Here is a 72,089-nt window from a genome sequence, read left to right as displayed (position 1 = left end):
CTTATGGCCACAGGCATACTGGGCTTCAAGCTCAAGGCTCTGCCTGGCCAGCTGCTTCGTCCCGTGGCTCATTTCTTCCTGGAAAGACAAAGCTATGGCTTCACCCCACACCTGCACTTTGTGAGTGCAGCCAGGCCAGGTGTAGGAAAGGCTCTTGAAGTCAGAAGTTCCGAGACAGGTGTATGGCACTGCAGGGCTAGGGAGCCAGCGCCCTACTGGGCACTCCCTTCCCGCAACAGGTCCCAGCCTCCTCTCTGGAGTTGGGAAGGTCTGGCCTTCCTAGTCCCTGGCCATGGCTCTGGGGAGAAATCCACCCCAGAGTGTGGCATGAGGCCCTCTGCCTCAGGGCGCATGTGCAACACCCAGGGCGACATGAAGGCTGGCGCAGATGGAGTGCTCTTTCCAAAGAAGGCTTGCCTATTGGCTTATCCACCTGCACTGGGCCCCTTTCCTTGGGGGATCATGTCCGGTGGAAAGAGCCTTGGTGCCTGCTGCCAATTTTTGTGGGTGTGTTCTTGCCCCCTTCTGCGAAGGGAGCCACTTGGCAACTGCTGTGCCACACCTCGGGTCTTTTAGCCTCCCTCAGCTGTGTCCCTGCCATGCCCATGCCTACCTCCATGGAGGGACTACTAATGTCTTGGCAGTTGCCAGTGGAAATAGTCATTAGAGACTTAACTTGAAGTTGTAGTAAAAGAGCATAGCATCACAGCATTGAGCTTGGGCTCTGCCATTCATGAGCTGTGTAACCTGGATGAGTTTTCTAGCCACTGCACCCAGTCTCTTCATCTATATAATTGTGAAAAGACCAACATCTACTACGTAGGGATATTTTGAGGATTATGTGTGTTAATGTATCTTCAAGCACAGAATTAACATTCAAAGTGTAGTGCTTGGCTCAGTAGAAGTGTTTGCTGCTGTTATTATAATTATCATTATTTCATGTCCTTCACTTCCTTGTGAGTTCCCTGTCAAACCAACTATGGTCCATGGTGTCAACATTTTTATTCCAGGCTCCTGCTTAATGACCTGCAGAGGGATCCTCCCCCTCATAACCTCTTATTTTTATCCCAGTCTCTGGAACTCTTTCTTCTTGGCACTGAGGAACTGAATGGGGTCCCACACCCAACCCTGCATGTCCTCCATTTAATATCCCATTTAAAAACACTAAACACTGTTTAGTGTTTACTTGGTGGAATATACTCCCTGACATGAACAACGCATGGGAGATAGGATTTAGGAAACATTGTTCCATGTAGGGCTCTGATTTTATCATAACGCAGAGTACAGTTGATCAAGGGCCAAGGTAGAGTTCCTTATTGCAAAAATCTTCAGAGATGAGGGTGTTCTAATGTGATATCACCTGAAAATAAATCCAGCACATAAAGGCAGATGTAGTTTTAAAAGGAAAAGCACACAACTGAAAGAATTGATCCCATTAAATACACTATTCTATTTGTTTATGTATCAAATTACTGATAGGTAATAAGCAGGTGTACAGATAGTAGAATTATCAATTTCACAGAGAATTCTTTTAACCGTTGTTCATATCTTGTGTTTTACATCATTTATTAAGGTAATATTTTCATCTTTACATTTCCTTGTGTCTCTATCTTTCTCAACTTTTCCAAGAGATATATTTATATTATCTTCTAAAATTTTAGGGCAAGTTAAAAAAAGGTATGAAACATTTGAAGTTGTTGATTTTGTATATTGGAGGAGGACTAGATTGCAAGTGAATTAGTGATAATTAGAGTTTTAGTTTGGTAAAAGATGGTAGTTGGAATTGATACCAGGATGTTTGTAACCTAGTTTTTACTTCATTATTTGATATAGTTTCTAAAATGCGAGAACTGGTAATTTTAAATATAATAACTTGTCTCATTTTAAAATATGTGTTCTTAGAGAGGGTGACTGAGGTAAGTAGACAATAATTTACTGTAGTGACTTGTTTTTCTCCAATTAATCTGTTATAAACCCAACAGCCATATAGCATTCTCTTGTCCAAATGACCTGATGGCACTTTCTTAGCTTTTCTTGCTGTGACTCTAGCAATCTGGGGTCACACCACCCTCTCGCTCCTAGTCATGCTTTCAGTTGTAAGAGTAACATTGTCAATAATATGGTTACAGATTTGCATACAGTTTACTATTTACTAAAATATATATATCAATTGCAAACTTTGATAACATAATTGTTAAGGAATGAACAATTTGCAGTGCACTTAACAACTGATTGCTACACATTATTGTGTAATGACATCATGGTTAAAACCATTATTTGCAACATGTGGCCCCTTTCAATTTTATTTTAATGGAAAGGGTTCAATGACATTTTTCTTTTGAAGGAGAAAGACTTGCATTTCCATGTTAGAAAATTATGAACTTGTTTTTAGCCCTTTTTCTTGTCTTCAGCTGTTCGTTATATTCATTACTAATTCACATGTCCAGTTACTTCAGATTCATGCTCCTATCTAGTCTGCCTTTTTCATGGCTCTCACATTAATTTTTCCATAATCTATTCTGTGAAAGAGGTTTATCTCCACCTTCATATATTGAGGAAGGAACCGACCCTCCTTTATGTGAACTTGGAAAGAAAGGCCAAGGTGATGCCTCGGTGTCCCTCCCCACCATTGAGCTGCAGAATGGCTGCAGAGTCCTGTGAATCATTTGCTCACCTCCTGGCTCCCTATATACTTGGCATAGTCTGCGCGGAGAACCCAAGCTTGTTACAAATGAATTTTTGAAGTCTCTAGAAGCCGGCTGAAGGATAAGACTGGCTAGAAAGGACATCAGCAAGCAGTGTACTCCAAAAGTTGGTGGCAGAAACATTAATAAGAAGAAAACATTTCCGTTTATCTTGTTTTCTCTTTATCTTCTCTCTTTTCATTTTCCTTTAGTTATATGGTATAAACCCTATCCACCATACATGGTGTTTTTTTTTTTTTTTTTTTTCCCTCAAAGCCCCAGTACATTGCTATATATCTTAGTTGTAGGTCAACCCATGGTGGTTCTTTTTCCTAGAGTCCCATGGCATTTTATTCATATCTCCTTCTATCAAATTATTTCCATAGCGTAATTTATCTGTTTACACATGTCTGTCTTCCTTGCAGACCCCCAACATTTCAAGACCTTTGGGCACATAATGTATACATAAGTATTTGAGTGAATCAATGAAGATCTTTTGTTGAATAAGATCTAAATAAATACAATACCTACTCAGCACATGAATGCAAGCATTTGAGAGAGAGTTTTGTGTTTGCTGAAGCAAGCTGTGGACCAGTTTAGGGGCTCAGTGCCAAGGTTACTCAATAGATTGAGACAAAATGAAAGAGATAATTAACTTTAATTTTAAAATTCATGGAGAACAGGAGCAGGATATCTAGGTGTGAATCAGCACTTGATCATTCTGGTTGCATCTTTGGAAAATCCAGTCGGTATTTTGTATGAAAATGTGACAGACCAAGAGAGTGAACAGAGGACTGGCTTTTAGAAAGGCAATTTTGTCACAGGAAATCATGGAGGAAAAGATATGGAAGGAGAGCTGGTCTAAACATGGCAGAAACTTTTTGTGTAGAAACCCTAAAAATTGAGTTTACATGCTGGCTGAAAGATTTGTAACCCAACATTTCTCCAATATAGGTTAGAGCAGATTTTAAATATCTAGGTACATAAAAGGATTAGAAAGGAAAATAGATCAAACTAAAAGGAGTTTAAGATAGAACAAAGAAATGAAGCTAAAGTAAACCAGCACACTAAAATATGTTTCAGAAGGACCTGCAGTTTTTAAAGGTAGTTGTAAATTTATCACTCAGGTTTAAAGTAGAAAGGGAAATGGGAACAATTCTCTATCATTTCATGTCCATGAGATTAAAAGCTACAGTCTGTCAGAGAAGAAAAACTTGTATGGCCTCTAATGTCCCAACAAAAGTGTTTTGAATCGTGCCTAATGAAAGAGAGTCTGAGTGATGTAATGCAAATACAGTATCATCAACTCATTTCCAAGTTTATTACAAACACTTTAGCACACGTTTAATTGAGGTAATGCAGAATTCTATAAGGGGCCAAGGAAGAGGCTGATAGCATTCTCTCTTTCAGCTTCTCACTTTACCAAGGGAGAAAATGTTCTTGAACAGATTGACCACGTCTCCTAAAGACAGTGCTCATTTAAAATTTTTCTTTTTATAAACTCATCCTGCATTTCCCCTTACATATGCAAGCTAAAGCGTGTGTGTAGACATCCTTCATTGGCAATGAGGACAGATCCATACTATTAAATAATCAAATAAGTGGAACATACGGTTGGTGCCTTTTAGGAAAACTACAGGTTTAAGCCCACCCTCATTGGTGGAAGGACATGATATACCCGAATTAAAATATCTACCATTTATTATGCAGCTAATCATGTCATGCTATTTAAATGAAAATTAATGAATTCTTCTTCTATAAAATTGATTATATTTTAGTCAAACTGATGTATAATTTTATATAAGTGCATTTTTACTTAAAATGTAAAACTCTTTAGAGTCTGGTTCATTCAGTTTTAGAGGCATATTTTGTATATTTTGGTGTGATTTTATTTATTATTCTTCATAGCAGAGAGGCACATCCTACTCTTTTTCTTGCTGCCCTCTCTCTACAAGTTAAAACTCATCCAAGTTTATTTTGCTTCACAAGGCATAGGCTTACTTTGTGATGAAAAAGAGATCATTTCTGAAACATGTTTGGAACTGTAGGGAGCCCAGAATTTTAGACTATGCTCAGAATTTTGTGAGATAACTTCAAAAAAGATGAAACATTTAACATTTGCCAGGAAAGTATTCTGCTACTTTGCTTAAGAGTAGGTTTTTGTTTTTTTTAAACAGTTTAGTTTCTTAATTCTTTGGAATGATGAGTGAAGGAGTTGGCAGGTTTAAATGTACCCCTGATAGAGCTCTCTCTGGGTTACTCTTTCAAAATAACCATACCAGTTGATTGAATATTTAATGGGGACTCTGTCAGTCCCAGAGCTGAGAGAGGCAGTTCTCAAAGCTCCAGCAGGTCCTGGGAGAGGAGAGCGCTGGTAACCAGTGTCGTTCGAGTTTGGATGAGGCATGGTCTTTCTCAGGATGTTAGAACTGAGTGGAGTTCTCAGATGCAGCCCAGTGACTCTAGACCTGAGCCTTGCTCAGAAACCAGTTGACTTGTCATTCGTTCTGAGTCTGGTGTCTTCCCTCTGCACGTACCCCTTTCTGCCATTTCTCATGCTTCTCCTGACTCTGTCTCTTTCCTACACCTTCTTTCTTCTTTCTTCTCTTTTTCTTACTTTTACTCTCTATTATAATCCTTTTCCTTATCATTTTTTTCTGTCTTTTATTGTTCTCATTCATTTTCTCTTTATTTTGTAGTACAGTTACTCTGTACATGACTTTCATCTTAAATTCTTGACCCTCTACAACTGCAATATTTCAGCTGGCTATTTTTTTTTAAATATTTTATATATTTTTTATTTTCCCCCCCTAAGCCCCAGTAGATAGTTGTATGTCACAGCTGCACATCCTTCCAGTTGCTGCACGTGGGCCGCGGCCCCAGCATGGCCAGTGAATCAATGCGTCGGTGCGCGCCCATGATCCGAACCCGGGCCAACAGCAGCAGAGCGTGCGCACTTAACCGCTAAGCCACGGGGCCGGCCCTCAGCTAGCTATTTTGAAGAGAGTATTTTGAGAAATTTCTCTTAGATGTTATAAGATGCTGATTCAAGGAAATAAAAACTATCACAAATGGGATGGGGATGAAGTGTGAATTCAGTTCATGTAGACATGGAATTAGACAGAGGGAAACTGAGAGCTTAGGTGTAGGTGTTCAAAATATTTCCTGATACATCTTTGTAGTTCATTGTTGTGGTAAACTGCACACAGTCTTATTTACTGCTAAAGCCCAGATGTTTGTTCCTTGGGGCAGCTCATCATATCTCGGCCCATAGAAAAGAAACTAGGAAACATTGCATGCATTTCTAATGTGAAGAACTGTTAGTGTTCCACCAGGAGACACTTTGGGCTCTTCCCTGCACTATCTTAATAGAAAAAGAGGAAGAGAAGCTTTTCTCCATCTGCACAAAACCAGGAACTTATCATGAGTTTGAGAGAATTGGAGGTGACTGAAAACAAAAGTGTTCCCGAGTTTGGATTTGCTTTAACAAGAACTATTGGCTGGCTTTGATGTTAAAGGTTTTATTCAAAATTGACTACCTCTAATTCTAAGTTCAGAGTGGAGCTTTGTCAGTATAAGAGAGAAGAATCCCTTTTTGATTAAGTCAGTGAAATACAGTATTTGGGAGAATGGTTATATTTGAAGGCCACTTGTTCATATTCTTTTGCCACAGTGACATCTGTTGGTAAGAAACTGCTTCATGCTATTCTCGATGATTTCTGTTTGAAAGACATACTGAGATTGATAAATACTTGGCAAGCAATAGGATATATTGGAACATATGAGGAAAGCATTTGGGGTAAAGCTAATTCAACCTGAATTTGTTTTTCCAAAAGGGTCTGTCGCCTGCATTGTGTATCTGCTTTGCCATGTCCCAAAGAGAAGTATACATGCCCTTAAGATAAGAATGCAACTTCCTTCTCATTGGCATTTCCTTAAGGATAAGCATTTCTCCCTAGGCTAGGATTTGATTGCTGCAATCATCCTGTAACCACCCAGCTCCAGACAACAGACGCGACACCAGCCATGCCCATCGAGACAGCGGATCTGCACCCCAGTTGTGTCCATCAATAGCTGTTCTGGCAGGGCAATCTGGCAGGGCTGATCTAGTGGCTATTGTAAAAGGGACATTGCAATCACTTGCGATACATGCTCTTTGATGGTATATAACCGCTCTGTACACCCCACTCCTTTGGTACCCTTCCTTCCTTAGGGAAGGAAGGCCACAGGCCATGGTCCTCAAAAGTTGGCTCATAATAAACTCACACTAATTTTGATTTACAGTTTGATTATGGATTATTGATGTCGACAAGCTGATATGCAGGAAGTAGTAAAGGCACAGTGGTACCCATGTTGCCTAATATAAAATATTTCCTCCCTCTTTCCCTTTCCAGGATGCCCACTCTTCATGGTGGCACCTACTTCCATGGTGTGATCATTCTTCTGATCACTCCTTTCATCCCCTCTTACAATTACTCAACAAATATTTAAACACCTACTGTATGCCAGGCTTGGGATACACTAAGGAAAAATTTTTCTACAAAATCTCTGTCTTCACAGAACTTGTTTTTGTTGGCTAAGTGAGATAATGGATCAGTAGACAGACAAGTCAATTACATAGTCTATCGTGTGATGATCTGTGTCAAGAAGAAGGTAAGTGACAGGCAATGGGAAGAGCTAGAGAGTGAGTGGGTTAGTACTTTAATTAGAGAGATCAGGGAGGCTGGAGCAAGGACCAGAGGGAAAGGACAGAGCAGGAGGACATGCAGATATCTCAGGGCTGCAGAGATGCTGTGGAGCAACTGTGACTCGGATGTTGTTGGGCAGCAAGAAGCCAGTGTGGCTGGAGCACAGTGAGCAAGAGGGGAAACACAGAGAAGCTTTGAGATGCCGGGGAGGGTGAGCAGATGAAAGAAGGCCCCTGGGCCCATCAAAACTGTGCTGTAAGTGAAATGAAAACTTTCAGTGTCATTTAACTATAAGTTATACAATTTAAATAGTAAATACCTTTTGTTTTTCTATAATCTTTTCAAGTACATCAACTGAAATGCTGCTAAATTGAGAATGTCTAAATTATACCCAGGAGTGACTGCTGTATCTTGTCAGGCGTCTGGTCTGCACAGCAGTCGGGGGTGGGAGTGATGTGACAGTCAGGAGACGAACTCTAGTCTTCAGGTTGTCACCAACTGTTTGTGTTATGTTTCATCTGTAAAATGCGGAGGACGGAAAAGATGAGTGGTTTTCAGACTCCGATCCATGGAGCACTAGGTATTCCTGAAGGCTCTTGGTTTTTGTTTGTTTGTTTTTGTGAGGAAGATCGGTCCTGAGCTAACATCTGCCACTCCTCCTCCTTTTGCTGAGAAACACTGGCCCTGGGCTAACATCCATGCACATCTTCCTCCACTCTATATGGGATGTCACCATACCATGGCCTGACAAGTGGCGCGTCAGTGCACGCCCAGGATCCGAACCGGCAAACCCTAGGCCGCTGCAGCAGAGCGCATACACTGAACCGCTTGCCCTACCGGGCTGTCCCTGAAGTCTCTTTGTTTTTTTCCTTATGTTTATAAACTTCGATGCAAGCTTCACATAGAAGAAAATATCCCCTAGATCTAAAAAGGTTCCTGGACTTGGTCCTCACTTAGGTTTTCCAGTATGAAGAATTTGCAGCCTCACAGACTCACAAAGGACAGACAAAAAGAGCAAGATCCCTTTTTTCCGATTGTGTCTCTTGTGACAGTGCTGTTGTCTCTCATTCAAACCAGAAGGTGATTTGTCAATAGTGAGATATAGCATTTGAGACCCCATCCTTCAAGATGGCTAAGTTGTCCTCCATCCTTTTACAGACATACGCTAAGTGAATAATATAAAAAGTGAATGTCTCAGGAGGTACATTCTGACACAAAAAAGAAACTAGGAATTGAGACAAGTAATTATGATTGATGTCTGTCAATAAGGGCAGAGGACTAGTCTAATTTCAAAAGTAATTAATGGCATGAGTGTTAGTCACTGTACATATTAAATATATTGAAAAGCAGTCATGTTCTCATAACACAGAATTATAACTGGAAGATAAACTGGATGTTTTTGGCACTTATTGTTAAAGATGTATTTTATTTAGTTTTGTTTTCCGATTGAGGAAATGAGAAAATTTATTTTTTAATATATTGACTGTCTTCTTCCTTTCCAACTTAGAATCTCAATCTGCTATTTTGGAAACTCTGAAAAATATGTTCAGATGCTGTTCAACAGGTAAGAAAATCTTGTTAGAATGTCAAATCATTTTCTCTTTTATTTGTTATAAAAGTGTGACAGACTCTGATTTATCTTCCTGTCTGCCCATCTGACTAGGCCACCTTGTTTCTCTAAGCCTGCAGGGGAAACCAGTCAGGTGGAAGGAGACGTTTTATTCCACTTAGACTTTGCAGAGAAAATCAGCCTTGAAGTGGAACTGACCACATTCTTTTCAGAAGCTGCATCATTCTGTACTCAACCAGAACATTGGGCCTGACAACAGCTGGATCCAGCAGAAAACTGGACACTCTAGGAGGTGTCATGTGGAGATGTGCCTGGCTGGGCTAATAGTCACATGGATATGAGTTTTAAAAAAATCTCTCAGAGCTTTTCCAAAATCAAATAATATTCTTAAGTTGCTGTAGTAGAGGAAACATTAGTTAGTGTCTTTTTAATTTCCACAGAAGCTTTTTTTTGTTACTAAAGAAGCCAAATTTGATGTCTTTTTTCTTGTTACCGAAATGGACTTACTATTAAAAAAAAGAAAGGTTCAAGAAAGGAAACACTCATATGGAATAGAAATTGTGGGTAACAATTGCTACTTTTTTATATAAAATCATCTTTTTTATTTAGTTACACTTTCTCCCAACTGTGATTTTGAAAATACTTTAGTATTAGAAATTACCAGTAAGAAGAGGGACTGCTTCCTTGAGTGTGATCCAGTAGAAGTCAGGTGACTCAGACCTGAGTTCTAGGCCCAGGTCTGTTTCTGGTTAGTGTGTGACAACGTACTTAGGTTCTCTGGAACATAGTATTCCTTTCCGTAAAATTAAAGAATTTGATGATTTTTGAGAACTTTCCCAAATATTAAATGACTTCTCTTTTAAAAAATAGAAAGATCCTTCTCAAACTTATAAATTGTCAAAAATTTTTTGTGATCTTTCACTTACCAAGAACAACTGATGTCCCTTCAATTATATTGATTGAAAATAAATATCATAAAAGTATAAATTTGAAAATCTAATAAATGAATTAGCAGAAAAATGAGCCAGGAGAAACTTTATGATCAATGAAGATATTAAATTATGAAAGTGTTACAGTATATAAAACTATGACTCTAAAATAGTATCTTTTTGCTGCCGGTAAGTTTATATTGTTACTCATGTATCACTATTAACCCTATTGTGTTTTACAAGTAATAAAATGTCTTGAAAGGAAAAAACGATAAAACAGCAGCCCTGCATTACACATGAAAGTTGTGCTCCCCCTGGAGGGAAAATGAGGATACAACATTGGTCGAGTACTTCATTTTGTAATCCATTGGTGCCTTTCAAAAATATAGCTATTATTGTAAGAGTAAAGATATTCTGAAGAATAGTGCCACAAAACAGGTTTTCCAGCTTCTTTTTCTCAGAGCTGAGACCTACATCAGGCTGGGGCACTTGAAGATGCATGGGGGACTCAGCTGAGGGTGATTTAATTACTGTGAGATGATTAGCCGATAGAAAATAAGACAGAGAATGATTAAAAAGAGGTAAAGGGAAATAAAGTTGGAAATAATTAAGAAAAATATTGCCTTCAAAATATCCTCTCATTATCTTTATAGCTTTTTATTTTTAATTTTGAGGCATGACTCTGATAGTATGTTAGATTTTTCTAAACCCTTATCTCCAGGGCATATATTACTGAGTTCTTCATTATAAATGATAATGCCAAAGAAAACCTTGACAAAAGTATTTCGTACTATCGACAAGGACAAAACATGTACAACATTGCTCTATATATTAAGAGTCCATCTGTAATAGGCAAGATATATATTCATGTGTGTAAAATTATAATGATTTTCTAATTTTCTCTGGCCGTGAACCGTGGTAAAATATACAGCAATAAGCAGGAAACATGAAAAACTAGGTGATTTAAAACACCTGATGTTACAGCTAGACCATTCAAGGGTGAAATCAATTTAAATTTCACACTTTCTCCTTTCCTTGTAGCCAGTGAAGTGTCTGGAAGACAGAAAACACAAAAATTGATTGAGAGTTAACAATATTTGGAGGCAGTTGAGGTTAAGCACTCAACAATGATGTCCCTTACTTCAGGAGCCATTGACTCTTTGTCATAAGTTTACTTTATACATGGGTTCTATTCTTAGATTATTTCTGTATGTTTCTTAGAAGAGAGACAGGACAGGAGAATTAACTATCAATCTAGTGTGCACCGGTTCCTTTACTGTATTACCTTATGCAATTCTTACAGTAATCCTTTAAAGTAACTGTTATAATTCATATTTGATAAAGAAAACCATGTTTACAAAATTGATCAAGGGTAAGAGGGAAGATCTGAACATCAGTCCATTGAGCTTATGCCTCATATTCTCTCCACTGTGATAAAAATGGTGCTTCAACATGGGTACTCGCCATCTGGCTATTTAATACTGGCTCCTGCCAACAGCATTGGATGAGATGAGATGAGAAGTTATTTCCAAAGGTATTCTATTATATTTAAACTGTACTACTTATGATTCAGATGTCAAGACATGTTTTAGAGGCATAGAGAGCAACTGATTGGTTCACCTACACATTTTTCAGGTTTACTACAACTTTCGTTTGCCACATCGTGTCAATTTTGTGTCAACTTTAACAACTTTAGTGCTTCACTGTTCTTTTTGAAAAAACACAGATTTTCACTTTTTGTGTCAAGCACCTTGCTGTTTTCTTCTTATTCACTAGATGGCAATTCTGTATCTCTGTAAATTACTACTGCAGCAGGAAACGAGAGATCTTAAGCCAGTTTGATCTGTACAAATGATGGACATAGGAGGACTTCTGGTCCATCAAGGCTGCCTGTGTTATTCTGTGGCCGTAACGGGGATGATCAGGACTGCTTAGTCAGAGGCACGAAGCAGAGTCAGAAAGCATCCTCCAAGTTCTCCTTCAGATGTGAGTTGAGGCACCTGTCCTCTCACCTGAGCACACTGGTGTTTATTGAATGTGTTCTACTCTTACTCTCTCCCTGTAGTTAATAAGTCTGGGAGCTCCATACCCCTAGAACAAACACAGGACACATACAACCTTTTGTCACCTAAACGGAGTTGAAGGCTATTGTGTTGCCCGAGAGTCTGATGCTTAAATAAAATACAGCTGGTGCTCAGGCGGAAGGCAAGAGTGTCAGCTACTCCTGGAGGGCGTTTATTGATGCTCCCATGGAATGAGCAAGTTTAAAATAAAACCACATTGCTTAAACCTCACTAACTGATTGTTTTATTTTCAAGTAATATGCTCTGAAAATCTGCTATGTCTAAAAAACCATTTCATAAAACTTAAACCGTACTGTTTTTTATTCTCTGGTATTTGAAATTATTATTAAGACTGTAAATCCTTTAACATTCTACAATATACAAATAGGCAAATATCAATTATATTCTCTAAAATGGTTTGCACCCATGTTAAAGATTAATATATTGTAGCAAAACTGGTTACCATCCAGTTTTTAACTCATTTTTTGCTTTTGAAATTACATATAAAATTTGTGTTTCGAAGTATTTTCCTAAAACTCAACAACTTTCTGATATAAATCGACTAGATGAAAGGTAACTAAAATGAAATTTGATCTTTAAAGATTTTATTTATTTATTTCCCCTCCCCAAAGCCCCAGTAGATAGTTGTATGTCATAGCTGCACATCCTTCCAGTTGCTGTATGTGGGACGCGGCCCCAGCATGGCCGGAGAAGCGGTGTGTGCCGGGGATCCGAACCCGGGCTGCCAGCAGCAGAGCGCGTGCACTTAACCGCTAAGCCATGGGGCCGGCCCGAAATTTGATCTTTAAAACTCGAGATTTGTGTAAGAATTGGTAATATCAGGCAGTTGAAAGTTGGGTCTCTCCACAGTATGATATTTATTAATTGTGAATAGCCACGTCTATTACAAAGTGCTAAAAAATAAAAAGACATTGAACGATATCAACACTCTCTTACCCCACATGTTGTACAGTTTATATGCAAATAAATTCTCAAAAGTCAGAAAAATGCTTATGATTTCAGATAACTCTTAAAATATTATCTCATTCCAGTTTTAACCTCATTTGAAATGGACTGAAAACTCTTCTCTTAGGATTTTGCTCTGATCAGTGCCCCCAGGTCCTCTTAATGCCTCATTTGATTGTAAACTTATCTGAGGAATTGAATATTCTTTTCCATTTGTTCTCTTTAAGGTATCAGTGATAGTGCTTTTTATGCAATGACCACATGGTACAATTTATTATTAGTTTCAGAAACATCTTTATTTAGGAACAAATCAAGGAAACAGATGTGAGGAATGTGGGGTCACCTAGCTGATGGTGTTTGAGGGATTCTTCATGTGAATCTTGGCATAGAAAAGTTCAAAGGGTAAAGCAGCATTGGTCAGATCAAAAGTGTGGGGTGAACATAATTCTGAAGGAATAATGATGCAGACATAAAAACAAGAAACCCCTGAATTACGTTGGAAGTTATTAGACACATCAAAGAGCTGGGAAAAAACATTGTTTAATGTAAGTTCTTTCTAAATTCTAAGGGAAAAAGTAACATGAATTTACATGGTAGTTATAAACCACAAAACAACAATTCAAAAGACAAGTAAACAACTAAAGTACAAAACAGACTGAGAAAAATAGAGGTTAAAGGAGAGATGGAAAGAGATGGTTGGGGTCAGAAAATATGGCTTAGTCATCCTTGAGGTCTCCCTCAGACTCTGCACATTCTTAGTGCTCAGTAAACACTTTGACCCCATGAGCCTGGGGAGGAGCAAAGTGACACGTGTGTGGGAGAGGAGATAATGCAAAGATACCCTTGTGGAGGCACTGACATTGAAAATCAGTGACATTTTGCAAAGGTGTTTACCATAATATATTAAGGATTATTCTGGAAAGTTAAGGATTTTTCTGGAATGTACGTTTTCATTGTATGGAAACTCCAACAAGCCCAGTGAAATATTTAGACATTTCAGCTTTAGAAATAAAAAGAGGGGCCAGCCCCGTGGTGCAGCTGTTAAGTGAACACACTCCAGTGCGGTGGCCTCATGTTCACAGGTTCGGATCTCGGGTGCGCACAGACACACCGCTTGTTAAGCCATGTTGTGGCGGCATCCCATATAAAGTAGAGGAAGATGGGCACAGTTGTTAGCCCAGGGCTAATCTTCCTCAGCAAAAAGAGGAGGATTGGCATCGAAAGTTACCTCAGGGCTGATCTTCCTCACAAAAAAAGAGAAAGAAACAAAGCCATAATGGGAAATTTTTTCTGTCAGTTTTAACAATGAAAACCAGTTAGCATTTGGAAATCAGTTGCAATTTGAAATGAGACTGTGAAGAAAGATTTAGATGTCACAGGTTGATTTTGCTGGTCTGAGGCAGTAAGGCTTGCAGGGTGAATGAATTTCCATCTTTGCTCTATTGAGTTTGAGAAGGTGTAAAATACAGTTGTGCTGGACAACACTGTTGACATGTGGAGAAAAACAAATGGTTTAAGCAGCTGATCTAAAGGAGTAACTGAGCTTATAAAAGTTGTTAGCTTATAAAGGGTGCTTCTTCTTTACTCAACTTTACTGGACATCCATTGACCTATATGAGCAAGGTATGTGTGGTAAGTATTGAAGGAAATACAACGAATTATAGGGTTCCAAGCTCTTCCACATACGTGATATGGTTTGCAAGATGTAATTTGATTCTGCCAAGGTATTTAGTGTATGTTGTATTACAGAACCTAAAAAATATGGCAATGTTATTGAGAAATTGTAGTTAAAGACAGGTTCTTAGGAGAGATGGACTTGATCAAGTCTTCAAAGAGACCACTTTGGGCAGGTAGAGGGAAGAAAGAGTGAGGATTTCAGATGGGGGAAGAGAGGAAAGGTAAAAAAGTAGAAAGGAACATGGCATTTGGGCATGGGGGTGGGGAGGCCATGACAGGCACAGTCTTCCCGTGACTGAGAGGCAGCTCAGTTTCCTCCTGCAGAAGCCCGGCACTGCTTCCCACCTCCTGGCCTCCTCCACCTGCCTGAGCCAAGGCCTATCTTATCTGGATCGCTGCCTAGTCTCCCAACAGATCCCTTTACTTCCAGTCCTAATTTCTTCTAACCTTTCCTCCACCACGCCTGCAGAGTTACATTCTAGAATCCAAATTTGCTTAAATCTGATATCTGCTTTGACTCTTTCAATAACTGTTTGGAGTAGCCTAGAGAACATTCAGATTCTTGAGCTGGACACGCAGGCTTTCCCTTGCTGTCCTCATCTTTACCCTCATCACCCACTCTGTCCCACATGTTTGCTTTGTTCCAGCCTTAAAAATGCAACCCATTTTCTGAAAGATTTAGCATCCTTTATATCTGTCTTTTTATATGTGCTTCTTCTGTCCTCCTACCCAGTTTTTTAATCAACTTAATTCCTATTTCATAATCTAAACTCATGTCAAATGTTCCTTTCTCTTGGAGACTTTTCCTGAGAGGTCTCCATCTAGATATCCATTTTGATGTCCCCACTCTGGGACCATATACTTATCTACTTTTCCATAACAGTTGTTTTATTCATGTCTCATAGACAGTGAGCTCCTTAAAGCTGAGACTATCCTTCTTCGTGATAAATAAATGGCCAGCAATAGGATACATTGGGGCATATAAGAAGCCATTTGGTGTAAAACTAATTGGGCCTGACATTGTTTTTTTCTTTTTTTTTTCCAAAAGGGGCCTGTAGCTTCTGTTCATCCATTGTATATCTGCTTTAAACAATTAACATGTCCTAAAGAGAAAAGCAATGCCCTTAAGGTGTAAATGCAACTTCCCCCACATTGGTATTTCCTTAAGGATAAACATTTCTCCCTAGGCTATGATTTGAATGTTGCGCTCATCCTGTGACCACCCAACTCGAGACAACAGCCACGCCCATGGAGACAGCAGACCTGATACCCACTGTGTCCATCAATGGAGGTGCTGACAGGTCAATGTTGCGGCTATTGCAAAAACTGACATTGCAATCACATGTGGTATATGCTCTTTTTTTTAAATTTTTATGTTTATTGCAGTAACATTGGTTTATAACATTGTAAAAATTTCAGGTGTACATCATTGTACTTCTATTTCTGCATAGATTACATCATGTTCACCACCAACATACTAATTACAACCCATCATCACACACATGTACTGAATTATCCCTTTCACCCTCCTCCTTCCCCCCTTCCCCTCTGCTAACCACCAATCCATAGGGACAAACACATTGTCCCTATGTGTTTGTTTATTGTTGTTATTATCTACTACTTAATGAAGGAAATCATACGGTATTTGACCTTCTCCCTCTGAATTATTTCACTTTGCATAATACCCTCAATGTCCATCCATGACGTCACAAATGGCTGGATTTCATCATTTCTTATGGCTGAGTAGTATTCCATTGTGTATATATACCACATCTTCTTTATCCATTAGTCCCTTGATGGGCACTTATGTTGTTTCCAAGTCTTGGCTATTGTGAATAAATCTGCAATGAACACATGGGTGCATGTACCTTTACAAATTGGTGTTTTCAAGTTCTTTGGATAAATACCCAGCAGTGGGATAGCTGGATCATATGGTAGTTCTATCCTTGATTTTTTGAAGAATCTCCATACTGTTTTCCATAGTGGTTGCACCAGTTTGCACTCCCACCAGCAGTGCATGAGAGTTCCCTTCTCTCCACATCCTCTCCAACACATGTTGTTTTCTGTCTTGTTAATTATAACCATTCTGACGGGCGTCAGGTGATATCTCATTGTAGTTTTGATTTGCATTTCCCTGATAGTTAGTGATTTTGAACATCTTTTCATGTGTCTGTTGGCCATCTGTATATCTTCTTTGGAGAAATGTCTGTTCATGTCTTTTGCTCATTTTTTAATTGGGTTGGTAGTTTTTTTGTTGATAAGATGCATGAGTTCTTTATATATTTTGCAGATTAAGCCCTTATCAGAAGTATGGTTTGCAAATATCTTTTCCCAATTGTTAGGTTGTCTTTTCGTTTTGTTGATGATTTCCTTTGCTGTGCAGAAGCTTTTTAGTTTGATGTAGTCCCATTTGTTTATTTTTTCTATTATTTCTCTTGCCCGGTCAGACGTGGTGTTTGAAAAGATGTTGCTAAGACTGATGTCGAAGAGAGTACTGCCTATGTTTTCTTCTAGAAGTTTCACAGTTTCAGGTCTTACATTCAAGTCTTTAATCCATTTGGTGTTAATTTTTGTGTATGATGTAAGGTAAGGGTCTACTTTCATTTTTTTGCATATGGCTATCCAGTTTTCCCAACACAATTTGTTGAGGAGACTTTCTTTTCCCCATTGTATGTTCTTGGCTCCTTTGTCAAAGATTAGCTGTCCATAGATGTGTGGGTTTATTTCTGGGCTTTCGATTCTATTCCATTGATCTGTGTGTCTGTTTTTGTGCCAGTATCATGCTGTTTTGGTTACTATAGCTTTGTAGTATATTTTGAAATCAGGGAATGTGATACCTCCAGCTTTGTTCTTTTTTCTCAGGATTCCTTTAGCTATTCGGGGTCTTTTGTTGTTCCATATAAATTTTAGGATTCTTTGCTCTATTTCTGTGAAAAACGTTGTTGGAACTTTGATAGGGATTGCATTGAATCTATAGATGGCTTTAGGAAGTATGAACATCTTAACTATGTTATTTATTCCAATCCAAGAGCACGGAATATCTTTCCATTTCTTTGTGTCTTCTTCAATTTCTTTCAGAAATGTTTTATAGTTTTCGGTGTACAGATCTTTCACCTCTTTGGTTAAGTTTATTCCTAGGTATTTTATTCTTTTTGTTGCAATTGTAAATGGGATGGTATTCTTATTTTCTATTTCTGCTACTTCGTTGTTATTGTACAGAAATGCAACTGATTTTTGTATGTTGATTTTGTATCCTGCAACGTTACCATATTCGTTTATTACTTCTAAAAGTTTTCTGGTGGATTCTTTAGGGTTTTCTATATATAAAATCATGTCATCTGCAAATAGTGACAGTTTCACTTCTTCCTTTCCAATTTGGATCACTTTTATTTCTTTCTCTTGCCTGATTGCTCTGGCTAGGACTTCCAGTACTATGTTAAATAGGAGTGGTGACAGTGGGCATCCTTGCCTGGTTCCTGTTCTTAGAGGGATAGCTTTCAGTTTTTCACCATTGAGGATGATATTAGCTGTGGGTTTGTCATATATGGTCTTTATTATGTTGAGGTACTTTCCTTCTATACCCATTTTATTCAGAGTTTTTATCATAAATGGATGCTGTATCTTGTCAAATGCTTTCTCTGCATCTATTGAGATGATCATGTGATTTTTATTCTTCATTTTATTAATGTTGTGTATTACGTTGATTGATTTGCGAATGTTAAACCTTCCCTGCATCCTTGGAATAAATCCCACTTGATCATGGTGTATAATCTTTTTAACGTATTGTTGTATGCGATTTGCTAGTATTTTATTGAAGATTTTTGCATCGATGTTCATCAGTGATATTGGCCTGTAATTTTCTTTTTTTGTGTTGTCCTTGTATGGTTTTGGTATCAGGGTAATGTCAGCTTCGTAGAATGAGTTAGGGAGCTTCCCCCCCTCCTCAATTTTTTGGAAGAGTTTGAAAAGGATAGGTATTAAGTCTTCTTTGAATGTTTGGTAGAATTCACCAGGGAAGCCGTCTGGTCCTGGACTTTTATTTTTGGGGAGGTTTGTGATTACTGTTTCGATCTCCTTACTGGTGATTGGTGTATTCAAATTCTCTACTTCTTCTTGATCCAGTTTTGGAAGGTTGTATGATTCTAAGAATTATCCATTTCTTCCAGATTGTCGAATTGGTTGGCATATAGCTTTTCATAGTATTCTCTTATAATCTTTTGTATTTCTGAGGTGTCTGTTGTAACCTCTCCTCTTTCATTTCTGATTTTACTTATTTGTGCCTTCTCTCTTTTTTTCTTGGTGAGTGTAGCTAAAGGTTTGTCAATTTTGTTGATCTTTTCAAAGAACCAGCTCTTGGTTTTATTAATTTTTTTTCTATTGTTTTTTTGGTCTCTACTTCATTTATTTCTGCTCTTATTTTTATTATTTCCCTTCTTCTACTGATTTTGGGCTTTGTTTGTTCTTCTTTTTCCAGTTCCTTCAGGTGCATTGTTAGATTGTTTATTTCAGATTTTTCTTGTTTGTTGAGATAGGCCTGTATCGTTATAAACTTCCCTCTTAGAACTGCTTTTGCTGTATCCCATAAATTCTGGCATGTCGTATTTTCATTTTCATTTGTCTCCAGGTATTTTTTGATTTCTTCTTTGATTTCCTCGTTAACCCAGTCGTTGTTCAGTGGCATTTTGTTTAATCTCCATGTATTTGTGGCTTTTCTGATTTTCTTCCTATAGTTGATTTCTAGTTTCATACCGTTGTGGTCAGAAAAGATGGTTGGTATTATTTCAATCTTCTTAAATTTATGGAGATTTGTTTTGTGGCCTAATAATATGTGATCAATCCTGGAGAATGTTCCATGTGCCTTTGAAAAGAACGTGTATTCTTCGGTTTTTGGATGGAATGCTCTGTATATATCTACTAGGTCCATCTGTTCTAGTGTGTCATTTAAGACCAATATTTCCTTATTCATCTTCTGTTTGGATGATCTATCCATTGGTGCAAGTGGAGTGTTAAAGTCCCCTACTATTATTGTCTTACTGTCTATTTCTCTTTTTATGTCTGTTAATAATTGCTTTATATATTTATGTGCACCTACATTGGGTGAGTAGATATTTACAAGTGTTATATCCTCTTCTTGGATTGTTCCCTTGATCATTATGTAAGGCCCTTCTTTGTCTCTTTTTACAGTTTTTGTTTTAAAGTCTAGTTTGTCTGATATGAGTAATGCTACCCCAGCTTTCTTTTCATTGCCATTTGTGTGGAGTATCTTTTTCCATCCCTTCACTTTCAGTTTGTGAGTGTCTTTAGGTCTGAAGTGTGTCTCTTGTATGCAGCATATATATGGGTCTTGGTTTTTTATCCAGTCAGCCACCCTATGCCTTTAAATGGAGCATTTAGTCCATTGACATTTAAAGTAGCTATTGATAAGTATGTACTTACTGCCATTTTTTAACTTTTTTTTTTCTCAGTGTTTTAGTAGTCCTTCTCTGTTCCTTTCTTCTTCTATACAGAATTGATGGTCACTTTAGTTTGACCTCTGTCTGAAAGCTGTACTCTTTAACTCCCCTCCTCCCTCATGTTTTTGATATCATATCTAGCCTCTTTGTTGTGCATTTGTATCCATTACTTTCTAATCATGGAAATAGATAATTTTTCCTATTTGTGGTCTTCTCTTTTCCCCTTAAATCAGTCGCTTTAACATTTCTTGTAGCACTGGTTTCTTGGTGACAAACTCCTTTAATTTTTGCTTACCTGGGAAAATTTTGATCTCTCCTTCCATTTTGAATGATAACCTTGCTGGGTAGAGTATTCTTGGCTGTAAGTTTTTTCCTTTTAGCACTTTAAATATATCGTGCCATTCTCTTCTAGCCTGTAAGGTTTCTGCTGAGAAGTCAGCTGATAGCCTTATGGGGTTTCCTTTGTACATAACTTGATATTCTCTTGCGGCTTTTAGGATTCTCTCTTTATCTTTAATTCTGGACATTTTGATTATGATGTGTCTTGGTGTGGGCCTCTTTGGGTTTATCTTGTTTGGGGCTCTCTGTGCTTCCTGTACCTGAATGTCTGTTTCCTTTCTTATCTTAGGGAAGTTTTCATCTATTTTTTCTTGAAATAAATTCTCTGACCCCTTGTCTCGCTCTTCTCTTTCCGGGACACCTATAACACGGATGTTAGTGAGCTTGATGTCGTCCCAGAGGTCCCTTAGACTGTCCTCACTCTTTTTAATTCTTTTCTCTTTTACCTGTTCACCTCGGGTAATTTCTTCTAGTTTTTCGTCCAGCTCACAGATCCGTTCTTCTGTATCCTCTACTCTGCTTTTGAGTCCCTCTAATGAATTTTTCATTTCCAGTATTGTATTCTTCATTTCTGATTGGTTCTTTTTTATATATTCCATTTCTTTGTTGACATTCTCACTAAGATCATATATTCTTCTCCCCAGATCAGTGAGCATCCTTAACACTCTTAGTTTGAACTCTCTGTCGGGTAAGTTGCTCATTTCTGTTTCACTTAGTTCCTTTTCTGGGGTTTTGTCCTGTTCTCTCACTTGGAATGTATTCTTTTGCCTCTTCATTTTGCCTCTTTCCCTGTGCTTGTGTCTACGTATTAGGTAGGTCAGCTACGTCTCCTGCTCTTGGATAGGTGACCTTATGTAAGTGATGCTTTAGGAGGCTTCCAATGTGCTTCCCTCTGTTCTCAATGTTCCAGGGGTGACCCCTATGTGGGCTACGTGTATCCTTCTGCTGTGGCCCGTTTGCTCTTTCTGTAGGAGCCCAGGGAGGCTGAGTTATGCTCCTGGCCAGCTGTTGTAATGCTCAGCTTCTTGTAGTTGTTGTGGGCCCTTCAGTCTCTTTATCAGGTGTGGGGAGCCCCAGCACAGTTGGCTGCAAGTTCTAATACCACATTTGTGTTGCAGTATTTCTTTTAAGTTAGTAGGCCCCCAGCGTGGCAGGTTGTTAGGCTCAGGGCCTTACAATTGCTGTAAGCCTCTAGCCTATTATGTCTCTTGTCAGCTCTCTGAGGATTGCAGCTGGGTGGGGCTGGCCTCAGGCACAGGAGCACCCAATTGTTTCAGGTGTTGAAAGGTGGAGCAAACCTCCTATGTGGGTCTTTGAGAAGCACACGTGTTCTGCGGCTGAGAAACCCTGCCGCCCACAGGTCCACACACTCAGTCAACACAGTCCTTCCCCATGTGAGCACCCCGACCTCCCCAAGCGGACCCAGTCTCTCCACGGCGGGAGCCCCACACACTCTGCCACTGCCCCACACTCTCCACCTGCTCCTTGTGCACACCCTGCCCCGCTCAAGTCGGCTCAGTTGCCAGGCTGCAGAGCATCCAGTCACCAAACTATGCAGGCCCACAAGTTGCCTGGGTGCTTGTTGTTGGGGGGGGCCAGTCTCTAGGGTGGGCTGCCTGCCCTGGCTGAGCTGGATTAAATCGGTGCTCTAGCGGGTGGGGCAGACCCTGGGCTAGCAGGCCTCAGGGAGAACTCCAATGGTGTCTGTGTCAGCACACCTACACCAGGCCACAACAATGGCCGTCTCCAATGTCTTAGTCCCTGGAGAGGTCTCACCCCTCACCGAGATGCACTCAGGGCCTATTAGGTGAACCTCTTATCACCAAAGCACTGTACACCTTTCTTTGTGGTGATTTTAGGATGCTTTCTGAAACAGCTGAGTTTGCACATGGGCCCTTTAAGAGCCCGCTTTAGTATCCTTGTGAACCGGGTTTTCTGGGGGTACTCCCCAATGCTTTAGTAGCAGGCACAGTCAGACATTATGCCGCTGGTCTCGATTGTGCTGGGTTCACAAAATGCCCACAGCGGGGGCGCTCCCCGGCTCAGGGCCCTCCGCCTCCAGGGAGGGTGAGTACCTGTGAGCTGCTCCCGGCGGCCGTGAAGCTGATGGCTTGTGAAGGCGGCGTTTTTCCTCTCCAGAAGGGAGTCTCTGCCTCTTCCACCTCAGTTAGGATTGTCCGTTGTTGCAGGAGTTCCTCTCATCCAGTTTTCAGTTCTGTCTCAGGGGTAATTTTTCCACGAGTAGTTGTAAATTGGCTGTGTCCATGGGAGGAGGTGAGTTCCGAGTCTGCTTATGCCGCCATCTTGACTCCTCTCTGTACATGCTCTTTGATGGTATATAACCACGCTGTACACCCCACTTCTTTGGAGTGCTCCATTTCTTTGTGAAAGGACTCTCCCAAGCTATATGGTCCTCAAAGTTTAGCTCATAGTAAACTCACCCCAAGTTGGTTTTATAGATTTTTTATTGATTATTTGCGTCGACATTCTATTTGTCCCTCTAGTATCTAAACATAGTACCTGACACCTTGGAGACACTCAGAAAAAGTTTGATGAGTGAATATGTGGGAGACCACACTGGCTGGAGAAGAAGGGGCTTTTTGGGGAGTGGTAGAAAATTCCCTCATGTTCCTACCATAGTGGTTGAGGCTGTGGGCTTTGGACCAGTTTGTCTCGGCACCAGTCCCAGTTATCCCGCTTTTAACTGGAGAACCTGTTCAAAGTATTTACTCTCTGAGCCTTAGTTTCCTCATCTATAAAATGGAGCTACTGAGAGCTCCTGTCTCATAGGGTTTTAGTGAGATTCAAATGCATTAACTTATGTAAAGTATTTAGAAGAACTCCTTGGCACATAGTAGGCATTAACATGTTAGCTGTTGTGTTATCATTATTGCTCTTATATCTTAACAATACTCTGATTTTGAAAAGATGTTTTCATAAAATAGTTGATCCTCATTATTTGTGGATTCCGTGTCTGCACAATTGCCTACTAGCTAAAATGTACTGGTAGCCCCCAAATCAACATTCACAGGGCTTTCATGTCCATTTGCAGATAAACAAAAAGTGGTGAAAAATTTGATTCACTCTAAGTGCACGTTCCCAGCTGAGGGGTACAAGGTGACTCTCTGCCCTGTTGTTTCAGCCCATACTGTAAACAAGTGTCTTTCATACAGTGTATTTAGTTCCTCATTTGTTATCTTTTTGTGCATTGTGTTGGTGACTCCACTGTTTAATATGTCCCCCATATGTAGTGTTGCAATGCTGCCTGGTGTTCCTCAGGGCAAGAGGCTGTGACGTGCCTTTACAGAGAAAGTATTTGTGTTCGACAAGCTTCTTTCAGACACGAGGTACAGTGCTATTAGTCTAAGTTCAATGTTAATATATCAACAATATATATTAAATAAGGTGACTTGAAAGAGAAACACACAGAGAAAAAGGTTATGTATTGATCAGTTGAAGAAAATGTGACTAAGTTTTGCAGGAACATAATCCTCACAGTGACTCTGTAAAATGTCACACTCTGCATAAAGAGAACTGACTGTATCTTATGTAATCCTCACATACTCCTTTATAACAGGCAGGGTAGGGAACAGAGTGTCCACATTCTACGGGCTATTACAGACCTTAAGAACCAAGTAGAGAATTTAAAATGTCTTGTGTTCAGTATAAGAGCCATGAGTTTTTGAGCAAGGAAGATCTAGGATGAACTGATGTTTAAGGAAAAATTACCTGGCAAGAGACTGTAGTTTTGAGAGGAAGAGGGAGAACTGAGCCAGAAAGAAGGACCAGCTGATAACTCTCAAAGTATTTCCATTGCTAGGTGAAGAGATTCGGAGCTAAGGTGCTGATGTGATAAAGGAAAAGTAGCAGCCAAGGGATGAAATAATGGATTTGGTAACCATATATAGGGTGTAAGTTAGGCTGTGGTTCTCAAAGTGGGGTCCCTGGACCAGCAACATCAGCATCACCTGGGTACTGGAAAGAAATGCAAATTGTCAGGTGCTGCTGCAGACCTGCTGAACTGGAAGTTCTGGGGTGGGGCTTGACAACCTGGGTTTCAACAAGGCCTCCAGATGCTTCCAGTGCCCATCAAGTTTAAGAGCCAATGAAATAGAAAAATGATTCCACCACGTCACCATGCCCAGGTAAGCCACAGGCAGGGAGGTGATATTTGTTTGGAGGATAAGACACATTTTAAATTTTAGGAAAAAGTAATTCAGTGTCTGTTTCATCGTGAGGATTCCAGAGATGCCATTTTAGCTCTCTGCATGTGAAGCTCTTTTTTCCATAATATGTTCTCCTTTAGAGAGCCCTTGGTAAGTTATTTACCAATTACCACATGTTCTGAGAGTCCCTTATTTCTTGAAATCCCTTTTCAGACGTGAAAATATACTTTATTTTTGTGCACAATCTCCTCTCTTTAAAATCTGGAATTCTCTTCCTATAGGATCATGTATCGCACATGCAGCCTTACTGTCAATTTGGAATGCCATGGGTTTGTTCCAAAATCTTAGAATGATTTAGAATTTTGAACCTGATGAATAGAGAATTTATATGCTTCTGTGTAGGATTCATATTTTTCAGATGTCTAGAAGTATCCCAACTTGCCAGTAATGTGGCCTTAAGATTTAGCAGAACTTGAAAACCTGAATATTGTAGAAAATTAATTACATCTGTAATATTAACATTTACAAAATAAATGATAATATTGCTAACGTACCAATGAGCACTTTCTATATTCTAAGCTCTGAAAGTATCTTGCTTACATAGTAAAACTGATAAAGTTTCAAAGATGAGCCAAGTAACTTTTCAGCAAAAGCTTTACTTGAGTGTATCTTGACTTCTTTTTTGACAGTTTTAGCCTTAATGTCACAGTAATGTTTTCTTTTTCTGGGAATCAGATAATCTTCTAGTTGGTGAACACTTTAATTTTTAATGGTCACTTGTATTTTGTGATATGCACCTGTTCACATAATCTATAAGAACTATCCATTACCACCCACATATAAGATTATACAGGAATGGAAGAATTGTGGCTGACTTACTGTATATAATTGTTCAGCCAAAGCAGATGGCAGACTCTACTACGTACAACGATTTAAGGGTTTGAAGCAGTATCTCTAAATACAAATAATCTCAAAAACGTTAATATATAATGTATATTACTTACTGTGTTAACTAACCAAAATAGTTAAATTTGTTATCTTTCCTCCCTTTATAAGGATGAACCCATTATATAGATTCTGTACAAAGTTGCAAAGATCACTTTTTTCCTTTTCAAAATTTATTTATTTTAATTTTTAATAGTGAGAACCATAGTGTTGGGTAAATTGCTGCACAATTACTGGAAATACTGAGAGTCTTTTGGAAAAGTGTAGAAGTCTAAAGATAATGAAAAGTACATTTCTCCAATGTCAAGTCCTTTGAGCTTCTGTCTAGTTGTACTCTGAAGAGATGGAAGATTATGTACCAGCACAGGACACAAGGGAACAGGCTGCCAACTTGAGGGCTTCCCATGGACAACAGAGTGCCTGGCAGACACTTGGAGATTGAATATGGGCTTTGTCCATGGCTGGGCCCTGAGAGGAGGATTTTGCTTAAATGATCAGAGACTAGACCACCTTTTTTCTGGATAATAAGTAATATTTACCATGTAAATTTCTTTATAAATCTCTGAATAAAATAAAATTATAACCCGTATAGAAATCAACTCTTACTGAGAAGCCCCACAGCCTTTTCTAGAGAGCTCAACAGAAAATGTCTGAGCTGACTGTGAATTGGTCTTCTCTGAAAGCCAACCAGCCCTTCATTGATAGCCCTGGATAAGGAAGGCCAGATACAATTCTTTGAATATGTTTAGCTGAATTCAGAACCAAAAATCCTACCTCCAGTTGGCTCATCTGTGAGAATGGATGGCCGGCCTTATTTCACAGGCTGGGCAGTTGAGGTTTCAGATGAACTTAATTGTTCTCTTCCACAGGGATGGAAAAGGAGGAATTTGACATCGATTCAGTGCTCAGATTTTGCAGGTAAATATAGGGTCATAGAGGGGAATAAAGATTTCAGCAAATTGGTTTTTTGTTCTCTAAAGTGGAAGAAATTTAAGCAACAGAGGGTCTCTCACTCCAACGTCTCTTCCCTGTTATCTATCTGTAATATCGCTGTAAAAATTCTCTCTTTAAAGATTTCAGTCTTGGGCCAGCCCCGTGGCTTCATGGTTAAGTGCGTATGCTCCACTACTGGCGGCCCGGGTTCATATCCTGGGCGCACACGGACCCACCGCTTCTCTGGCCATGCTGAGGCCACATCCCACATACAGCAACTAGAAGGATGTGCAAATGTGACATACAACTATCTATTGGGGCTTTGAGGAAAAAAAGGAGGAAGATTGGCAATAGATCTTAGCTCAGAGCCAGTCTTCCTCAAAAAAAGAGGAGGATTAGCACGATGTTAGCTCAGGGCTGATCTTCTTGACACACACACACACAAAAAAAAAATTTCAGTCTTTTTTCTTTGCAGTCTGTTTATTATCATCTTTACGAATGCTTTGATTTCACCATCTTCTTGGCACCACAACGGTAGCCATTGAGATGTTATATAGATTCAGTTTTGCAATTTTATCATCTTATCTCTATTTCCTCTGCCATTTCTTAGTTTTAGTTCTTACTGTATCTTATGCTTGAAAATATTTGAAGCTTATAGTGTGTATCAGTTCCTTATTTTCTCAACTTTTATTATCTAAGTTCCCTCAACTATCACTTTTTTAAAACAAGAAGTGAAATACATAACAGAACAATACACTGTAATAAACTGACCACTTATAAAATTAAGTTAAACCTGAAATCCCTCTCCACTTAACAGAGACCATCTTTCATAATTCACCATGATTTAGTTTGGACAGGGTCAGTTTATCAATGATTTTTGGATGTTTTAAACCACACGAGATGAATACAATATAAAGTAAAATTGTTAATCTTGCAGAAGTTGTAGAATTTATTGATGGTTAGAGAAGTTGATGGCAGAGAACCTGAATCATATGAAAAGTAGTTGATTACTTAGCACCTGACAGAGTTTGTTAATATGTTAAAGATGATAAGACATACATGTTAAATAGATAACTTTGCATATCAGAGTATTGTCAGAGGCCACTGGGAAAATTCATAGTGTTCTCAAATACTGCAAAAAAATGACCATTTTTTCATAAAAGATGTCATACATGATGGCATCACATACTTATGTCAGAAAATTTGCAATGAAGAAAATTAACACTTGAGTCATTTTAATTCTAAAAATTTGTTCATGCTTACTATTAGGTTAAAAACAATTTTTAGAAATAAAGTGGTAAATGATGTACTTGCTTAATTTTTAATTTTTTTAGGAAAAAACTTTTTCACATTTTTAAAAAATATTTATTTGTATTTATTTTATGTTGAATTTATTCCTATGCCTAAAGGCTTTTTTTAATTAACTAACACCAATTCTTTTCAAACTCTTTGAAAAAGTTGAAGAGGAGAGACTACATCTAAAATCATCCTATGGGGTTAGCACTACCCTGATATCAAAGCTAAAGACACTAAGAGAAAGGAAAACTACAGGTCAATACCTTTCATGAATATTGATACAAAAAGCAAATTCAGCAGCATATTAAAAGGATTATACGTCATTTTTAAGTGGGATTTATTCCTGGAATACAAGGATGTTTTGATATATGAAAATGAATCAATGTAATTAACCACATTAATAGAATGAAGGAAAAATGTGATCATCTCAATGGATGCAGAAAAGGCGTTTGACAAAACTAAACATGCTATCATGTTAAAAACACTAAAAAACCCTCAGAGTAAAAGGAAGCTATTTCAATATAATAAAAACCATATATAGAAATCCACAGAGAACATCGTATTCAAGGGTGAAAGACTGAAATCTTTTTATCTAAGATCAGGAGAAAGGCAAGAAGGTCAACTTTCACCACTTCTATTCAACATGGTTTTAGAAGTTCTAGCCAAAGCAATTAGATAAGAAAAAGAAAGAAATAACATTCAAATTAGAAAGGAAGAAATAATATTATATTTGTTTACACATAATATCTTATATGTTGAAACCCCTAAAAATTCCACAAAAAAATTTTAGAACTAATAAATTATGCAGAGTAGTGGGACACAAAATCAACCTGCAAAAATTAGTTGTTCTTCTATACATTAATTACAAGTAAAAAGAAATTTAAAAACTTCACATTTTTATTTACAATAGCATCAAAAAGAGTAAAATACTTAAGAACCAACTTACAGAGGTAAAAATTCCAATGATTTTTTTGCAAAAATACAAAAATCTATCCTAAAATTCATATGGACTCTCAAGGGACCCTGAATAGCCAAAACAATCTAGAAAAAGAAGAACAACGGCCGGCCCAGTGGCTTAGTGGTTAAGTGAGTGTGCTCGGCTGCTGGTGGCCCGGGTTTGGATCCTGGGCGCACACCGACACACCACTTCTCTGGCCATGCTGAGGCCACGTCCCAAATACAGCAACTAGAAGGATGTGCAACTATGACATACAACAATCTACTGGGGCTTTGGGGGAAAAAATAAATAAATAAATAAAATTGTAAAAAAAAAAAGAAGAACAAAGTTAGAGAACACACACTTCCTGATTTCAAAACTTACTACAAAGTAATCAAAACAGTCTGGTACTGGCATAAATACACACAATATACTGGTGAAATATTATAGAGAGCCCTGAAATAAACCTTTGCATATATGGTCAAATGATTTTTGACAAGGGTGCAAAGATCATTCATTGGAGAAAGGATAAGTTTTTCAACAAATGGTGCTTGAAAACTGGATGCTCACATGCAATAGAATGATGTTGGACACTTACCTTACACCATATACAAAAATTAACTCAAATTGGATCCAAGATATAAATGTTAGAGTTGAAGATATAAAATCCTTAGAAGAAAACACAGGGTAAAAGCTGCATGTCATTGGGTCCAAATGCCATTGCCAACAATGATTTCTTTACTATGACACCAAAGACATAAGCTACAAAAAAAGTAACAAATTGGACTTCATCAAAATGAAACGTTTTCTGTATCACAAGATACTAACAACAGAGTAAAAGGGCAATGCACAGAATGGTTGAAAAGATTTGCAAATCACATATCTGATAAGGGATTAATATCTAGCATATATAAAGAACTCTTACAGCTCAACAATAAAAAAAACAATTTAAAAATGCACAAAGGACTTGAATAGACATTTCTGCAAACAAAATAAAAAATGGCCAGTAAACACATGAAAAGATGTTCAACATCACTAAGTATCAGGAAAATGCATAATAAAACCACAATGAGATACATCTTCACAGCCATTAGCATAGTTACTATCACAAAATCAGAAAATAACAAGTGTTGGCAAGGATGTTGAGAAATTAAACCCCTTGTGCAAGGAAGGTGACAATATAAAACTGGAAAACAGTATGGCAGTTCCTTCAAAAATTAAAAATAGAATTACCATATGATCTAGCAATTCAACTTATGGGTTCTGAAATAATAGAAAACACATTTATCAGTCTCTGCCTCCAGTTCCTGGCACAGAGCTCCTAAAACTTTGTAATTTCCTAAATTATAAGAACATTAGGAGTGACTCTTATTCTAATATTTGTCTTTGACACCATACCTGACACAGAGACCATAAACCCTTGTAATTTCCCTTTTTTTTTTTTTAGGAAGATCAGCCCTGAGCTAACATCCGTGATAATCCTCCTCATTTTGCTGAGGAAGACCGGCTCTGAGCTAACATTTATTGCCAATCCTCCTCCTTTTTTTTTCCCCCAAAGCAACAGTAGATCGTTGTATGTCATACTTGCATATCCTTCTAGTTGCTGTATGTGGGATGTGACCTCAGCATTGCTGGAGAAGCGGTGCGTCGGTGCGTGCCCGGGATCCAAACCTGGGCTGCCAGTAGCATAGCGTGTGCACTTAACTGCTAAGCCACAGGGCCGACCTCCTTGTAATTTCCTAATTGATAAGAACACTAGGAGAAGCTTTTGTTCTATTGAGGCAACTCTGGGTGTGCTTCTGGATGGCTCCTGGATGGGGGCTGGTCACCAGGAAGACCAAGCCCTTATTAGAAGCTTCAAATTTTTAGCCTAACTCCTTATCCTGCAGAGAAGGAAGGGGTGCTGGTAACTGAGTTAATAATTGATCATGCCTACATGACGAAGCCTCCATTAAAATCCCAATAGAAGGAGGTCCAGAGAGCTTCCAGGTTGACAATGACAAGGAGGGCTTGGAGAGTGGTGCACCTGGATATGGCATAAATGCTCTGTGCCCCTTCTCCATACTTTTCCCTATGCACCACTTCCATCAGGCTCTTCTTGAGTCATATCCTTTTATAATAAACTAGTGATCTAGTAAATGTTTCTCTGAGTTTTGTGAGCCACTCTAGTCAATTAATCAAACCCAGTGAGGAGGTTGTGGGAATCTCTGGTTTATAGCCAGTCAGTCAGAAGTACAGGTAACAACCTGGGCTTGTAATTAGCATCTGAAGTTGAGGTGAGGTTGGGTGGGTGTGCAGTCTTATAGGACTAAGCCCTCAACCTGTGGAATCTGATGTATCTCTGGGTTGAAAGCATCAAATTGAGTTGAATTATCTGATGACTAGCTGGCATTCCAAAAATTGCTTGTTGGAAGTGTGGGGAACCCCCCACGTGTGAAAAAATGAATCTCAGAACACCATTTATGGGCATACACCCAAAATTATTGAATGCAGAGGTATAAAGACATAAATGTACACCTGTGTTCTTAACAGGATTATTCAAAATAACCAGAAGCTGGAAGCAAACCAGGTGTCCATAAACAGATGAAGTGACAAAAAAAATGTGGTGCATACACACAGGGGAATACCATTCACCCTTAAAAGGAAGAAATTCTGACACATGCTATGACAAGGATGATCCTTGAGGACTTTATGCTAAGTGAAATAAAGCCATCCACAAAAGGAAAAATACTGTATGATTCCACTCATATACGGTATGTACAGTACTCAAATTCAGAGGAATAGAAAGGAGAATGGTGTTTCCCAAGAACAAGAGGGAAGGACAACAGGCAGTTGTTGCTTAATGAGCACAGAGTTTCAGTGCAATGTGAAAATAGTTCTGTGGATGGTTGGAGGTTATGGCTACACAATAATGTGAATGAACTGCATGTCACTGAACTGTACACTTAAAAATGGTTAAAATGGTCAATTTTATGTTATGCATATTTTATGATCATTTAAAAAAATTAATTATTTTCAACAAATGAACAAACACTATCTACACGTAATAGCATGGATGAATATCACAACCAAAATGCTGCATAAAAGAAATTATATTCAAAAGGCTATGAATTTTTAATTCCATTTATATAAAATCCAAAAAAGAAACAGAACCGAGGTCTGGCTTCCAGTAATGGTGGAGTGGCTTGTTGAATTAACACTCTCACAGATAACAATGTTAAAATCTGCATTAAATATTATATGTATTTATATAGAATCATGTATTTATATGTAATACACATATAATAAATGTGTATATGTGTGTATGCATAAATCTCTTCCGAAAGCAAGCAGAACTGAGAAGGAGTCTTCCCTAAAATGATGGGAATTGCACCAGGAGATATTTGCAAGCTTGAGTCATTTGCCTCAAAGCATTCCAAAATCTGTACATGACACAGACGGGAAAAACTACAGTCTTACTTGTAATGTTAGAGGATGTATTTTGGGGCTAACAGAGTAGCTGGAAAGTTCAGGGAGAAATTCTGGAAGGGAGGGAGCCACAAAGAGTAAAATCGCAAAATATGTATGTAAGTCTCCCCCACACACACACCAAATTGGCAGATCTTTGAACAACACACAAACAGGGTAGACCCCAGAGGGCCTAGTGTAAAAACAGCAATTGGAAGAGGAGAGAACTGAATGAGGATTTCAGCTATGCCCACTGTAAAGGAGAGAAGATTGGAGTTTCAGTCCAGCCAAGTTAACTCTCTGCTAGAAAAATAACAACACTCTTCAAAGGAATACAATAGAATCCAGATTCTCTATAACTATCATTCATGGATTCCAGTACACAGTTTAAAAAATCATGAGATTTGAAGAGATGGGAAAATGTAATCCACATATGACCAAAAGCAGGCAGTAGAAACTCTCCCCAAGGTGTTGCAATTATCTGACAAGGATAAGAAAGCAGCTATTATAAAGATGATCAAGGTGGTATGAAAAATATTCTCATAATGAATGAACATATCTGGAAACTTAGCAGAGAAATGGAAATTACAAAAAAGACCCAAATAGGAAGATTAAATTTAAAAAAATGCTTTTGAGTTTACATGTACATTAGAAACAGTAAAAGAGGGCCGGCCCAGAGGCTTAGCGATCAAGTGTGCGCGCTCCACTGCTGGCGTCCCGGGGTTCGGATCCCGGATGTGCACTGATGCACCGCTTCTCTGGTCATGCTGAGGCTGCGTCCCACATACAGCAACTAGAAGAATGTGCAGCAATGACATAGAACTATCTATTGGGGCTTTGGGGCGAAAAATAAATAAATTAAATTAAAAATAAAAAGGAACAGTAGAAGAAACATGAAGATAGAGCAATAGAAATTATCCAGTCTGAACCAAAGAATGTAAAAATTTTGAAGAAAAATGAAGAGAGCCTTACCTGTGAGATGATTGAGTCCCCAGCAGAGAGGGGAGAGACAGAAAATTTAAATGAAGCAGAAAGGCAAATCAATAAGTAATAACATAAAACATCCAAAATTTGGTAGAAAATCTAAAATTTTAGATCCAAGGAAGTCAGCAAACATAGAAAATAAAATACAAAATAAAACCATACCTGGGCACATGATAGTCAAGCTGCTAAAATCCAAAGATAAAAAGAAATCTTGAAAGCCGTCAGGGAAATACATATATACAGGGGAAGACATTACATACAGGGAGAAATAACGTCAACGATGGATGATATATTATCAAAAGCAAAAGAGACAAATCAACAACAAAATTACATCTTTCAAGTGTAGAAAGAAAACCCAAAAGTCAACACAGGATACTATATTTAGCAGATCTCACTTTCAAGAAGGAGGCAGAAGCCACAATAGTATTCTGCACACCTATTAGGTGGCTGAAATAAAAAATAAAATTGCAAATATCAAGTATTGGTGAGGACAACTAGCAACTAGAACTGGGAATGCAACATGATAGTTGCATTCGGATAACGGTTTAGCAGGTACTTATAAAGTTAAACGTACACTTATTATATGACTCAGATATCCCTCTCCTAGGGATTTACTTAAGCAAATTGAAAACTAATGTTTAAATAAAAATCTTTGGCTGAATCTTCATAACCATGTTATTCATAATTGCCACCAGGTGGAAATAAACTAAAAGTCCTTCATTAGGTGAATGGAGAAAGAAACTGTGGTGAGTTGGGACATTAGAATACTACTTGGCAATAAAAAGGATAAACTCTTGATTCACACAACAACATGGATGAATCTTGGCTGCATTTCTCTAAGTGAAGGAAGCCCAATTCAAAAGGCTGTACAGTATATGATTTCATTTGTATGACTTTCTAGAAAAGTCAGCATTACAGAGATGAAAAATGATCAGTGGTTGCCAAGGGATGGAATGGGGGAAGGGGTTGACTACACAGGAACAGTATGAGAGAATTTTGGGGGGGTGAAAAAAACAGCTCTGTATGCTAGTGTGGAGGTGGAAAATGACCATAAAGTTGTCAAAACCCACAGAACTGTACACTACAAAGAGTGAATTTTACTCTGCAAATTTTAAAAATCAATCAGGATGCTGGGGAACTCAGACGAAATGCAGTGACAAATGAATCTCATTGTATTACAAGCATGTGACATAGCCACACATAATGGGTGGGGATGAAAGGTCCTGACCTAAGTTACATTGGAAGACAGTGTTTTGACGGGATACTGTAAAACTAAAGTACTGTACACAAACACTGTATGCTAGGTGGTAAATTTGTTTTTCATAAGGGTACGGATTAGCAATTCTGAAACTAGTTGACACATTAGTAAATATATTGTAGCTAACTGGAGTTAAGTTTCTCATTGTTGGTGAAAGAAATTAAAAATAAACAAAATGAGAATGCTAGAATAAACTCTGTGGTGCTGGATAGGAGTTGGAAATATCAGTATCAATCCATGTCACTTCTAACATATCTATCCAGATAGATGGATAGATTGATAGTTCAATAGATAGATGTGCATACCTGAGTTTATATTCATACATATATTTCCAGGCTCTGCTGAGAGGGTCCGGGAGCAGTGACACCCTAGTATCAATGAGCACACTTAGCTCCCAGATATTGGTTTCTAAATATCATTCTCCAATAAAAAGAACCAGGTTTCCTTGGAGAAATGGCTAATTCTAGGGCTGGAGATGGAAAATACAATATGAGCCTGGACCATCTTGTAGTGCCAGAAAGTAGAAAAGTGCTTTAAATAAAACACAGCAAATGATAAATTGTGTCAAAAGGAATCAATCTGAAAGATTTATCAATGGCTCAAGCTGGAAAACTGTGAGCAACATAATAAATAATGGTAGCATTGCATTATTACACAGAGAATAAAATAAATATCCATGAGTGTATACTGACATTAAATAAGAAAGGAAGAAAGAAAGAGGAATAAAAAAGAATAAGAGAAAGAAAGGAAGAAGGAAGGGAGAGGGAGGGAGGGAATTTTCCTCACAGAATTCCAAATAATAAATATGACTGGATAGCATGAAATAGAAAATCGGCACTAGAACACCACAGTAATAACTATTGTGGGTTAGGCTGACAGATGAATGCAAAAACTGTGGGTGAAACTTAAAAAAAATAAATACATTTGCAGAGCCTCAAATCATCTGCCTCAAAATACCTAACGTTTTTCTGTTAATTACTTTAAAAGACCTATGACTATTGAAAGCAAAAATTATAACACTGTATTGTGGGATTTATAACATGGGAAGATGTAAAATTTATGACAACAATAGCACAAAGGACAGACAGAAGTAAATGGAACTGTTCTGTAGCAAGTCTTCCATATTTTACATTGATTAAACTGGTGCACTATTAAGTCTAGGTAGGCTGTGATATGTTAAAGATGCATATTGTAATCTGGACCAACCACTAAAAAATGCAAAGCTGTGTCACTTAAATGCTAATAAAGGAATTAAACAGCATACAAAAATGGTTTGTACAAAAATATTCACAGGAGATGACCTGCACATCCCCAGGAGGAAGATGAGCCCACTGTGGGACATCCTCAGAGCAGAACGCCCTCAGCACTGCCGAGGAGCAAACGCTGACACACACATGTTGGGAGAGACTCATCAACCTCGTGTCGAGGGAAGCAAGCTGGACAGAAAACAATACACGTGGGATGATTTCAGCCAAGATGAACCGACGCTGAAAAAACCAGAACAGTGGTTGCCTCGGGGGAAGGAAAAAATTGCCTAGGAAGGAACAGGAAGGGGTTTTCTGGGGGTGATGGAAATATCCTATTCTTAAAGGCTTGAAGGTTATATGGGCATGTTTATTTGCCAAAAATGTAAGGTTGAGATTTGTGCCTTTCAGTGTGCGTACTTCTTACCCCCCCACACACACAAAGGACTAAAAGAATAATAAAGTGAGGTGGGAATGGGATGGATTGTGGAAGAAACAAAAATGGCAGATGATTAGTCTTTGTTGAAGCTGGGTGACAAGCCTACTATGCTGTTTTGTGTATTTTGTATATTGTTTAAATTGTTCTGTAATAAAACCCTTGTATAAGAAGACAAACTTGATATATAGTGTTCGCTGGTAAGATGTCAGTTACCTTTGGGGAGGAAGGAGGGAGAAAGGGATTGTCGGGGCCTGAGTGAAGCTGGTGCTAGTTCTTGGTCACACAAGTGTGTTCACTTCGTAATAATTCTTTGAGGTTTACATGGATGACTTCTGCGTATATTTCTATATGCATGTTATACATCAATAAACATTTTAAATCCGGCATATTTGCAAAAAGATCCTAACTCAATATCTCAGAATAACAGCAGTGTTTTGTTTTAAAGTGGAACACGTTCACTCATGATATCATCAGATGGATTTTAATACTCCCAAGTATCTAGTAATGCCCTCACCCTTGAGTGGCCCCGCTGGGTCGTATCATTTTTGCCTCAATTTGTCAAGTGACATGGCTTTGAGTTTTTATGATGGGTATGAGACCTTAAGGTGGGTGGGTTCCAAGGGGAGGATCTCTGCAGCAACCCTGATCACGAGGTCCAGAGGGAGGATCATGGCAGGCTGGATGGATGGAGGGGATGGTAGGACAGATGGCCTTGAAAAGGCAAATTCCAGGATCTCATGAGCCCGGTATTTCCATTTTAGATATTGAATTTACATCTCAAATACTGGCCAGGGAGCTTCCACCAGGGCTGCAAGCATTCTCAACAATAGCCAGGCTGGTGAGCCCCACTCCTACGCGAGTACTGGCCTCAAAGGATGCAGCCCAACCACACAGCACATACTCTGGGGGATGGGCAAGGCATGGAGAGATGGCATCGTATAGAGAAGAGTCGGGGTAGAAGGTGGGATGTAGAAGCAGAGGGGAGTGGGCAAGGGGTGGAAGGACAGGTGGGAGTTGGGTCCCCTAGCTGTGCATGCTGAGTGCTTTTGTCTCTTAACCATTCCCGGCTTGGAGCTTGAAGGACTGCAGGACTACAACTCCCAAGACGCTCTGGGCATGGGGCGGTGCCTAGCCCTGGGGCGAGGAGCAGGGCAGTGAAGGCTTGCCTGAGGACCAAACAGCCATTGACGCAGGACTCTGGTCCTGCACCAGCTCAAACTGGACTGAGTCCTAGAGGGATGTGACTGGATGAGAGGGAACAGGGAGTTAGGGTGTGGCAGCTGCATGGGCAGCCGCCAGCCTGCAGCGTGCAACTGCTTTTGTCCAAAATTGAAGCTGGACTCACGCCTCTTCCCCACTGCCTCCCTCCTTTGCTTGATTCCTCCGCCCCCCTGTGTGCCTGTGGGTCTTTCCACAGCCTCCTACCTAGTCCAGGGCCAGGTGCTTCTCTAAACTGCTTATGGGAACTGGTTTGTCATCCCAGAAACTTTCCACTTTGCCTGCTGCCCTCTGCCTTCTCCAGCCAAAGTGCCATCATTTCATCAGCTTTTGGGAGACATTCGCCCTTGTGGTCCCTCTTGCAAGCACAACTTAAGAGTTTGCAGGGTGGTAACATTGGCTGTTGCTTGCCTTTTTTGCAGATGTGGAAGTTGAGGCATCTGTGAGGTTAATCACTGTTTTCCCCAGGATCCGCTAAGAGCAGAGGACAACAAATCAATTCCCAGGCAAGTATCTAGTAGGCCGTTTTCACCAACCCCTTCCAGTGCAGAGGCCTCCGAAACAGCATCCTTAAGATTAGAATAGCTTAAGTATTTTGCTCTTTAGATTGATCACCTAATCTCAGCTCAGGCCTGAGTGGCCAGTCTCTCAGGGACAGGGTTGGCGACTCTCATCCCTCAGGAAGAGACCAGTGGTCCAGCTTTGGGAAAGGGATGTTCATGGTAGACAGCACCTGGGCAGCATTTGAAACCCATCAGCTTTAACATCTCTGCTTTGGATTCCGGCAAGGTTCCCGGATAAACACGCCTAGAGATAGTCAGATGTACCGTATTCTTTAAAAATTGATTACAGCAGTGAAAAGAACAGAACATTAAGTTTGCTCATTTGCAAAAGATAAAATGCAAGCAAGACTATCTTGTTAATTTTTTTCTGCTCATTCTCTTGGCTGTTCTGTACGCTTGAATGCAGAAACAAAAAACTTGAATTGCCATATTCTCTTTTCCTGACATTCGTAAATTAACTTAAAAGTCTTATTGAATCCTGTGGAGAAATGATTAGCAGTTTTCCTGATTTATGTCATCCTTAAAAGTCTGGGCGTTGATCTAAATGAAAACAAGTCCTTGTTTATATTACACATCACAATAGGTTACATTTCCAATTCCTTAATGTGGAATATTATCAAAACAACTGGAAAACCTGATCATGGAAACTAGACCCTGTCACTTTGTCAAGAATTTGCCGCTTTATGAATTAATGACACATGAGTTCTTTAACATTTTTGTAAAGAAAGGATGAGAAACACTGCAGTGTCTCTGAATGTGGCAAGATGGGGAATTCTCGTTAGAACACATCCTCGGGTTCTTCTCTCATGTTCAACAGGCCCAGGTGATAGTCCATGTTGTCAGGTGCAGCGCAGCTCCCCAGCCCCCAGTGTTCCATCTTACTCTGGCCTGTGACCTCTTCAGGGGGTTCTGATGACACTCGTCCACAAGTGTTGGAAAGAGACATTGTAACATGAGGATATTCCTCATCTTGAAACAAGGATTAATTTAGAGGAAAGTCTCTGGGTCTGTGTGCTCCAATGCACTGCTGTTGGGGTGTGGCTGCAGTGACCACTGTACTCCCAGCAGTCCCCACAATGGCTGCCTCAGACATTTGATCACCTGGTGCAACCACATCAGCTGTTGACAGAGCTGGTCACTCGTCGTGGTGAAGTGTCTTCCATCAGAATTTGTGGCTCTGACCCTCCTCTGCTCACCCCCTTCCCATTCGTAACTGCTGCATTGATTGCTTTGTAGTTGTTTTCTAGGAGCCACTGTGTGTAACTGGATTTCACAGTGTCTTTAGGGACCCACCCTCACTACACTAGTCACTGTACAACAGCCACTTATCCTGGTGTAGCCCATGTTCGTCATCTAAAGTGGAGTTGTGAAGAACACTGCTTTTACTCGGAGCTCCTTTCATTCTCATGCTGCTGGGGCTGCTTATGAAGCTGGACATCTCGTCTTTGGTCTCATCACATTATTCTTTTCATCGATTATTCTGAAGTCGGATACGACAGGCACTTCTATGTATCTTCCCCAATAGCTCTGTGAAGTAGGCCTGTGATCCCCATTTTACAGGGGGGACACTGAGGCTCAGAGATTTCGAGTAGCTTCCTTCACATAGTTCTTGGTGCATTTTGAGTCTCCACCTGCAACTCCGCCTCTCAGGTGTGTGCACTTAGCTGGTGTTTCACTTTGTCCCTCTCTGCCAGCCCATGTTCGTCATCTAAAGTGGAGTTGTGAAGAACACTGCTTTTACTCGGAGCTCCTTTCATTCTCATGCTGCTGGGGCTGCTTATGAAGCTGGACATCTCGTCTTTGGTCTCATCACATTATTCTTTTCATCGATTATTCTGAAGTTGGATACGACTTTGTTAATAATGTGACACTGGCTGTCACAGGCACTTCTATGTATCTTCCCCAATAGCTCTGTGAAGTAGGCCTGTGATCCCCATTTTACAGGGGGGACACTGAGGCTCAGAGATGTCGAGTAGCTTCCTTCACATAGTTCTTGGTGCATTTTGAGTCTCCACCTGCAACTCCGCCTCTCAGGTGTGTGCACTTAGCTGGTGTTTCACTTTGTCCCTCTCTGCCAGCCGCCCCAAAGGCACATGGCCCATCCTGAGTCCATTGTCTGATTGTTGGCAGTCACCCTGCACAAACAGGCCCTGGGTGGAGAGTGGACTAGAAGGGCGTGGTTGTCCGGCCTACCCTGGGCAGAGTCTAGGTTTATTGCAAGAGCTGGAGTAGTGGAAGATACTGACCATCACTCACCTGCAAGGTTTCTTACGTAGAAATACTCCACTGACTTTTTGCAGGTGTCATGTCTTTTTGTCTTCATTACTCCTGTGGGCATTCTCCTACAGTCCGTGCTGTGCAGTAACATACAGTACAGAGACTGGTGAACATAATACTGTTGCCTTGCACCAAACGGTCACATCACTCATTTTTCTAATTATGAAAGAATTACATACTTTGTAAAAAAACTCAAATTACACAGATCTATGTAGAGTAAAGTGAAACCTTCCCCTTCCATCCCCTTCCCTGCAAACTCACTCCCCTACTCAGAAGGACCTATTGTTAAGAGGTTGCAGCTTATTCTTCTGGACATTTCCAATGAATTTATAAATACACATAAAGTTTTTTTAACATAAATTACATAATTACATCGTTTTGCAACTTGCTGTTTCCAAAACCATATATCATAGACATCTCTCCTTATCAGTGCATGTCACTCTAACTTAGCTTTTCAGAAGTTTTAGAGCTACTCCAAAGAAGATGAATACCATGATCTGTTTATTTCTTCTTTGATAGAGATGGGGTTATTTCCAGTTTCACTATTATACATAATGCTGCAGTAAGATCCTTGTATGGAATTTATTAAACTGCTTTCAACTGCTCAATTTGCTTTGTTTCCTTTTAATCAGAGACTATGATATATTTTTAACAATTTTATGGGAATTATTTTATAGGGAAATTAATTTTATCTCTGAATCAAGACATTTATGGGGAAACTGGACTTCAAGGTCATCCATCTCAGTATTCTGGAGAAAAATCGTGAAACTTAGAAGGTATTATGCTTGCTGCATCACGTTCTAACAAGTCACGTTAACAATTTAAAGTTGAATGTTTGGGATGGCCCGGTGGTGCAAGCGGTTAAGTGCGCATGCTCCGCTGCGGCGGCCCAGGGTTTGCAGCGGCCCGAGGGAGTACATGCAGAGTAAAGTCTTTAATAGCTATGAAATTTCAAAAAGTTCTAATTTTTTTAAATGTAACTCTATTTTTGCAACAATGCAAAATGTATATACTAATGAAATATCTCTCTGTCCATTTCCTAAGTTGTTTCCATTGATTTGATGGATTTATCCTCTAATCAAGATTCCAAGTGTGAAAGAACATCTTGGTCTTTCAAAGAAAAGAAGCCATTGGTATTTGATTTTCTTTTAGCTCGGCATCCTACAGGTTTGAGGAATAAATGATCATGTAATGATACAATGATTCTGAAATCTAATTGTTAATTAGAGGGGTGTAAGGGATGATTGATGGTGGTTCATCTCCATGGTCAGGGGTATTGTACACATGGACATGTAAACACGATTCAGGTAGCTGCTTCAGCCCCGTGACATCCCTGAGAACCATAGTGCAGGATGATCTAGGGACACAGCCCTTTGCCTCGATCTCCTGGGTTACATGTAGATCCAGGGGTCTTGACAGTGGCTTCAGAGCAGCTAACTTTTGTCTATTTCTCCCCTTCCTTCTCTCCAGCTTATCTCAAACAGTCCTGACTATCATGTTTTAAAGTAAGACCAATTATAGTTATTTACATGAGCTTCTTGTTCATTATTGCAGAGAAATAATCAGGGATACCATTAAATATCATTTAATTTACCTAATTAAATTTGTTGTACCTTTTAATAGATTAGAACACTAAAGTTAGTTCAGAGTTTAATATGCACCAAGTGTGTTAATCTGCTTACAACTGCCATGTGCCTCACTCCTCTTAGAAGTGTATCTTTGGCCCATTACAAGATTTTAATGACTCAAGTCATCATAAATTAAGGTAATGCACTGTCTTTTTGATGACAGGGAGGCACATGCGTCCGTTTTGGAAATATGCCCATCTGTCTTTGTTCCCCATGGGAAGTTTCTGGTCACTAGGTCTCCAGGTGGCTTGCACAAGCCCTAGGTCTGTAATAGCTTGGTGTCTCTCCTTCTACTTGAGGTAGAAATAAAAGAGATCAGAGAGACTTATTAAAGTTTTGGTTGCATGAAGTCTTCTAGGAAGACCATCCATGCATATTGTTCTGGATAGCTCTCTGTTCCTAAGACTACTAGTTATTTTAAGGGCTTGTCAGGAACTGTGAAAGGTCTGATGTTTTACCTTACCTGCAAACCAATAAGTTAGCCTACAATGGTCTTACAGATGCTGGCAAAAGTCACGAGTCCCATGCGTCAGAGACACAGAACTTAATGACACAAGAATAGCAGTGGCCAGAGTATCAGCATTTGCACCGGTTCACTAAACCCCACTTCCTACAGGGTGATACACAGTTGGCCAGGTGACATGCAAAGGGTTGAAAGAGCTCAGAGCCTAAGGAATTCAAATCATTGATAACGGGCAGGATGTCTGCTAACCTTTGCCCTGGGTGGGGGTGCTAGTTTTATTATACTGGGCAGTAAGCAAGCCTGCCCTTTGCTCCAGAGGAGGCCACTGTTTCTATCTTCCAAGTCTGACAGCTCTACACACATCCTTTAAAATACAGCCTGGTTTTACTGGCTTTCAAAGATAAGCTTGAATGAGGTTTGATCATCATTCAGTGCTTCTGTTTCCTTTATTGAGATTGTGTAAATATGCTCTTTTCTCTGTAAAGTTCACTAACTTTATTCATACATAAGAGATGCTTTGCTTTGTATTTATTAAGTTGAAATTTTCTTATTAGAGAAAATCATGAAACTATTATGGGTTGGATGTGAAAGTATGTTTTTCCAGGAAAAATGTGAAAGTAGATCGGTGCTCGTAGAACTTTGCCACAAGGAGCTGATAGCAACTTAAATGATTTTAATTCGAATACTGTTTTGTACAACTTTCTTCCATCTTACATCATCCTCTCTGCTTCCTGTAATTCCCATATGGGAATGGGACAGTTTCAGAGATTCGCTGAACTCATATACAGTATTCAAACGGTTTTGTCTGTTGTGTTTTTTTAATAGAGATAAAGTTGACATACAACATTAAATTAATTTCAGCGGTACGACATAATGATTCAATGTTTGTATATATGTTGAAATGATCACCACAATAAGTCCAGTTAACATCCGTCCCCATATAGAGTTACAAATCTTTGCTCTTGTGGTGAGGACATGGCATATTTCAAGGTGCAGAAGAATCAACGATGATGTCATACTTTTCCATATACAGCTTGATGAATTTGGACATAAGCATACACCCTTGAGACTGTCACCACCATCAAGGCCACAAACATATCCATCATCTCCCAAAGTTTTCTCTCACCTCCTTTATTACTATTATTCTCTGGTAAGAACTCTTAGTATCTACTCTATTAGCAAATGTAACGCATGCAATACAGTCTTGTTAGCTGTAGGCACTATGTCGCATCCTAGATTTCAAGAACTTATTTATCTTGATAACTGAAACTTTGTTTCTTTGAATATCAGCTCCCCATTTCTCCATCTCCCCAGCCCCTGGCAACCACCATTCTAACCTCTGCTTGTGTGAGTTTGACTATTTTAGATTCCACATATAAGCGAGTATTTGTCTTCCACTGTCTGCCTTATTTCACTTAGCACAAGGTCTTCTAGGTGCATTCATGTTGTCAAAAATAGCAGCAATTACTTCTTTTTTCAATTTTGACGAGTATTTCCATTTCTTTATCCATTCATCCATCAGTGACGTTTAGGTTACTTCCATATCTTGGCTATTGTGAATTTGCTGCAATGAACATTAGAGGGCAGGTATCTCTTTGAAACCCTGATTTCGATTCCTGTGTGTGTCTACCAGAATTGGGATTGCTGGATCATAGGCTAGTTTTCATTTTTGGAGGAAATTCCATACTGTTTTCCATAATGGCTGTATTGGTTTACATTCCCACGAGGTTTCCTTTTCTCCACATCCTCACCAACATTTGTCATCTTTAGTTTTTTTGATAATTGCCATCATAACAGGTGTGAAGTGATAGCTCATTGTGGTGTTGATTTGCATCCCTGATTTGTGATGCTGAACATGTTTTCATACACCTGCTGGCCACCTGTATGATTTCACTGGAAAATTTTACTCTGGTCCCTTGTCCATTTTTTTTTATTCATGTTTTTAAGGTTTCTAACATTGTCAAATTTTGGGTTGTACATTTTTGTTTGTCCATCACCACATATATGACTCCCTTCAACCCTTGTGCCCACCCCCCACCCACACTGCCCAGGTAACCACAGTCCAGTTTTCTCTGTCTATGTGTTGGTTTATATTCCACATATGAGTGAGATCATACAGTGTTTGTCTTTCTCTTTCTGGCTTATTTCACTTAACATAATACGCTTCAGGCCCATCAGTGTTGTTGCAAATGGGACGATTTTGTCTATTTTTATGACTGAGTAGTATTGCATTGTATATATATATACCACATTTTCTTAATCCAATCGTCAGTCGAGTGAAACTTAGGTTGCTTCCACTTCTTGGCTATGGTGAATAATGCTGCAATGAACATAGGGGTGCATAAGCCTCTTTGGATTGTTGATTTCAGGTGCGTTGGATAGATTCCCAGTTGTGGGATGGCTGGATCATAGGACATCTCTATTTTTAATTCTTTGAGGAATCTCCATACCGTTTTCCATAGAGGCTGCACCAATTTGCATTCCCACCAGCTGTGTATGAGGGTTCCTGTTTCTCCACATCCTCTCCAACATTTGTTGTTTTTTGTCTTGGTGATTATAGCCATTCTAACGGGCGTGAGGTGGTATCTTAGTGTTGTTTTGATTTGCATTTCCCTGATGATTAGTGATGTTGAGCATCTTTTCATGTGCCTATTGGCCATCTGTATATCTTCCTTGGAGAAGTGTCTGTTCATTTCCTCAGCCCATTTTTTGATCGGGTTGTTTGTTTTTTTGTTGTTCAATTGTGTGAGTTCTTTATACATTACGGAGATCAACCCCTTGTCAGATGTATGTTTTGCAAATATTCTCTCTCAGCTGGTTGGTTGTTTGTTCATCTTGATTCTAGTTTCATTTGTCTTATAAAAGCACTTTAATCTGATAAAGTCCCACTTGTTTATTTTTTCTTTAGTTTCCCTAGTCTGGGTAGGCATGTCATCTGAAAAGATTCCTTTAAAACCAATGTCAAATAGTGTGTTGCCTATATTTTTTTCTATGAGTTTTATAGTTTCAGGTCTCACCTTCAGGTCTTTGATCCATTTTGAGTTAATTTTTGTGAATGGCGATAGCACATGGTCCACTTTCATTCTTTTGCATGTGGCTGTCCAGTTTTCTCAACACCATTTATTGAAGAGACTTTCCTTTCTCCATTGCATGTTCTTAGCACCTTTGTCGAATATTAGCGGTCCGTATATGTGTGGTTTTATTTCTGGGCTTTCAATTCTGTTCCATTGATCTGTGTGTCTGTTTTTGTACCAGTACCATGCTGTTTTGATTACTATTGCTTTGTAGTATGTTTTGAAGTCAGGAATTGTGATGCCTCCTGCTTTGTTCTTTTTCTTTAGGATTTCTTTAGCTATTCGGGGTCTTTTGTTGCCCCATATAAATTTTAGTATTCTTTTTTCTATTTCTGTGAAGAATGTCATTGGGATTCTGATTGGGATTGCATTGAATCTGTAGATTGCTTTAGGTAATATAGACATTTCAACTATGTTTATTCTTCCAATCCACGTGCATGGGATATCTTTCCATTTGTTTATGTCATCGTGGATTTCTCTCAATAATGTCTTGTAGTTCTCATTGTATAGGTCCTTCACCTCCTTGGTAAGATTTATTCCTAGGTATTTTATTCTTTTTGATGCTATTGTAAATGGTATTATCTTTTTGAGCTCTCTTTCTGTTAGTTCATTATTAGCATATAGAAATGCAACTGATTTTTGTAGATTGATTTTGTACCCTGCAACTTTGCTGTAGTTGTTGATTGTTTCTAACAGTTTTCCAACAGATTCTTTAGGGTTTTCTATATATACAATCATGTCATCTGCAAATAGTGAGAGTTTCACTTCTTCGTTACCTATTTGGATTCCTTTTATTCCTTTTTCTTGCCTAATTGCTCTGGCCAAAACCTCCAGTACTATGTTGAACAGGAGTGGTGAGAGTGGGCAGACCTGCCTCGTTCCTGTTCTCAGAGGAATGGCTTTCAGACTTTCCCCGTTGAGTATGATGTTAGCTGTGGGTTTGTCATATATGGCCTTTATTATGTTGAGGTACTTTCCTTCTATTCCCATTTTATTGAGAGTTTTTATCATAAATGGATGTTGTATCTTGTCAAATGCCTTCTCTGCGTCTATTGACACGATCATGTGGTTTTTATTCTTTGTTTTGTTGATGTGATGTATCACGTTGATTGATTTGCGGATGTTGAACCATCCCTGCGTCTCTGGTACAAATCCCACTTGATCATGGTGTATGATCTTTTAAAGATATTGTTGTATTCGGTTTGCCAATATTTTGTTGAGGATTTTTGCATCAATGTTCATCAGCGATATTGGCCTGTAATTTTTTTTCTTTGTACTGTCTTTGTCTGGTTTTGGTATCAGGGTGATGTTGGCCTCATAGAATGATTCAGGAAGTGTTCTATCTTCTTCTATTTTTTGGAATAGTTTGAGGAGGATGGGTATTAAATCTTCTTTGAATGTTTGGTAAAATTCACTGGAGAAGCCATCTGGTCCTGGACTTTTATTTTTTGGGAGGTTTTTGATTACTATTTCAACCTCTTTACTTGTTATTGGTCTAGTCAGATTCTCCATTTCTTCTTGGTTCAATTTTGGGAGGTGGTATAAGTCTAAGAATTTATCCATTTCTTCTAGATTTTCCAATTTGTTGCCATATAATTTCTCATAGTATTTTCTTATAATCCTCTGTATTTCCATGGTATCCGTTGTAATTTCTCCTATTTCATTTCTAATTTTATTTACTTGAGCTTTTTCTCTTTTTTTCTTAGTAAGCCTGGCTAAGGGTTTGTCTATTTTGTTTATCTTCTCAAAGAATCAACTCTTTGTCTCATTAATCTTTTCTACTGTTTTTTTGGTCTCAATATCATTTATTTCTGTTCTGATTTTTATTATTTCTCTCCTTCTGCTGGCTTTGGGCTTTGTTTGTTCTTCTTTTTCTAGTTCTTTTAGGTGTAATTTAAGGTTGCCTATTAGGGCTTTTTCTTGTTTGTTAAGGTCGGCTTGTATCGCTATGAGTTTCCCTCTCAGCACCGCTTTTGCTGCATCACATATGGTTTGATATGGCATGTTATCATTTTCGTTTGTTTCCAGATAGTTTTTGATTTCTCCTTTAATTTCATCAATGATCCATTGGTTGTTCAGTAGCATGTTGTTTAATCTCCACATTTTTGTCACTTTCCCAGTTTTTTTTTCCTGGTTCATTTCCAGTTTCATAGCCTTATGGTCTGAAAAGATGCTTGTTATGATTTCAATCTTCTTAAATTTATTGAGGCTTGCTTTGTTTCCCAACATATGGTCTATCCTAGAGAATGTTCCATGAGTGCTTGAGAAGAATGTGTAGTCAGCTGTTTTTGGGTGGAGTGCCCTGTATATGTCTACTAGGTTCATCTCGTCCAGTTTTTCATTTAAGTCTACTATTTCTTTATTAACTTCTTGTCTGGATGATCTATCCATTGCTGTAAGTGGGGTGTTAAGATCCCCTACTATTATTGTGTTGTTGTTGATTTCTCCTTTTAGGTTTGTTAATAGTTGTTTTATGTACATTGGTGCTCCTATGTTGGGTGCATATGTATTTATAAGTGATATGTCTTCTTGATGGAGTGTCCCTTTTATCATTATATAATTCCCTTCTTTGTCTTTCTTAACCTGTTTTATCTTGAAGTCTACTTTGTCTGATATGAGTATGGCAACACCTGCTTTCTTTTGTTTGCCATTAGCTTGGAGTATTGTCTTCCATCCTTTCACTCTGAGCCTGTGCTTGTCTTTAGTGCTAAGATGTGTTTCCTGAAGGCAGCATATTGTTGGGTCTTGCTTTTTAATCCATCCTGCCACTGTGTATCTTTTGATTGGAGAGTTCAATCCATTTACATTTAGGGTAATTATTGAAATATGAGGGCTGAATGTTGCTGTTTTGTCACTTATTTTCTGGTTCTTTTGCATTTCCTTTGTTTCTTGTCCCATTTGTTTTGGACTGCCAATTCAGTTTGGTTGTTCTGTCTTATGATTCTTCTGGTTTTCTCTTTGTTTATCATATGTGGTTTTGCTTTGATTATTTGTTTAGTGGTTACCTTGAGGTTTGGGCAAAAAATCTTGTGTATGAGATAGTCCATTATCTGATAGCCTCCTATTTCCTTATACTAAGTCAATTCAGTCACTTTCCTCTTCCCCTTCTAAGTTCCTCTTGTTATACCTTATTCTATCTTGTGTTGTGGCTGTGTGTTTACAGTGATAAGGTTAAATTTATTTTTGGTGAATTTCTTCCTTTGATCTTTGAGTTTAGTATTTAAGTGGTTGCTAACCTAGTCTGGTAAGGATCTACTATTTCTCTGATTTTTGTCTACCTACTTTTCTCCTTCCTCCAAGCTTTGTGTTCCCTTTCTCTTCTTTTTTTCAGGCCTGAGGGCCTTCTTCAGTATTTCTTGTAGTGGGGGTCTCGTGGCCATGAACTCCCTTAGCTTTTGTTTATCTGGGAGAGTTACTATTTCTCCATCATATTTGAAGGATATTTTTGCTGGATAAAGTATTCTTGGCTGAAAGTTTTTGTCTTTTAGTATTTTGAATATATCATTCCAGTCTCTTCTAGCCTGAAAAGTTTCCGTTGAGAAATCCGCTGAGAGCCTGATGGGAGTTCCTTTGTACGGTATTTTTTGTTTTTGTCTAGCTGCCCTTAATATCGTTTCTTTGTCGTTGACCCTGGCTAGCCTTACCACTAGGTGTCATGATGAAGGCCTTTGTTTGTTAATATATATAGGTGTCCTGTTGGCTTCGCTTACTGGTATTTACTGGTCCTTCCCCAGGTTTGGGAAATTTTCAGCTATTATTTCCTTGAATGGGCTCTCTGTTCCTCTTTCCCTCTCCTCTTCCTCAGGAATACCTATAATTCTTATGTTACATTTTCTAATAGAGTCCGATATTTCTCGGAGTCTTCCTTCATTTCTTTTTAGTCTTAGTTCTCTTTCTTCTTCCATCTGGAGTATATCTGTATTGCTATCCTCTAAAGTACTAATTCTTTCCTCCATATTGTCAGCTCTGTTGTTTAAAGATTCCAGATTCTCCTTTATCTCCTCCATTGTGTTCTTCATCTCCATCAGCACTGATTGGTTTTTCTTTATGATTTCAATCTCTTTTGTGAAGAAACTCCTAATCTCATTGAATTGTTTGTCTGTGTTGTCTCGTATTTCGTTGAGTGTTTTTATGATAGCTATTTTGAAATCTCTGTCATTTAGTTTATGGATTTCTGTGTCTTCAGGGTTGATTTCTGGGTGCTTGTCATTTTGTTTCTGGTCTGGTAATTTCATATATTTTTGGATTGTGGTTCCTGTGTTGGTTTTGATTTTCCTCATCCTGGAAGTCTCTGCTTGCAATTTCCACCTGCCGCCACTGTCTGGTGGTAAAGGGCTGTGTAGTCTTAGCCCCCTTTGCTCTGCCCCAGTTTTTCTGCTGCGATCTGCAGTTTTTTCTTTTTTTTTTTTGCCCTGCTGTGATCCACGGGTCCAGTCCAGTTTGTTCAGGTCTGCCTTGGATCGCTAAGTCTGGTCGAGCTGCAGACTCCGGGTTTCGGGGAGGGGGGAGCTCTCTCTTTTGCCCTCTGGGTCCCTGACATGGGAGGCTTCTCGTTTGCCCCTCTTTATCCGCTCTCTGGGGTGTTCAGATGTTGATGGTAGCCCTGTGGCTCCTCTGAGTCCTCTGTGCGGGAGTTTCCCACTGGCTGAGAGAGCCCGAAGAGCTACAGTTTTCCCGCCCAGGGCCGCCCCTCCCCCCTCTCTGGGAGCCGCGCGGACCAGGATCGCTGCTCTGATGGGGAGGGAGCGAAGTTCTCCTTACCTCTCCCCACTTCCTCTGGGGGCCCAGCACGTTCCGCTCTCAGATGTGCGGCAGTGTGGATCCCTCTGCTCTAGGTTTTCACTGTCTGGGATTCCGTTGTTGGTCTGTGGCTGTTGATTTTGTTGTATCTTGTGGGGGAAGAATTCACGGGAAATCTCACTCCGCCATGATGCTGACGTCACCCCTTGCCCATTTTTTAAATTGATTTGTCTTTTTGTTTTTGAGCCAAACAAAAAAAGAAAACTAAATTTCCAGGCATTATGGGTGCTTCCTAGTTGATACAGATGGCTTTCTATTTACAATGGTACAAAAAGATCATGTTTCATGCTTTTTCTTCTGCTTGTCATAAGACCAGCATTAGCTGTGGTATGGCAGATAATCGGGATCTTCTGGGTTTGGAGGTTTACAAAATAAATGAGTGGTAAGGAATTTTTTATTTTTCCAAGGAAATTATTGTTATCATAATCCATGGAATCCAGGAATTATAGGTGCAGGAGGAAATTAAGGTGAGAATCGTTGATCTGGCATTACTACTGATCTTGAGGGACAGGTATCTACTTTATGAATGTATGAATAAAAATATTAAAGATCAGGAATTTGTGGTGGGTGAATATGTTTTCTGAATTATTTACTTTTGAACATAACCATTTGGATTATGTGAACATCTGGGTTATGGGAGTAAGTTGCAAACATGGGGTGGTTGATAACGTCCCTATTGATTTAATCTCTATGAACACAAATTGGTCAATGGATTAAGCAAATGAGTAGACAGAAAACACAGAAATGGTAAGATTTGGGATTTAGTAAAGGACTGGGGGCCGACGGTACTGAGAGGGAGTGCCAAGACTTGTGCGGTTGAGAGTGACAAGGAAAAGAAGAGAATAGAATTACACTCAAACAGGGAGGGCATGTTAACTGGATGGAGGGGGAAATGATCTGAAGGAGCCTTGAGTTTGACCTTGAGCTTTCTGTTCTTTATGCAAATCTGCCTGATGACATCTCAGGACACATGTCAGATCTATCCCCAGAGGATAGAAGGAGGGTGGAAGTACAAAACAGCCAGGATAATTGTCCTAAAAAGGCAGGCCTCCTTTATCATTTGACCCAGTTTCATGATTTGTTTATATAGGGTAAGAGGAAAAGAAGGATGATAAGTAACGTCTTCAAAGAAGAATCAGCGTAACTGTGGGAAACAGTCCAAACCAAAGCCAGGTTTAAGCATTTCCATTCTTTTGAGGATGTCCAGTGACATATTCAAGAGTCCAGTTACTAGAATCCCATCCCATCCTGGCAATGAATGGTCTCTGAGAAGACAATTTGGACCAGCCCCACCAGATCTGCTGGCCCGAGAGACCGCAAGGACTCCAGGCCTGCAGCAGTGCAGGACAACTCGTAAGTCCTTTCAATCATGCCAAAACGTTGTAAAAACTTGCTCCTAGTCACACCGGTGAATCCCTGCCAGGTGTGATCGCAGGTGGTCTGCATTCCAGGTCCCATGCCCACTCCTGCTGGACTTCAGATTTGGCAGAGGTGATTCCAGGAACTGATCTGTGCATTCCACAGCTCCACTGTGGAGGTATCAGGAAGGAGGAAAGGGCAGTGAAGAGCACAGGAGCGAGACTGGTGATAGCACTGATGGTGGACAGACTTGCTAGCGAGGCAGAGAAAGTGAGGGTCTAAGAAGGCCGTCCTGACAGCAGATGAAATGGAGCAGGCACCTCAGTGAGGTCTCTTGGCAGCGTCCCTAATGTTTCCTTGCTTTGAGCTCTTGAAACTTTACAATATATCGATAATTTTCTTTTATTAAACTCTGCTTCGAGACATAGAAAATGTAGACAACAGTTTCTTTCTGAGGTGAGAGGTTGAGTTTCAGGTAAGGAGAGAAAGATCTTCCTTTTTCATGCTGTTCTCTCATTTTCCTTTACTACGTATATTATTTATTTGTACTTTAAAGTCAGCAGCGAATTATCTACGTCACGGGGTGATTCAGTTTTCCCCTCACAGTCACAGTAAAACCTACTAAAAGTGGATTATTCTTTTTGTATAATATTCCAATAGGTTCCAAAATATTATTTCAAATGCACTTTTATGTCGATGTTCTCAAATTAGATATTTACTTCTAGGTCTTCATTTTTCTGTTCTCTGTTACATGCTAATTCAGAGTTGCATCTAAGGAAATACCAGATTTCCCTCAGTTTTTTAGATCCATATGTGTTGGAAATTTGATTCATGGAGATGAACATGGCAGTTGGGGGATCGTGCTATTATCAAAAGAGATCTTTTCAGCATCAGTAATGCTGAAAGAACCCACTACTTGTTGGGATTTAATTGTCTATTTGAGGGATCAAGCTTTCACTGTTGGTACTTCTCTTTCTCTTTGGAGGGAAAGTACGGCCTTCCCAGTCTTTCCGTTACCAAATCACTTTTCTGGGTGACTGTGCCATGTCAGGAAGGGCTTGGGATGACGGGAACCAGGATTCATCTTCTGCTTCTGGTTGTCCTGGGAAGGTTTCCCTGGCAGAGTGCAGCCTGTGTGTCTGGGTGACACTTGCAGCCATCAGAAATGAGGGGACAATTCACAAGTGCGAAGCAATTAATCTGGTCCTTGTCTTACAGGGTGTTCCCAAGTGGTGAGGTTCAAAATGCCACTTATTATCCCTTTGAAAGCTCCTAGTCATGATATGGGTTCTCGGTGTGAGCTCAGAGCAGTGTCTTCATCACCAGATAGGAAGCACTTCAGTATTTTTATTGCTAAGGCTGTGTTCATGCACATCCATGGACCACCAGTTCAGTGGCATTCCCTGCTGGAGACCCCCACACCCTTGTCTTGCTTCATCTTTCAAAGCTTCAAACAGTGTTCACACCCCAGCAGGTGGTGGTAATGTAACCACAGCACAGGACTGGGGACAAGAACACAACCACCCAGGGGCGACACAGTTTAAGGGCTCGGGCCCAATTGCCCCATTTGGACGAAGTGGTAACACCAACACTTAGTGTGTAAACTAGAGGATTGTCCAAGACCATGGACCTGAGAATGACACGGGCTCAGAAGTCACCTTGGACAGCAAGGGACAGTGTGAGGTCACTCACTGGCCAGGATTATGGTCGCTTATACTGGCAAAGTAGAGCTCAACGGGGATCCATCAGGACAAACGAGGGAGGAGGCTTGGGGCCTTCTGGGGAATGTCTGCCCTAAAGGGAATTGCATAAGTAATGCAGGGGTGCTGAAAATCCTAGTTGACAGGGAGCAGTCATGTTTATGGAACGAGGCCCAGCAGTAGCCTTAAAAGCTGTGTCACAAATCTTTACGCCTGGATACAAAACAAGCAGGAAAAGGAATTCAGTGTCTTGGACAAGGATCACAGCAGGATTCAAATCCAGGTCAGGGGTGAACACGGAGCCCCTAGAGGGGCCTCAGGCGCTAGGTCCTGCCTGCCTTTAGTCCATTTGCTAATGAGCTTCCTTGGGCTTTGTCCTCTCCACGTGCAAATTTTGATCTTTTTACATTGGTTTCCCCACTTAGAGCTGATGTTATTCCAGAGATTGAGCTAGAAAACTAGAAGTTCCTAAAATTTACTCAAAAGAAATCTCAACAAGAGAAGCAGAAAATGTTCCCTGTTCCTCAAGAATGTAGAAAGGCAGCCCCTGCCTGTGGCACGACATGGTCCTGGCTAGTGCTGTTTTAAAGACACCCACATTTCAGTGGTTGTTGCTCTGCCTGTGAAAGTACCTTCAACCTTAAAATCCCAAGAGAACAGGCGGGGGGCCATGTCTGCTCCTGTAGGAGCTGAATGATACTGAAATGAAATGGTCTTCGGAATTAGGGGGACTTGGGTGTGTTCCCACTAGCCAGCAAAGGGCTGGACCTTCTCCCTTCTCCCACATACAATAAGCTGATGACCCAGAAGAATTCGTGATTCAAGGAGAAATGTGAGATTCAGTGTCTCACTTACATGCCTACAGAAAGCGAGAGAACCACACCACAACTCCCAGACAGTAAAGAGAACAGGACTTTAATATAATATTCAAATATGGCATTTATTGTTTACAACAAATAGTTACTGTCCCTCTACAATGTGTGAATAGGTGCTGGTGTAGAGACATCAGGGAGCTGGGGCGAGGTCGTCCCCTCTCTCTTGGGTTTAAGGGGACCTCAGAGATCAGCTTACAATGTTCCCCTTCCCGTCAGAAGGGAGGAGCTGGTCCAGTGCATCCCAAGCCTCCCAGCTGTGTCCCCGCTGCTGAGGATGGGGCTGTGATCGGCTACTGCTACGGGGGTTGGTGTTGGGGCCTGGGGACTGAGTAGAAGAGTCAGGTTATCCTGTGGGGCCTCCCTCAGAATCATGGCCCCCTACCCTGTCCCCACTGCACTGAGTGCTCCAGGCTCTGTGCTCAATGCTGTCATCCACCAGTACCCCATTTGTCCCTGCCACGCAAGAGATCATTTAGTATCACCTATTTCACAGAGGAGGAAACGGCGTCTCAGGAAGCTGAAGAGAGTCACCCCAGTCACAGGACTGCTCACTAGTGGAGCTGGGATCCCAGTGCCAGTTGTCCGACTCCCCAAGGGCACGTTTAGCCCGAAGTTTTACTGAACCAATAGGAGTTCGTCACCACAGCACAGACACTCACTCACCCTTGACCTTAATGATGGCGGGTTCTTCTTATCCTTGAGTATTCTGCTGGCCAACTAGGTCTGGGTGTCCACCTGGCAGGACAGGCTGTAGCTCCAGAATAGAGAGTCACCTGTGAGCCTAACAGGAGCCAGACCTCAGGTGTCCCACCATTGCCTGCCCAACAGCCGGAGTCTGGGTGTCCCAGAGGTCGCTATGCAATAAGGCTTGGGGATGAGGGGGGGCCACGGAGACAGGCTCTGTGGACTGGCCAACAGGGAGAGTCCATGCCTGCCCTCACCCAACTCCTGCCAGGCCTCACTTATCATTTTCGTTGAGCAGCTCCATATCCTGGAACCAGGCCACAAATCGCTCCTCGGGCTCTAGGTTGTAATTCTTTGTGGCCACCTGGAGCAGCAGGATCTCCCTCATGACTGGGTATTCCTGGGACCAGAGGGAAAGAGAGGCTGCAGATAGGCCCTGAGTGAGGGATGCTGCATGGACCTTGTGGATGGTGAGGAGTTGGGCAGGGAACCAGTCCTGGGAACTGTCCTTCCCTCCAATTCCATCCAGGCTCTACCTGTTCGCAGAATGGGAATGATTAGCCCCTCCTCCAGGAAATTTTCCTTGATGTCATCATCCCCTCAACCCACCCGCCAATTGGAGGGGTCTCCCACTTCTCTGTTATCAAACTCTTCCACTCAATGTAAGATACAGGAGGTGGAGCCAGGGACTGTTATGTGCAGAGGGACTCTGATTTCCTCCTCCATCCCCTTCCCTGCAGGGGGTGCGGCAGCTGTTCACTTCAGTCCTCTTCTCAGGTTGATCTCATTCCCCTGGAAGGCAGACAGCAAGAGTCAATCAGACAGAGCCCCCTAGCGTGACTAGACCCCTATGCCTACCCCTTCTCAAGTTACACTACTGCCAGGTCTCCAGAGGGGGCCGGGCATGCAGAGAAAACAGGACTTGGACCTAGGCCTGGTTCTGGGTTCCAGAGAAGGAGGACATGGGGGAGAAGCTAATGTACCTGGCAGCACAACCCTCTCTGATGACAGACTTGGAGGCTGAGGCCTCAGGCAGACGGGACTGCTCAGCCACTTATGTGCTGCCTGACTTGGAGGAGCCCGAATCCTCTCTCCCGCTACGGGCACCATGGGAGGGAGAGGCTGAGTCCAGCTCAGGTAAAACCTCACGCAGCTGTACCATCAGGCAGCTCTGAGCTTCCCCAGCCTGGGGAACCGGAATGGGTGTCTCAGGTGGAACCTCTGTTCACTCATCCATGAGATGTGTCTGATTTCCCAACTCCGATGGGTGGCTCTGAGGCTCTCATGAGAGATGTGTCAAGTGCTGAGAGTTCAGAGCTCAGTTCCGGGGCTCCCGCAGCCCAAGGCTCAGGATCCTGGTCCTCTCTGCCTGGTCCTCAGGTGCACCCACCTCGAGATTATCAACCATCAGCAGGTGCAGCATCAGCACGTGGCCAAGGAAAGTGCCAAGATAGGGGATGATACTCTGTGACATTGGAGTGTGGGTGGGATGAGCCCTTGGTCTCAAGTTGGTGCCCTGCAGACCCTCCCCTGAAAAGTCCTCACCCTCAGCCTCCTGGCCCACCCCAGTGTTCCCATGGGGAGCAGCCTAGGACCCTTAGCAACCTCCCCTAAATTCCTCCTCCCTTCACACCCCAAGAACACCACATTGCTCCTCCTCACCTCCCAGGGAGGGCTTCTGGCAAATCACAGGGTATGCGGTCTCTGGCCGTCCCCACAACAACCCATCCTGCACCAGCCCTTCCAGGCCCTCCTCCTGGTCACTACTACTGGGGGATTCAGGCACTGTGGCAGCAAGAGGAAAGGCCGTCCTCTCTTGATTTGAGGCCTGCATCTGGGAAGGCAAAGCCCCTCCCCTACAGGCACACTCACCTGCTGCTCCTGCTTCTCCTGCACTCTATGGGGGGCTGATCTGCGGGGTGCAAACGTGGAGGGCCGCTCCTGCCAGGGTCGAGGAGAGTGTCAGTACGGCCATAGCCCCCTCACCACATTTCTCTCCAGCACCACTGGCCTCTGACGCTGGACATCTGACTCCAGGCAACTGGTACCAATAGCACTCTATCCTCCAAGATGTTGTGATTCTAGAACAAGTCCAGCTCCAACTCTTTGGGTGTGAGCTTGGGCTTTGGGCCAGGCCTCCCCGAGCCTGTTTCCTCATCTGGAAGGTGTGAGAACTCCAGCTACCTCACAGGTTCTCCTGAGGACTCAGTGTCACATGACATTGTTCTCGCCCTCACCCTTCCAGTTGGAGCAGGCAGAAAGCTCCCACATTCCTTTCCTCCCTCTTACCTCATCATCACCCTGTGTGGCCTGCAACTGAGGCTCAACTGGGGGTGGACTGGCCCCCAAGTTCACTCTCAGCTTTCATGATTCAGTTTGGACTGAGAGCCTGAGTTTCTTTCTGTCTGTTGGCCTGGGCAATCTCGTGCTTCTGTCCTCTATAGGTGTCCACATTGGGCAGCCCCAAAACACTGGTATTTGATTCCTCAGTTACAGAGATTAGACAGAGTGAGAGAGTGAGAGATGGACCATGAAAGAGGGAGTAAAAGGAAGTGAGAGACTTTTTAAGTTATAATTTAGACAAGACATCCCATCACTTTGGCTGTTATTATGTTAAGAAACCAGTTACTAACTACTTAGTGGTTCTACTGGGATGGCTATAACATGGGTGGGGCTTACTGGGCACCACTGTGGAGATTGTCCATCTCATAGGCCAAGACGAGGCACTTTGGTGGCATGCTCCATTAAACAGGAAACAATTGAATGGTTTTATGCCACAGGATGGCAGTATCTAAATTTCCATTAGTTTCAACCTCCTCATGATGCTGATATGAAAATAAGGCCAAGTTGGAAGCGACTGTTCCAATATCACATTGCTAGAACCCAGGCCTGTTTTGAGTGGTGTTCTGTGCTACCTGTCACCCCTTCTTGTTATTCTTTCAGCTCTAAGTTTGTACCTTAGGTACATGGGACACCAGCCCACAGGGGTAATAGATATTATGTCATATACACCGGGTGACATCCCTAGGAAATAGATTCTAGCCTGATCCCCATGGTGCAGCTTTAGGGACTGGGGAGGACCTGAGAGGTACAAGGAATTTCTCAGGATGAAGAACTGGTAAGAAAAAAGAGGTCTACATTCATCTCTGTCTCCTCAAAGCTAAGACCCTACTTAGATTTCCAGGAAGCTGTGGCTAGAGCTGTGTAGTCTCCTTGTGTACAGTTGAAGAGATGACATGGGGGAGGAGGGTTAGCAGCCAGGGCACAGGAGGCAGCTCTGGACAAATCTGATTGAGGTAAGGGGCCCAGGTAAAGGAATCTTGAAAAATGACCTCACTTCCTTGGTCATAGACCTCAACAGATCTTAGAACTCTGGTAACCAGGCACCCACAGCCCCCCATCCAGCTCACTTGACTGGAGACAGTCAACAGGAAAAAATATGTTGTTGTTGTATCCCAAATTTTGGAGGATCTAGGCACAAAAAAACCCAGAAAGAGAAACTTTTTGGTCACTGCCCACGTTGACTCAGCCCTCATCGCCGACGCCTCTGGGCGTCTGGCAGGAGGCAGTGAAGGGTAACACGAGGCAGCCAAGGAAAGGCTAGTGCAGGCCAGGACGCAACTGTGATCCCACCTGATCAGCCCCACACCCCTTGTTCCTCATTGTGTGTGTGTGTCTGTGTGTGTTTGTGTTGAGGGGAGAAGGCAGGGTATGAGGGGCAGGCCATTCCTGGGCAGGTTCTGGTTGTCAGTTGTCTGAAGCATGGTGGGCCTGTCATGTTCATAACCCAGGTCATGGCTGGCAGCATGAGAAGGTGAGCTCCTCTACTCATATTACTGAGCCGTAGAGGTTTCTTCTCTTTTCCTGCCTGACCACAGTTCTTTGCAGGGATGTCCCTCTGTGCCTGAACTGAGGAGCAGACTTTCTCTTGAGGGATGACCCCAATGGCAGTGTGCAGGGAGCCCTTGATTCCTTCTGGCCCAGCTCCAGAGCAGTCTTTGTAGAATTCCAGTCAGAAGGTCATCGAGGAGCTGCCTAATGGTTTCAATTTCACCAACTCACTAGGCAAGGGGAAGGTGCCTCAGGCCACAAACACCATCCAGTGCTGCTCTGAGAAGAGAACAGGAACAGAGGGTCTCCACACTCAGGACCTTGAGATGACCAGGTTGGACCAGAACTAGGGCATGACAAGACTGGGGCTGTCCCTTTTTCAAGCTAAAGGGGATGTACACGCAGGTAACCTTGCCTGTTTCGGAGCTGAGTTGCCATGACCTTCTTACCCTTGCCCGGTGTGAGCGTCTGGAGGCCACTGAGGCAGAGGAAGAGGGTAAAGGGGACTGCAGGCTGGATATTCCTGGAAGGGAAGTGGGATCTTTCCTGTGTTTAGAAGGACACATGGAAAGTCAGATATGTGGGTGAATTTTACTCTTTATCCCACTGTAGCGCCAGCTGCAGCACTCCAGCCAGTGGCAGGAGCAGAACAGTGGGCAGTGGTGGAGGTAGACCTGGCTACAGCTCCATTCACATCACCACTACTAGTGCTGAGGCCAGCGTCCCCTCCATCAGTAGTGTTGGAGCTGGAGCAAGGGCCAACTTCGGCTCCAGCAGGAGTGAGAGCTGCTGAGCTGGAGTCACCTACACCATCATTTCTAGTGGGAAGTCCATCTCCACCTGTGGCTGTTAAGGAGCGTGAGAAGAAGCCCAACCTCACGGCCTTCTCTCCTAAGCTGGTTGTAGAGCAGTTGACCGTGATGGATGTGGTGAACAGCTGGGCTCTCAGGGCGGGGAGGGGCAGGCCTTCCCTCTGCCATCGTTGCCCCAGACCTGATCCAGACTCCCATGATCTGGGCCCAAATCCCAGCTTCACCCCTTACCAACCATATTACCTGGGCAACTTCCAGAACCCCCAAGACTTTGCTGTCCACCTGCAGACCGTAGAGGTACACACTAACAGTACCTGCTCGACAGAGTGGCTGTGCCGGCTCCATGAGGTAGAAGAGATGGAAAACTAGGCAGGGCCTGGCCCATCAGTGGTGGAGGGGAACTCACTGTGTGCAGACAGGTCTACGGTGGCCCTGCCGTCTCCTTAGGAGGCTCAACAGCCTCAGGACTTGACACCTGATGTGTGCTTCACTACAATGGAGACAGACAAGGCCAGTGGTTGTAGCTGCCACGGTGGAATGTGCATCAGAATGGGGAGTGGTACCAGAGCGGAGGTCAGGGTGGTGGCAGATACCCCCTTGGCATGAGCAGAGTTGAGCCACCATCTGGAGCTTGGAGTTAGCCAGGACGGGCTGGGTGCAAATGCCCCTCTCCCTTTCCTGCAGGGATTAGGTCCTTGGTCATCCTGTGTTGGGTACCCTCGGTGGACAGAGAATAAAACCCAAGGACTCTCACAAGGCTCAGGCCACATCCTGAGCTTCCTGAGCTCCAGCTCTAAACTGTGACAACTGTGTGGGACTTTAGTGGCTGTGGACACAGAGGTGGCCTGTGGCAGGGCTGGGTGACACTCCCCCTGTTCCCCAGGAGCTCTTCTGGAATGTGGTGCTCTCTCAATGCCTGGGATCCACCTGGCACAAAAAGAACAAGCCTGGCAGTGAGCACTAGGCACCCACCATCCAGGCCACCATCGACCAGTTCAGGAGGGTGGCCAGCCTCGTCATCACCATCTGCCTAGAGGACTAGAGTATGACAGCCCAGGACAGGGCGAGGATGGTAGAGCACTGAGTCCAGGTGGCCCAGGTGTGCCGTGGGAGGCCCAGTAGAGCCCCTCTCTGGAGACTTGGGAATTGCCTCTCCACCTTTATCAGCTCCCAGGCTTGAAGTGTGTGCTCTAAGCTCTTGCAAGTCCCTAGGCCCTTCCTGCCAGGGCCCCCACTGACCTTGACTCCAGGTCCCAGTGGGAGGATGCTCACTTCCAACCTTGCTAATTCCCTGAGTTGAGCTAAACTCCTCCACCTTGTGAGTGTTACTTTATGGGTCCTAAATGTCCTTCTGGGTCTCCCTGAGCATCTGTCTCATCCAGGAGGGGCGATTTAAATAGAAGGGGGCTGAAGCTAGAGCAAGTGGGGCTCCAGTGCCCAACCTCACACCTCATTCTCTTTCCTTCTCCAAGAGTGTGAGATCTGGAAGAACTTCTCCTCGCCGAACACTTTCATCTCTGCTCTGCAGAAAACCTCCTCAAGCCACCTGAAGAACACAAGGGGGGAAGTTTCCCTGTGGGTAGGCCTCTCTCCATAGGAGGACCAGGATGGATGGGGGATCTCCTGTTGTCTGCCATTGGCGCCTCAGTCAGCAGGGAACTCCTGGGAGGCAGCAAATGCTGGGGACAGGGCCTGGGAGTGGCTAGTTGGTCTCTAAGTCTCCTGGTGTCCTTAGTGCATCAGTTCTGCTTCAGTACTCAGTTTCCCTAAATGTCAGCTACTGGGTTGAGCCACATTGGAGATTTTCAAGTGTTTATAGCAACAGAACTCTATGGCCAGTTGAAACTCATAGTGGTCAAAACAGAGCTGCTCTGTAGAGCTGGGGAGTGGAGACTCCAGTGACCAACAGGAGAGTCTCCTCCCAGTCCCATGAGACCTTAGCGCTCAGAGGAGCCCAGTGAGAACACTCCTCCAGGCAGGTTGAATCTCTTGGGTTGTCAAAGAAAAGGGATTTGCACTCAGACCCCTCACATTATCCCTAAATTTATCCTTCCCTCTTTCCACTCTCCTCGGGTAAAGCTCTGAAAAACTTAAGGAGCTCTATAGCCAAGATGAGTCCTTGAGCAGAGAACTGATGACCAAAATACAGTGGAGGCTGTGGGTCTGGAAACATAGGAGAGGGGAGAGGGGCAGGTGTATCGGGCAGGCTGTGGTTTTGATAGTTTCTCACTTGAACGTTCTCTGAAACATTCCCGTCTATCTTGTCCAGGTTAACAAGCAGAGGGATCTGTTCAGCTCATGGGCAGCAGGGTGCCATTTTTGGGCAGGAGGCCCTGGTCACACTGTCCCAGGCCCTGGGACACAGTGGTGTTGGCTGGGCTGTTCCAGGAGGAGTTGCCGAGCTGGTGCCATCAGTAGGTCTCTGGCTTCAGTGCACGTCCATCCTGCTGGATGTAGCTTCTTCCAGGCTGTTGCGGTGGGTTTAGCTCTCAGCCTAAACCTGTCCTCAGAAAGCCAGGCCCCTGCTGCTCCTTCTGTCTTCACCATGTCTCCAAGGGGAGGGCACCCTGCCTGTCTCAGGGGCAGGCATGGCAGAAGATTCCCATGGCCCAGGTGGACAAACAGGCTGCTCATCCTTGGGCCTGAAAGGCTGGACCAGAGACAGATGTGTGTGCTTTCGGGGACCCCCCCCCGGACCCCTAGAGCAGTCACTCGAGTCAACCACAAGAGTCTCACCTGAGTTCCTGGTTGGCAATGACATATGTCCCCAGGGGTTTATGAGAAGCGTCTAGGCAACTCATGGATTCTTAGTGGATCCTGCTGAAAGGACGTTTGGAGCTTCACTTAAATGAGGAAGCAAAGTGTCCTGTCACCACCTTCCCTGTGGATCAGATGTGGCACATTGGGGATTTAGTTCCTGAGTGGATAAAGAAAGAGTTCAGGGCAGGGGAATGTCCTGAGGGCTTCCTTGGGGAGGAGAAGGCTTTGGCATGGCCTCTGGCCCAGCCTGGGGGCCAGACACTCCACGAGACTGGGGCAGGCAGGAGCCAGGCAACCAGACTCCCAAGACACTCCGTCCTCTCCACTGCTCGGCCCAGGACCAAGCTTTGAGAGCTCAGAGGACAGGACTGTTGTCAGTGGTGGGGCTGCGGGTTAGTTGAGGATGTGGGAACAGGGCATCTGGCTGGGAGGGTTAAGCGACCTCTCCTCTTTGGGCCCCTGAGCAACTCACTGCCCCTGTTTGGGCCTCTATCTCCTCATCAGGGAAGGGAGGGATGGTGATTGTGTTGTGCAAGCCTCACAGGGTGGTGATGAGTTAAGAGGGAGGAAAGGACTGTGGGAGCTTTCTGCCTGCTCCACCTGGAAGGGTGAATGAGAGCACAATGATGACAGTCATGTGACACTGAGTCCTCAGGAGTACTTGTGAGGCAGGTGGAGTTCTCACACCTTCCATATGAGAAAACAGGCTCATGGAGGCCAGACCGAAAGCCCAAGCTCACGCCCAGAGTGAAGGTTGGAGCTGGGCTTGTTCTAGAATCACAACACCTTGGAGGATGGAGTGGCATTGGTATCAGTTGACTCGAGTCAGATGTCCAGGTTCGGAGGCCAGTGGAGCTGGAGAGAAATGGGGTGAGGGGAGTATGGCCCGTTGACACCCTACTTGACCCTGGCTGGAGGTGCCCTTCATGATTGTCCCCCTGCAGGTCAAGCCCCAGAGAGAGCAGGAGAAGCAGCAGCAGCAGCAAGTGAGTGTGCCTGTGGGGGAGGGGCTCTGCCTTCCCAACTGGAGGCCTCAAATCAAGAGAGGATGGCCCTTCCTCTTGCTGCCAAAGTGCCTGAATCCCCCAGTAGAAGTGACCAGGAGGAGGGCCTGGGAGATCTGGTGCAGGATGGTTGTTGTGGGGAGGGCCAGGGACCGCATACACTGTGATTTGCCAGAAGCCGGCCCTGGGAGGTGAGGAGGAGGAGTGTGGTGTTCTTGGGGTGTGAAGGGAGGAGGAATTGAGGGGAGGCTGCTAACGGTCCTAGGCTGCTCCCCATGGGAACCCTGGGGTGGGCCAGGAGGCTGAGGGTGAGGACTTTTCATGGGAGGGTCTGTAGGACACCAACTTGAGAGCAAGGGCTCATCCCACCCACACTCCGATGTCACAGAGTGTCATCCCCTATATTGGCACTTTCCTTGGTCACCTGCTGATGCTGCATCTGCTGATGGGTGATAATCTCGAGGTGGATGCACCTGAGGACCAGGCTTTGGGGAACAGGATCCTGAGCCTTGGGCTGTGGGAGCCCCCGAACAGAGTTCTGAGCTCTGAGCACTTGGCACATCTCTCCTGAGAGCCTCACAGCCGCCTCTGGGAGCTGGGGCATCAGACACATCTTAGGGATGAGTGAAGAGAGGTTCCACCTGAGACACCCATTCCGGTTCCCCAGGCTGGGGAAGCTCAGCGCTGCTTGACGGCACAGCTGCGTGAGGTTTTATCTAAGCTGGACTCAGCCTCTCCCTCCCATGCTGTCCGTGGAGGGAGAGAGGATTCGGGCCCCTCCAAGTCAGGCAGCACATAAGTGGCTGAGCAGTCCTGTCTGCCTGAGGCCTCAGCCTCCAAGTCTGTCATCAGAGAGGGTTGTGCTGCCAGGTCCCTCAGCCTCTCCCCCATGACCTCCTTGTCTAGAGCCCAGAGCCAGGCCTAGGTCCAAGTCTTGTTTTCTCTGCATGCCCGGCCCCCTCTGGGGACCTGACAGTAGTGCAACTTGAGAAGGGGTAGGCATAGGGGTCTAGTCAGGCTAGGGGGCTCTGTCTGATGGACTCTGGCTCTCTGCCTTCCAAGGGAATGAGATCAACCTGAGAAGAGGACTGAAGTGAACAGCTGCCGCACCCGCTGCAGGGGAGGGGAAGAAGGAGGAAATCAGTGACCCTCTGAGCAGAACAGTCCCTGGCTCCACCCCCTGTATCTTACATTGAGTGGAAGAGCTTGATAACAGAGAAGTGGGAGACCCATCCAATTGGCGGGTGGGTTGAGGGGAGGATGGCATCAAGGAAAAAGTCCTGGAGGAGGCGCTGCTTATTCCCATTCTGAGAACAGGTAAAACCTGGTAGGAACTGGAGGGAAGAAGGGCTCCCAGGACTGGTCCCTGTCCCACCCCTGACACCCGACAAGGCCCATGCAGCATTCCTCACCCAGGCCCTAACTGCAGCCTCTCCTTCCCTCTGGTCCCAGGAATACCCAGTCATGAGGGAGATCCTGCTGCTCCAGGTGGCTGCAAAAATTACAACTTAGAACCCAAGGATCGATTTGGGGCCTGCTTCCAGGACATGGAGCTGCTCAACGAGAATGATAGGTGAGGCCGGGCAGGAGTTGGGTGAAGGCAGGGGTGGACTCTCCCTGTTGGCCAGTCCAGAGATCCTGTCTCCGTGCCCTCCACTCAGCCCCAGGCCTTATTGCATGGCGATCTCTGGGACACTCAGACTCCAGCTGCTGGGCAGGCAGTGGGGGGACACCTGAGGTGTGGTTTCTCTTAGATTCTCAGGAACCTCTCTATCCTGGAGCTACAGCCTGTCCTGCCAGCTGGACCTCCAGTCCTAGTTGGCCAGCAGAATACTCAAGGCCAAGAAGAACCCGCCATCATTAAGTTCAGGGGTGAGTGAGTGTCTGGGCCGGGGTGACTGACTCCTAGGTATTCAGGAAGGCTTCGGGCTAAGCATGGTCTTGGGTAGTCGAACAGCTGGCAATGGGATCCCAGCTCCACCACTGAGCAGTCCTGTGACTGGAGTGACTCTCTTCAGCTTCCTGAGACTCCATTTCCCCCTCTGTGAAATAGTTGATACTAAATGATCGCTGGCGTGGCAGGGACAAATGGGGTACTGGTGGATGACAACACTGAGCACAGGGTCTGGAGCACCCAGTACAATGGGGACAGGGTGGGGGGCCATGATTCTTCCAGGCTACCAAGATAACCCGACTCTTCTACTCAGTCCCCAGGCCCCAACACTGAGCCCCGTACCCGTGGCTGATCACAGCCCCATCCTCAGCAGCGGGGACACAGCTGGGAGGTTTTCCATGCACCGGGCCAGCTCCTCCTACCTGACAGGAAGGAGAGCATTGTAAGCTGATTCCTGTGACCCCTGACGCCCAAGAGAGAGGGCACACACTCACCTCTGCCCCCTGACTTCTCTACCCCAGCAACTATTCACCCACTGGGGAGGCGCAGAAGTTATTTGTTGTAAACAATAAATGGCATATTTGAATATTATATTAAAGTCCTGTTCCCTTTACACTCTGGGAGTTGTGGTGTGGTTCTCTTGCTTCCTTAGGCATGTAAGTGAGACACTGAATCTCACATTTCTCCTTGAATCACGAACTCTTCAGGGTCATCAGCTTATTGTATGTGGGAGAAGAGAGAAGGGCCAGCCCCTTCCCTGGCTAGTGGGGACACCGCCAAGTCCCCCTAATTCTGAAGACCAGTTCATTTCAGTATCATTCAGCTCCTCCAGGAACAGACGTGTCCCCCCACCCGTTCTCTTGAGATTTAAATGTTGAAGGTACTTTCACAGGCAAAGCAACAACCACTGAAATGTGGGTGTCTTTAAAACAGCACTACCCAGGACCATGTCGTGCCACAGGCAGGGGCTGCCTTTCTACATTCTTGAGGAACAGGGAACATTTTCTGCTTCTCTTGTTGAGATTTCTTTTGAGTAAATTTTAGGAACTTCTAGTTTTCTAGTTCAATCTCTGGAATTGCATCAGCTCTAAGTGGGGAAAACAATGTAAAAAGATCAGAACGTACACGTGGAGAGGACAATGCCCAAGGAAGCTCATTTGCAAATGGACTAAAGGCAGGAAGGACTTCCCTCCTGAGGACCCTCTAGGGGCTCCCTGTTCACTCCTGACCTGGATTTGAATCCTGCTGTGATCCTTGTCCAAGACTCTGAATTCCTTTTCCTGCTTGTTTTGTATCCAGGCGGAAAGATTTGTGACGCAGCTTTTAAGGCTACTGCTGGGCCTCGTTCCATAAACATGACTGCTCCCTGTCAACTAGCATTTTCAGCACCCCTGCCTTCCTAAAGCAATTCCCTTTAGGGCAGAAATTCCCTACAACGTCCCAAGCCTCCTCTCTGACTTGGCCAGAGGATCCCCGGTGAGCTCTACTTTGCCAGTATAAGAGACTATATTCCTGGCCAGTGAGTGACCCCACATTGTCCCTTGCTGTCCGGCTGCAAGTGTCACCCATACACACAGGCTACACTCTGCCAGGGAAGCCTTGTCAGGACAGCCAGAATTTGAGGATGAGCCCTGGTTCCCGTCATCTCAAGACCTTCCTGACATGGCAAAGCCACCCAGGAAAGTGATTTGCTAATGGAAATACTGGGAAGGCCGTACTTGCCCTCCAAAGAGAAAGAGAAGTGCCAACAGTGAAAGCTTGATCCCTCAAATAGACAATTAAATCCCAACAAGCAGTGGTTTCTTTCAGCATTATTGATGCTGAAAAGATCTCTTTTGATAATAGCACGATCCCCCAACTGCCATGTCCATTTTCATGAATCACATTTCCAACATATATGGATCTAAAAAACTGTGGGAAATCTGGTATTTCCTTTGATGCAACTCTGAATTGGCATGCAACAGAGAACAGAAAAATGGAGACCTAGAAGTAAATATCTAATTTGAGAACATAGACACAAAAGTGCTTTTGAAATAATATTTTGGAATCTTTTGGAATATTACACAAAAAGAATAATCCACTTTATGTAGGTTTTACTGTGACTGTGATTGGAAAAGCTGAATCATCCCGTGACGTTGATAACTGGCTGCTGACTTTAAAGTACAAATAAATATTGTTCATAGTAAACGAAAATGAGAAAACAGCACGAAAAAGGAAAATCTTTCTCTCCTCACCTGAAACTCAACCTCTCACCTCAGAAAGAAACCACTATGTATATTTTCTATGTCACGCAGCAGAGTTTAATAAAAGAAAAGTATTGGTATATTTTAAAAGTTCAAGAGCTCAAAGCTAGGAAACATTAGGGACGCAGCCATAAGACCTCACTGAGGTGCCTGCTCCATTTCATCTGCTGTCAGGACGGCCTTCTTGGCCCCTCACTTTCTCTGCCTTGCTAGGAAGTCTGTCCGCCATCAGTGCTATCACCAGTCTCGCTCCTGTGCTCTTCACTGCCCTTTCCTCCTTCCTGATACCTTCCTCAGTCGTCAGAAATTGTTGGCAGTCGAGCTGTGGAATGCCCATATCAGCTCCTGGAATCATCTCTGCCAAATCTGAAGACCAGCAGGAGTGGAAATGGGACCTGGAATGCAGACCACCTGCGATCACACCTGGCAGGGATTCACCAGTGTGACTAGGTGCAAGATTTTGCAATGCTTTGGCAAGATTGAAAGGACTTAGAACTTGTCCTGCACTGCTGCAGGCCTGGAGTCCTTGCGGTCTCTCAGCCCAGCAGACTTGGTGGGGCTGGTCCAAGGAGTCCTCCGAGAGACCCGTCACTGCGAGGATGTGATGGGATTCTAGTCACCGTCCTCTTGAATATTTCACTGGACATCCTCAAAGGGATGGAGATGCTTAAACCAGGCTTTGGTTTGGACTGGTTTTCACAGTTATGCTGCTTCCTCTGTGAAGACGTGACTGACATCCTTCTTATCATACTTCTTTTCCTCTTACGCTACAAAAACCAATCATGAAAGTAAGTCAAATGATAAAAGAAGACTGCCTTTTTGGGACAATTATCCTGGCTGTTTTGTACTTCCACCGCCCCTCTATCCTGTGGGGATAGATCTGACCTGTGTCCTGTGATGTCATCAGGCACATTTGCATCAAGAACAGAAAGTTCAAGGTCAAAAGTCAAGGCTACTCCATATCATGTCTCCCCCTCCATCCTGTTAACACCCCCTCCTTGTTTGAGTGTGATTCTATTCTCTTCTTGTCCTTGTCACTCTCAACCGCACAAGTCCTGGCACTCCTACTAAGGACAGTCAATCCCCAGTCCTTTAGTAAAACCAAAATCTCACTGTTTCTGTGTTTTCTGTCTACACATTTGCTGAATCCATTGACCACTTGGTGTTCATAGAGGTTAAATCAATAATGATATTTTCAACCACCCCCTGTTAACAACTTCCTCCAATCACCCAGATGTTCACATAATCCTAGTGACTATGTTCACAAGTAAATAATTCAGAAAACATATTCACCCACCACAAATTCCTGATCTTTAATATTATTATTCAAACACTCATACAGTAGATACCTGTCCCTCAAGATCAGAAGTAATGCCAGATCACCAATCCTCACCTTAATTTCCTCCTAACCTAACTAATCCTGGATTCCATAGACTATGATCACAATAATTTCCTTGGAAATATAAAAAATTCCTTACCACTCATTTATTTTGTAAACCTCCAAACCCAGAAGATTCCGATTATCTGCCATGCAGCAGCTACTGCTGGTCTTATGACAAGCTGAAGAAAAAGCACGAAACATGACCATTTGGTACCACTGTAAACACAAGACCATCTGCATCAACTGGGAAGTACCCATAATGCCTGGAAATTTTGTTCTCCTTTTTTTCTGTTGGCTCAATAATAAAAAGACAAATCAATTTAAAAAATGGGCAAGAGACCACAATAGACTTTTTCCAATGAAGACATACAAGTGGCCAATAGGTGTATGAAAAGGTGTTTGGCATCGTTATTCATCAGGAAGTGCAAATCAAAACCACAATGAGGTATCACTTCACACTTGTTAAGATGGTGATTATCAAAAAAACTAAAAATGACAAATATTGGTGAAGATGTGGAGAAAAGGAAACCTTGTGGGAATGTAAACCAGTACAGCCATTATGGAAAACAGTAGGGAGGTTCCTCCAAAAAAGAAAACTAGCATATGATCCAGCAATCCCACTTCTGGTGTATACCCACAGGAATTGAAATCAAGGTCTCAAAGAGATACCTGTACTCTAATGTTCATTGCAGCTAATTCACAACAGCGAAGATATGGAAATAACCTAAACGTCATTGATGGATGAATGGATAAAGAAATGGAATATTTGTCAACCTTAAAAAAAGAAGGAATTCCTGCCATTTTGGACAACATGAGGGACCTAGAAGATATTATGCTAAGTGAAATAAGGCAGACAGAGAAAGACAAATACTTATATGTGGAATGTAAAATTGTCAAACTCATACAAGCAGAGGTTAGAATGATGGTTGCCAGGAGCTGGAGGGATGGGGAAATGGGGAGCTGATTATCAAAGGATACAAAGTTTCAGTTATCAAGATAAGATCTGGAGATGTAAGATATGGCGTAGTGCCTTCAGCTAACAAAACTCTATTGTATACGTCACATTTGCTACTTGAGTAGATACTAAGAGTTCTTACCACAGAATGATAGTAATAAAGGAGGTGAGAGAAAACTTTGGAAGGTCATGAATATGTTTGTGGCCATGATGGTGATGACAGTCTCAAGGGTGTATACTTATGTCCAAATTCATCAAGCTGTATATAGAAAAGTATGACACCATCGTTGATTCTTCTGCACCTTGAAATATGCCATGTCCTCATCACAAGAGAAAAATATTTGTAACTATGTATGCACGGATGTTAACTGGACTTATTGTGGTGATCATTTCAATATATACTCAAACATTGAATCATTACGTTGTACCCATGAAATTGATATATTGTTGTATGTCAACTTTAACTCAATAAAAAAAAACACAACAGACAAAACCATTTGAATATTGTAAATGAGTTCAATGAATCCCTGAAACTGCCCCATGCCCATATGAGAGTTACCGGAAACAGAGAGGATGAAGTAAATGGAAGAAAGTTGTAAAAAACAGTATTCAAATTAAAATCATTTAAGTTGCTATCAGCTCCTTGTGGCAAAGTTCTGTGCGCACTAATCTTCTTTCACATTTTTCCTGGAAATCATACTTTCAGATCCAACCCATAACAGTTTCATCGTTTGCTCTAATAAGATAATTTCAACTTAATAAATAATACCAAAAGCATCCCTTATGTATGAATAAAGTTAGTGAACTTTACAGAGAAAAGAGCATATTTGCACAATCTCAATAAAGGAAACAGAAGAACCGAATGATGATCAAGTCTCATTCAAGCTTATCTTTGAAAGCCAGTAAGACCAGGTTATCTTTTCAAGGATGTGTGTAGAGCTGTGAGCCTTGGAAGATAGAAACAGTGGCCTCCTCTGGAGCAAAGGGCAGGCTTGCTTACTGCCCAGTATAATAAAACTAACACCCCCCCGAGCACAAAGGTTAGCAGACATCTTGCCCGTTATCAAAGATTTGAGTTCCTTAGGCTCTGAGATCTTGCAACCCTTTGCATGTCACTTGGCCTACTGTGTATCACCCTGTAGGAAGTGAGATTTAGTGAACCGGTGTAAATGCTGATACTCTGGCCACTGCTATTGCTGTGTCATTAAGTCCTTTGTCTCTGACCCATGGGTCTCGTGTCTTTTGTCAGCATCTGTTAAAACACTGTAGGCTAACTTATTAGCTTGCAGGCAAGGTAAAATATCAGACCTTTCACAGTTCCCGACAAGCCCTTAAAATAACTAGTAGTCTTAGGAACAGAGAGCTATCCAGAACAATATGCATGGATGGTCTTCCTAGAAGACTTCATGCAATCAAAACTTTAATAAGTCTCTCTAATCTCCTTTATTTCTACCCCAATTCGAAGGAGAGGCACCAAGCTATTACAGACCTAGGGCTTGTGCAAGCCATCTGGAGACCTAGTGACCAGAAACTTCTCATGGGGAGCAAAGACAGATGGGCATATTTCCAAAATGGACCCATGTGCCTCCCTATCATCCAAAAGACGGTACATTATCTTAATTTATGATGATTTGAGTCATTAAAATCTTGTGATCGGCCAAAGATACACTTCTAAGAGGAATGAGGCACATAGCAGTTATAAGCAGATTAACACGCTTGGTGAATATCAAACGCCGAACTACATGCAGTGTTCTAATCAATTATAAAGTACAACAAATTTAATAAGGTCAATTAAATTATATTTAATGGTATCCTTGATTATTACTCTGAAATAATGAACAAGAAACTCATGTAGATAACTATAATTGGTCTTACATTAAAATATGGTAGTCAAGACTGTGTGAGATAAACTGGAGATAAGGAAGGGGAGAAATAGATAAAAGTTAACTGCTCTGAAGCCACTGTCAAGACACCTGGATCTACATGTAACCCAGGAGATCGAGGCAGACGGCTGTGTACCTAGATCCTCCTGCACTGTGGTTCTTAGGGAAGTCAAGGAGCTAAAGCCGCTTCCTGAATTGTGTTTACACGTCCATGTGTACAATACCCCTGACCATGGTGATGGACCACCATTCAATCATCACTTATACCCCCCTAATTAACAATTAGATTTCAAAATCATTGTATCATTATATGATCATTTATTCCTCAAACCTGTGGGATGCCGAGCTAAAAGAAAATTAAATTTCAATGGTTTCTTTTCTTTGAAGGACCAAGATGTTCTTTCACACTTGGAATCCGGGTTACAAGATATGTCCATCAAATCAAGGGAAACAACTTAAGAAATGGACAGAGGGGTACTTCATTCATATATACACAGTTTGCACTGTGGCAAAACTAGAGTTATAGTTTTAAAAATTAGAATTTTTTGGAATTTTAGAGATATTAAAGACTTTGTTCTGCTTATACTCCCTTTGGTTTACCAAACCAAACTCACTCTTTAATGGGCTTTTCTAGCATTGAGTGTTAATAACTGCAGCTTTTTTAAAT

The sequence above is a fragment of the Diceros bicornis genome (assembly GCF_020826845.1).
Source record: "Diceros bicornis minor isolate mBicDic1 chromosome 13 unlocalized genomic scaffold, mDicBic1.mat.cur SUPER_13_unloc_1, whole genome shotgun sequence".
NCBI classification, from domain to species: Eukaryota; Metazoa; Chordata; class Mammalia; order Perissodactyla; family Rhinocerotidae; genus Diceros; species Diceros bicornis.
This window is presented reverse-complemented; position numbering follows the sequence as displayed.